This window comes from Thalassophryne amazonica, chromosome 16 (assembly GCF_902500255.1).
Source record: "Thalassophryne amazonica chromosome 16, fThaAma1.1, whole genome shotgun sequence".
NCBI classification, from domain to species: Eukaryota; Metazoa; Chordata; class Actinopteri; order Batrachoidiformes; family Batrachoididae; genus Thalassophryne; species Thalassophryne amazonica.
Window position 1 is genome coordinate 56039249 of NC_047118.1, and position 72089 is coordinate 56111337.

Below are 72089 nucleotides of genomic sequence, written 5' to 3' on the forward strand. Positions count from 1 at the left end.
CGACACCTGGCTGTTATGGGCATACTCGATCCAGGCCAGATGGGTACTCCAGGCCGCTGGGTGCGCGGCTGTCACGCAACGCAGGGCCTGCTCCACCTCCTGATTGGTCCGTTCTGCTTGCCCGTTGGTCTGGGGATGATACCCGGATGAGAGACTCACCGTGGCCCCCAGTTCCCGGCAGAAGCTCCTCCAGACTTGCGAGGAGAACTGGGGACCGCGATCGGAGACGATGTCTGTTGGGATCCCATGCAGCCGGACGACGTGGTGAACCAGGAGGTCTGCTGTCTCCTGGGCCGTCGGGAGCTTCGGGAGGGCCACGAAGTGGGCCGCCTTGGAGAATCGGTCCACTATCGTGAGGATGGTGGTGTTGCCCTGGGACGGCAGGAGGCCCGTGACAAAATCCAGGCCGATGTGGGACCAGGGGCGATGGGGCATGGGCAGCGGCTGGAGTAGTCCTGATGCCCTGCGATGGTCAGCCTTGCCCCTGGCGCAGGTGGTGCAGGCCTGGATATAATCCCGGACGTCGGCCTCTAGGGACGCCCACCAGAAGCGCTGCCGGACAACTGCCACGGTTCTTCGCACCCCTGGATGACAGGAGAGCTTAGAGCCGTGACAGAAGTCCAGGACTGCAGCCCTAGCTTCTGGTGGGACGTATAGTCTGTTCTTCGGCCCAGTTCCAGGGTCCGGGCTTCGTGCCAGGGCCTCCCGGACGGTTCTCTCTACGTCCCAGGTAAGGGTGGCCACGATAGTGGACTCCGGGATGATGGGTTCCGGTGGATCCGACAACTCCGCTTTGACTTCTTCTTCATGTACCCAGGACAAGGCATCCGATCTCTGGTTTTTGGTCCTGGGACGGTAGGTGATCCGGAAGTCAAAACGGCCGAAGAACAGTGACCAGCGGGCTTGCCTGGGGTTCAGCCGCTTGGCGGTCCGATATACTCCAGGTTCCGGTGGTCAGTGAAAACCGTGAATGGCACGGACGTTCCCTCCAACAGATGTCTCCACTCTTCAAGAGCCTCTTTCACCGCAAGGAGTTCTCGATTGCCAACGTCATAGTTCCGTTCGGCCGGGGTCAACCTGCGGGAAAAATAGGCACACGGGTGAAAGACCTTATCGGTCTTCCCGCTCTGGGAAAGCACAGCTCCTATCCCTGAGTCCGAGGCGTCCACTTCAACCACTAACTGGCGACTAGGATCGGGCTGCACCAGAACGGGTGCAGATGAGAAGCGCCGTTTCAACTCCTTGAACGCGGCATCGCAACGATCCGACCAGGTGAAGGGGACTTTTGGTGAGGTCAGGGCTGTCAGGGGGCTAACTACCTGACTATAGCCCTTAATGAACCTCCTGTAGAAATTAGCAAAGCCGAGGAACTGGGCCAGTCTCTCACCGCCGCGACCTTGGCCGGATCAGGAGCGACGGAGTTAGGGGAGATGATAAACCCCAGGAAGGACAAAGAAGTGCGGTGAAACTCGCACTTCTCGCCCTTCACAAACAGCCGGTTCTCTAATAACCGCTGCAGGACCTGACGTACATGCCGGACATGGGTCTCAGGATCCGGAGAAAAGATGAGTATATCGTCCAGACATACAAAGATGAATCGGTGCAGGAAATCCCGCAAGACATCATTAACCAATGCTTGGAACGTCGCGGGGGCGTTTGTAAGACCGAACGGCATGACCAGGTACTCAAAGTGACCTAACGGGGTGTTAAATGCCGTCTTCCACTCGTCTCCCTTCCGGATCCGAACCAGGTGATACGCATTCCTGAGATTGAGCTTGGTGAACATTTGGGCTCCATGCAGGGGCGTGAACACAGAATCCAGCAAGGGCAATGGGTATCGGTTACGAACCGTGATTTCGTTCAGCCCCCTGTAATCAATGCATGGACGTAGTCCGCCATCTTTTTTTCCCACGAAAAAGAAACCTGCACCCATCGGGGAAGTGGAATTCCGGATCAACCCGGCAGCTAAAGAGTCCCGGATGTAGGTCTCCATTGATTCGCGCTCAGGTCGTGAGAGGTTGTACAGCCTGCTGGACGGGAACTCAACGCCTGGAACCAAATCAATGGCACAATCGTACGGACGGTGGGGGGGAAGGGTGAGTGCCAGATCCTTACTGAACACATCCCCAAGGTCATGGTACTCCACCGGCACCGTCCCTAGATTGGGCGGGACTCTGACCTCCTCCTTAGCCTGGGAACCGGGAGGAACCGAGGAACCTAAGCATACCCGATGGCAGGTCTCGCTCCACTGAACCACTACCCCGGACGGCCAATCGATCCAGGGATTGTGCTTTAACATCCAGGGGAACCCTAAAACCACACGGGAGGTAGCAGGAGTCACAAAAAACTCGATCTCCTCCCGGTGATTTCCTGACACCACCAGAGTTACTGGAGGTGTCTTATGTGTGATTGGAGGGAGTAGGGAGCCATCTAGTGCCCGCACCTGCACCGGCGAGGTAAGCGCCACCAGAGGGAGCCCTATCTCCCTGGCCCATCTGCTGTCTAACAGATTCCCTTCAGAGCCCGTGTCCACCAGTGCTGGGGCCTTCAGGGTTAAATCCTCATAAAGGATTGTAACTGGGAGTCGTGTGGCAATGTGGGTGTGTCCCACGTGAATGTCTTGGCCCACCCCTAGCCCAGTTTCTAGGGGCGGGCGTTGGTGTTTTAACCGCTCGGGGCAGTCTCTTACCTGATGCTCTATTGAGCCACAAACAAAGCACGCTCCGCGGGCCAGCCTCCTCTGTCTATCTGGTGCCCTAAATGTGGCCCTGCTCGTGTCCATAGCTTCGTCAGCAGGGGGAGCTGTAACCACATGGAGCGTAGGGGCCGTGGAGCGTGGGGAGGGCGGAACGCGGTCGGAACCGGAAGGGAGAGGGACGGAGCGTGCCCGGCCACGCCCTTCATCTCATTCCCGACGGCGTTCTTCTAACCGATTGTCTAATCGTATAACAAGATCAATAAGCCCGTCTAAATCCCGCGGTTCGTCCTTAGCCACCAGGTGCTCCTTTAGAACCAACGACAGTCCGTTTATAAAGGCGGCGCAGAGGGCAGTGGTATTCCAGCCGGACCTCGCAGCCGCGATGCGGAAGTCGACTGCATAGGCAGCTACGCTCCGACGCCCCTGTCTCATTGACAGCAGCACGGCTGAAGCGGTCTCTCCTCTATTTGGGTGATCGAACACTGTTCTGAACTCCCTCACAAACCCATCATATGTCTGAAGGAGCCGTGAATTCTGCTCCCAGAGCGCTGTAGCCCAAGCACGTGCCTTACCGCGAAGCAGGTTTATTACATAAGCTATCTTGCTAGCCTCAGTCGCGTACATGACAGGACGTTGTGCGAAGACGAGCGAACACTGCATAAGGAAATCCGCGCACGTCTCCACACAACCTCCGTACGGCTCTGGAGGGCTTATGTATGCTTCCGGGGAAGGTGGGAGGGGTCGTTGAACGACCTGTGGAACGTCACTGTTACGCACAGGGTCGACAGGAGGGAGAGCCGCAGCAGCGCCCTGAGGGCGCGCTTCCACCTGTGCGGCGAGAGCCTCCACCCTGCGGTTAAGGAGGACGTTCTGCTCGGTTATTAAATCCAACCGAGCCGTGAAAGCGGTGAGGATCCGCTGCAACTCACCGATCATTCCTCCTGCGGACGCCTGTGCGCCCTGTTCTTCCATTGGCCGTTCAACAGCCGGTTGACGCCCCTCGGGATCCATGACGCTGGCCGAGATATCCTGTTGGGAAAGTGTAAGTACACGGACCCACAACAGGGGGCGCAAATGAACGGACAATGGAATAGATCAAATAACAACACTTTCCTGTTGTGAATGTGCACAACAAATACAACCGATTACAACAATGGACAAAATCAATTCACAAAGGTGTCGTGTGGGCAGGCTCGAAGATAGGAGACGCCTCTCCAAAGTAGAACCGAAACCACACGGTTTCCTCCGCCACCAGACCCCGGGAATACTGGAGCCGCCAAGTCCCGAACTCCCAGGTGGCCACTGCCTCCGCGTGTCGGACCTGGTACTGCTGGCGAGGAACAAAGAACAATTAAATGAGGGCGCGTTTGCACCCAGGAATCCGAACGGTAGGAAAGCTACCTCCACCTCTCGTTGGAAAAAGGAAACAGAATATCTGCTGTCCAACACACACAAGCAATAGATATTCACAGTCAGCTGAGAACGTTACCTTCTAGGTAGAAACGATATCTCGGCAAAGAGGTGGAGATGACGTTCTGCTGTTATACCGATGCTGATCCGATGAGTGGTGACAGCTGTCATAGGTGATGAGTGTCAGCTGTCACCCCGGCTGCTCCTGTGAGGCGGCAGCGCCCTCTGGTGCCTGGAGCCCGCACTCCAGGCAGGGTGCCCTCTGGTGGTGGTGGGCCAGCAGTACCTCCTCTTCAGCGGCCCACACAACACCTCCAGGTGGACACCGTTCGGAAAATTAATATGGCTTTCAGGGACGATTTTATGGGGATTATACAGATTAAGGAGTCTTACTGCCGCTTTAAGGACGGCCCACAACTGCTGAGAGCGCGGCGAGCTTCCAGCCCCCATCAACAGGCTGACACCCTGCTGGAACAACCAGATCATTTCCAACGTGAAGGCTTTGTTGATCCGGGACCTCGTCTGACTTTTACAAAAAGGCTGAAGATGTGGACATCAGCACTTTTTCGGTACATTCCACCGTTACAGGAGTTTTTTTGATGGAAAGAAAAGCGGAGGGACGCGCCACAGCAGCGTCCAGTTTAGAAATGAACGGCACATTCCACTGTTACAGGAGTTTTTCTCATGGAAAGAGGACGCGCGGTGGAGCCGCATGGCGCAAAGCAACGCCATGATGAAGCCTTCTAGGACATGTTGGGGCAGGTCCAGCTCATGCACAATCACAATCGGATAATCACACGACTGAAAAGCAACCGGAATCCATCTGAAATCCACCTTTAAGCCGTCCTGTGAGACGAACACCGAGGTGGTTTTGTCCCGCGTAATGAACGGCTCCGTGGCGCGTCCCTCCGCTTTTCTTTCCATGAAAAAACTCCTGTAACGGTGTTAATCTACCGAATAAGTGCTGATGTCCACATCTTCAGCCTTTTTGTGAAAGTCAGATGAGGTCCCGGATCAACAAAGCCTTCACGTTGGAAATTATCTGGTTGTTCCAGCGGGGTGTCACCCTGTTGATGGGGGCTGGGAGCACGCCGCGCTCTCAGCAGTTGTGGGCCATCCTTAAAGTGGCAGTAAGACTCCTTAATCTGTATAATCCCCATAAAATCGTCCCTGAAAGCCATATTCATTTTTTGAACGGTGTCCACCTGGAGGTCTCTCACAGTTTCTGGAAAAAAATTGATGCAGCAAAGCTCCAAATCGTTCTGACATTTATTCGCAATAAAAATCCGCTGAGAGGGTGGACCACACCTCACTCAAAGCCTGCTCACAGGCGAATGACGCAACCGACAGGCATGAAAAAACTCACGCATGCGCACGAGGGTTCAAGCTTGTCTGACGCAATCACACGTGATTCAAAGCCATATGGTTTTTGAAAAAAATAAAAAGGTCGGATACTTTTCTAACAGACCTCGTATATGTACATTTTGTTTCTTTTTAAATGAATACATTTGTACCAAGTAATTACATTTGATCATCCTCACTCCTCGGGCTAAAAAGAGACAAAAATCAAGATGCTTAAGAAGTGGCAGTACCAGCCTGATTCATCAACGACTATGCAAGCATCCTGTATCATATGTAATAAAGTGGGCAAGTGGAGAACCACCAGTGGTTTTGTTTGTTAGTTTACAGATGAGGTGTAATTTCCTGCTAGACATTTCTGCTTGTCACACCTCCTCCAGTGCCCATGGGCCAATTGCAGGGTCAGCTGCGGGGTCATCAGCCAGGAACCACCTTTCATCGACGTTTCGCCCCTTTAATCCTGGAACGTCTCCTGGCGGTGGAGCAGTGGCAGGGACGTCTCCCTGTCACCCTCCACAGCTGACTGGTGTCACTCTCTGCAGCTGTTGTTGGGGTGAGGTGTTCTTTCCCCAGCTCTTATCCTTCCTCCTCAGCCAGATCCAAAAGCTGGCTTTCTCAGCCTCCTCAGCAGCTTCCCTCCAGTTACACCTGCATCCCTGAACAGGTGTATCGTCGAAAGGCCCACGAATCCACGACAGCCTACCTCCACAGGGGATATTGCGGTCTTTCAGCCAGCCTCCCGACATTCTCTGACCAGGTTGGAATTCTTGGCCTTCTTGTGTTCGAAGGCAATGTCGATCTCCTCCTCTGATGGAACTGTGAGTTTGATGAGGTGCACCGCTCTTGCTTCTGTAGTCAACCCTCATGTTCCACTCCTGGTCAGTGGAGAAAGGCCCTGGCATCCCTCCTTGTCTGAAGTACTTTCTGCCCTCTTCCTTGACAAAGTTGGTGTGTTTGCTGCCCTGTCGGCCCCTCTCCAGGACCTCTGCCACCTTCCTAAGGACCTGGTCATGCTGCCATTGATATCGTCCCTGAGAGAGTGCTACCAGAAAGCCTGCCAAGATGTGTTGAAGGCTTGAGTTGGGGGCATTACAGAGTGAGCAAAACTCCTCCTGTCCGAACCACTAGTGGAGGTTGCAAGGGCAGGGAAGCATGTTGTTGAGCGGATTAGGAAGTTGAGCCTTGCCTGTGGGATTTTCCATAGTTCAGGCCATGTGAAGTTCCGATTAGTGACTCCCTCCCAGGTCATCCAACGTCGTTAATGGCCCTGAATCACCACCTTGATCTTATACCGCTCTTCCTCCATCTTTGTCACCTTTGAACCACTATCTTCTTGCTTTCCTTGCGAGTGGCCTTGGACAAGAACTGTGGAGCTTTTCCCATCCAAGTCCTGCTCTTCTGGCCTGGACTCTGCCCACAACCTCCTGATGTTGCAGTCTACCGACAGCTTGATGGACTTCACTTGCAGTGGTTCACTTCCGGCCAGTAGCGACTTTGGCACAGGCATCCCTCACTGACTGGTCTGTGGACTCGTTAAGCTCGAGAACCAGTCTGGCATTCTCCTGCATATATCCCACACTTATGGACTGCAGTGGGACTTGAAAAGTGTTTTTCACAAAGAGGCCCGACTCTGAGAGGCACCGTGTGAGCCCAAGCCACTTCCTGATGAATGAGTTGGCTTTTCCGTCCATCTTCCTCACAGATGATGATGGAATCTCGCTCATTTTCAGGGGCCACATCAACCTTCTCTAGAGGGTAAAATAGTAGCACCATGTCTTGTAACTTCCCGGGGAGCTGGCTTTGATCTATCCTCGCCAAGTCATCTGTGAGCTGTTTCATGACTATTCTCCCCATCTACTTGTCTGACAGCTCTGCTGACTACTGCCTCCCCAGGCTTTTTATAGGTTACTCAGAGAGATGGGGGATTTTCTCTCCGCCAACGACGAAGATAAATTTGTCACTCCGAACTCCCTTTTTAGTGACAGGCTACGGGATTTGGAGGGCTTGATCATCATTCTGGCCATGACATCAATAAAAGGTGCTGTCAGAAGCAGACTGGCGACATCATCCACGTAGCTTCTCAGTGGGGGTAGCCTCTTCACTGATGGTAGTCTGGTCCGTCCTACCATTTGTCTTGCGCCAATGAGGATGACCTCAAAAGCTGCAACAAATAGGATTGGAGAAATGGCACACCCCATGGCAATTTTCACTTGAAGCTGCTGCCATCCAGTAGAAAAATCCTGGAGGGCAAACCGCATCTGCCGATCACTGAAGTACTGTGCTACCAGGTTCCTGATGCAGAGGGGGATATGGAAGAACTCCAAGGTGTAACTGATCAGCTGATGAGGGACTGATCCATATGCATTGGCAAGGTTGAGCCAGACAACATGCAAGTCAGTTTTCTCCCGCTTGGCTCCCTGGATCTGATTCCAGATCATTGTTGACTGCTCAACACACCCTGAATATCCTGGAATTCCTCCTTATTGGCATTTGGTGTCAATGTAGCCATTAGTTAGTAAGTAAGAGGTCATCCTTTTAGCCAGCACTGAGAAGATTTTTCATTCAATTTTCAGTAGGGCAATGTTTCTGAACTGGCCAATGTCCTTGGAGTTCATTCCCTCCTTGGGAATGAAGACTGCCACAGCTCCTTGCCACTCTGATGGTGGCGAAGATGATCTTGTCTTCCACACAGTTTGCCTGACTTCGCTGAGCTTGGGGGGCCTGATGTTAAACTCAACTGTTGGCAGTACGGGGCGAGGGACATAATGTTGGGGAAGTGTCGTGACACGGATCCACAACAGGGGGCGTTAATGAAGGGACAATGGAATAGCCAAAAAGTAACAATTTAATGTTGTGAAGGTGCACAACGTAATACAGACAGATACAAATATGTGTTATATCAATCCGACAAAAAGGTGACGTGTGGCAGGCTCGAAGATAGGAGACGTCCGGTGAGAGAAAAGCCGGAACCCACACAAGCCTCACCACCAACGGACCTGAAGAACACCGGAGCCGCCAAGCCCTGCGCCCCAGGTGGCCACTGTCTTCAGCAGTCAGACCCGGTACTGCTGGCAGAAAACAGAAACAGTTCTGGATGAGTGTGAGTCCGCACACTCAGTAATCCCACAGTCTGTGTTCAGTTAAGGAGGGAGAACCTCCACCTCCAATCACACACTCGTGCAGCTCCTGGGATAACCACCTATCTGGGTGGGGTGTGAGGCGAAGCCGTCGCAGTCCACACCAAATGCCAACTCCGCAGACAGGGTATCCGTCCCAGGAAGACGGCTGCAAAAAGAGATCAGACTAATACTCGAATTTTAAGGGTTAGCAGAGAATTACCTGTATGGTAGAAGATTTCTCGGCGAGGAGGTGGAGTTGCAGTCCGGTCTTTATAGTGGTGGTAATGGGTGACAGCTGGTGTTGATAGATGACAGCTGTCACCTCCAGCGGCTCCGACGCCCTCTCGTGCTTGGAGCCCGCACTCCAAGCAGGGCGCCATCTGGTGGTGGTGGGCCAGCAGTACCTCCTCTTCAGCGGCCCACACAACACATAACCTGGTGATCCAAGTGGGACATCTCTCAACGGATCACTAAACTGCCTTTCAGCATGCTGTTCAATTTGCTCCCTTGTAGCTTCAAGCTTCCCAGATATCTTGTCCTCCAGCAGCTGTTTTGCATGCTTGAAGGGGTCTTTGAAGAAACTAGCTCGTTCTTTTTGCCTCTGCCGATTGCGCTTGTGAAGTCATTCAGTTTGTCTTGACAAGTTAGGCAAAGTGTCTACACTGAGCCCGTTACCTTATTAACATTAAATATTTTTGAAGATTATGTGTAAAATGAAAATACTCTGCAAGCTTTTATTTCTAACTTCTGCAAGTTGTTATGTGTCGACGCGGATTGAGGAGCGAACCTGCGTCAGACAGGACCCAGCGCTAAAAATAACCAGAAAGCGGTTCCAAACAAAAACTATTTATTATACACCTGTGTTTAAAAGTGTAAAAACATAAAAAACAACGTCCCTCTGGTGGAGTGATCCGCGGCTCGCTCTCCAGCGCCCGCAAGGATTAAAGCCGGCGCTCCTGGACTTCCTACCACCGCCAAACACCCCCCAGGTGGACACGACAAACTGATTCTCTGTGAAGCAAAGAGATGGTGAGGTAAGTCAACAGATACAACTATATCTTCCAATAAACACACGCTGCCAGCAACACACTCAGGTCAGTGTCCTTTTTTTACTTTATGCAAATGAGCAGCTTCTCACAACAAGTGGAGGATCACTTATCCTTCACGCCACAGCAGTGAGAAGCAAACTGCGCAATTCTCTTTACAATTCCAGTATACTGTGTAACAAAACACCAAGTTACTATCAACAAGTACCTAAACACTTAATTACCTTTCGTGTGTGCTGACAGCATGTGTCCTCACCCCTCCCTGCTTCATGGGCTCGATGTGTCAAACCCAGGCGCGGTCCTCAGCGTCTCACAAACGAACGTCACAAGGTCGATTTCCCGGCAGTTCTGCCTGAATCACACATGACTCAAATGCAGAACGCCATCCAATCATCTGCTTCAGCTGCAAGTCGTCCAGGCCGCACGTGAGCACCGATCACAGGTGCTTTCCATGATGTTGATGAGGGTGAAGACTCTTCAGCCAGCACCTTCTTCACAGACAAATCAGCCCTCATGCCACCTGGAGAGCAAAGAAAAGAAAAGAACACCAAAACATCCAGCCACGCCCCCCCCCAACACACAACACAAGTTCTGCCAAGAAAATGTTTCAGCTGCAATAAAATTGGTTTGATATGTCGTTAATGTTTGTATACTAGCATGAACAAAAAAGGCACAAAAATGTTAAATTTCCTTTTGGAAGATCACTTTGTAAGGAGTAATGGAAGCTGGCAGGGCAGCAATGGATGGACAACATGCTTGGAGACAACTTATTTTAAATGATGTACTCTACATCTGCCCTACAGGCAAGAAAAGCTTGACTTAAAGCTTGATGATGATTATTGTTTTTGATGCTTGCTAGAACAGCAGGAGTGGTGGCCAAGTGGTTAATGCGCTTGGTTTCAGTTCAGAAGGCTCCGGGTTCAAATCCCACCCCTGCCACATTTCTCCATGTAATGGATTTGCTTTGGCGACCCTGAGTGCAAACAAGGGAGCAGCTGAAGGGACTTATTTTTATGCTTGCTATAACAGCAGAAAATGAAAGCAGGAATTTAGAAATGAATGTGAATTACAATAACATGTATGACATGTAATATACTTTTTGGGGGTATTCTTCTTCCATCAACATGTAAAAAGTTGGTATTTAAAAAAAATGAAAAGTTATGTGTTAAACTACAGTCTACACAAATCTAACGTGTTTTTTTTCCTGCACATTTTTAGATGAGACGAGAACCAGATTACTTTTTTATTTTTTTGCTTTTTTACAAGATTAAGAAAAAATTGCAATATGTCTCAATGGATCAGCAAAGTTCTCATGCTTGTTGGAGTTGAATATATACAGGCAATTGTTAAGGTATTAGTTATAATTAATTCAATAATTAATTGTTATATTATGGCCAGCGCAGGTGAGGCTGTGTTGAATACCAACAACTCAGTCTGTGGCTTTCTCTTCATCTCATCTTCTTCTTTCCAGGTGTCAGTGGTGCCATCGTGGTGACGCAGAAGCCTGCTGTTGTCATGGTGACCACAGGAAACAGCCACCATGGAGTGTAACCTGGGAACTGTTATTTATCATGGGGCTCGTTGGTACAAACAGATTCCAGGAGGAGTTCCTCAGTTTGTGTTGGATTATACGCGTATTCACGGTTGGAGCTCTCCAATTTATGGTTCTGGTTTCTTGTCTCCTAAATTCACATCTACTCATCAGTCAAAGTCAGATTATCGTTTGATCATCAAGAATGTGGAGCAGTCAGACTCAGCTGTTTATTACTGTAAAACGAGGGATGACTCTGTTGAGTTCGTATCACAGTGATTGACGCTGTGACAAAAACCTCCTCACTAAATACTTACTTAATGCTTTCACTCTGACACATTTTATTTGACTCTGAAGCTTTGTAGAGTTCTTTCTGTAGCTTTTTCTTCATCACCTTAATGAATTATTACATTAATGCTTTCAGATAGGACCTTTTGCTTCACGTATTTCTGCAATAAAACAAACTGTTGATGCACATAAACAACTTGTCAAACTAGAATCTCTGATACTGTTACAAGGGGTATTGGGAAAGTTTTGAGCGTGACCAAGAAAAAGTAGGGCATGTTTCTCCATCTATTACATTCTGAGAAACCAACTCACTCTGGGTGCAATATTGCACACACAATATTTCAGTGATGTGAGTAGGGGTGTGTCAGATTGGCAAAATGGACAAAACCAGTGGACATGCTGTTATTCAGTCACTCATGGAAAAGGCAGTGTCTCTGAAGGAGATCCATGGGGACATGGTAATGACATTAAGGGACAATGCCCCGTCTTATGCTGCAGTTAAACACTGATCAGTCGAATTCAAGAGGGGTAGAACAAATCTTGACAACGGCAGAGCAAGATCAGGAAGACCGAGATCTGCCACCTTGACCAATATGATTCAGGAGATCCATGATATGGTCCTCACTGATAGAAGAGTAACTGAGCTTCACATGGCCTGTACTGTCGGCATTTCCCAGGAGAGAGTTCATCTGGTTATGATGGAAGAACTCAGAATGACCAAACTTTCAACACAATTGGTACCAAGGCTTCTTATGGCCAGTGTCCATGTTGGGCCCTAAACGTTAAAACTACAAAATTAAAATGAATTCCAAAATTTACTTGCAGCCAATGAAGAGAGTGCAAAACTGTAATGATGTGAGATCTATTTGTGTCAGTTAAAAGTCCTGCTGTGTTTTTTATGGTGTGTTGTTTTATTTTTTTTTAAATACATTTATCTCCTTATTGATTTCAAATATTTTACGCACCTTTTATAGGACAGTGATGGTAGCTCAGTGGTTAAGCTTCTGGCTAGCAGTCAGAGCTTTTGTAAATTGCAGGTTTGAATCCTGTAAGTGGCATGTATTTTTTTTTTTCCACAGCAGCTGCGCGATGTGGTTACACATGCTCCAGCTGCTCACACTGTGTTCCCGCTGTGATGGTTTCGTACACACTCATGCCCGACCACGTGTCCCTCCTGACATTGGCTCAGTGTTTTCGTGGTTCGCTCATATGAGCTGTTTTGCCCTGATTTGTACTGAGTCGTACTATGTGTGAAGGGGCCCTTATCATTGACCAACGAATTGGCTGATTTGACCCAAAATGCAGAGAACAGTGATGGGTTAAATAGGAAGTAAGACTCACTGCCACAATGAAAGAGATGAATGGATCAGATAAATGTGCAGGATGAATAATGCCAGATGGAAACCAGAAGGGGCACTGAGGAACCATGGCACTGGGAAACAGGAGGTGGAAACCAGCCAGTTGCAGACTGCAAGACACAAGAGTGCCAAATTAGTTCAGTGACATGAAGGGATCAGGTTTACACGTGCAAAGTGGTTTCAGGCTCCCAGACTTCAGAGAAAAACATCAGGAAGACAGAATGTCTCACGAAAGAACAGCAGGAGACACAATGACCATTTTAAATCTGCCTCTTCACTGCTTACAATGTTTACATGTTACACATGAAGGTGATCAGAATGTTGAACATTGTAAAATCATCTTGAAAGACTTGAGTCTGCATGCTTGTAATACATGTTGTTGCTGTTAGGTGCTGCTATTGTGTCACCTTTGTGCAATAAACAGGCTTCAATAAAAATTATGAAAAAGTGTCTCACTCACTCAATCGTCTCCAACGGCTTACTCCAATAAGCGAAGTGCACATCTCAGGCCGTGCAGTGCATTATGGGTAGGCTAAATTTTTCAGCTACCAACCCACAAGCTATGGCGGCGGAAAGTAGCGAGGAGTGCTGTGATTTGGATCATTTCAGCCGCTGGAAAGTTGACAATTTAAAACGTTTTTGTAAGGTCCGCGGATTGCCTGTTACAACCAGGACTATGTACGGCAGTGGACAGAAATGGAAAGAAGATCTGGCTGTATTTACGTGTGCTGCATTGTTACAGAAACTACAGTTAGTGCTGACGGAGGAAGAGTGCGCTGCTATTGAAAATGACCAGTACTTGTTGATTGTTGGAGACAAACAAATTTCTGACCCCTTGAAGGCAACTGACGGATGGTTAGACGAAGTCCAGAAACTGAAACTATGGATATTGCAGAATATTTGCTAAGCAGGGATGAGAAATAGCCAGTGGTGTCAAAAGTACACACATTTGTTACTTAAGTAGAAGTATAGATACTGCAGTTTAAAAACACTCTGGTAAAAGTTGAAGTATCAACTTGACCTCTTTACTCAAGTAAAAGTGAAAAAGTATGTGCTCCAAAACCTACTTAAAGTATAAAAGTATAAAGTAACCTTTAAAAAAAAAAAAAAAAAAGGTAGATGCCACTATATGAATTGAAAGCTTCATTTAAAAACTGATTCGTTCTACATGTGGCCCAAGACCCAAAACCCAAAATTACCCTCCAACCCCACCTGCATGAAAATGTTTCAATTCTAGAAGCTCTGAAATGCAATCTGGGACTATTCCAGACAATAAACTGCAGTGAGTGCAGCATCCATTTAGTGAGAAAAAAAAAAACTTTCCTTATTCAGATTCATTCCAGTAGTATTCTGCTCTTACTAGGATGCAGCAGTTTTCTAGTTTGGCAGATAGTTCTGGAGGAAATCACTGAAGAAATTAACACATTGACAATATGGTTTGACCGAAACAAACTGTCATTAAACTTAAATAAAACAGGGATGAAATGGAGGTGTAAGAGTCACTAGGTGTTCACAGGAAACACTTATTTATTTCTGTATGTATGTATGTATGTTCATTGTTAGTTGCTTTTATATTTTATTTTCTGTTGTGTTTCTATTCAGGTTCTTTTTGTCTCTTTCTCTGAAATTGTATATAATAATTATCATTAGATTATTAATATATAAACAAAAATAAATTTAAGAAATATTACAATTTGAAAACAAATGCACCCGAACGTGAAGACAGCTGGAACTGCTTCATGCTAACTTTTAACATTGAAAATGCCATAGACATGCTAACGTGTTAGCGTCGCTCCCATTTTTAAGTTATAAAATACATCTATCAACTGTTTCAGAAGACCATAACAGGTCGGTTTAACATAGAAAAGGTAAATAATACTCACAGAAGTATGCTCTTTAGGGTTTTAGCGGGGGAAAATTAAGCGAAAGAAAGAAAGAATAAATGAAACAATAGGTTGAAGCATTGCTTCAATCTGCAAACCACTGCTTCGACTGGTTCAAAATCCATTCCTTTATCTTCATTGATCCATGTTTCTGATATAGCAATTATGTTAATTTTTTTTTTAATTGACTTAAATATTCTTTAATGTTGTTAAAGTTTGCATACAGACTTCTGCTGTTGAAATGGATTATTGATAATTTGTTATCCGTTTTAATGATCTGATTAAACTGTTCATCTGTATAATAGCAACAACTGTCATTGATATTTGAGAAGAAATTATTGTCCGGGTCTATATCGTGCTCCAAGTCCAGTACATTGTGGTCTGTGTATTTAAATGTTCTCAGTTCTAGTTTTCCATGATCAGCAATCCTGTGAGTTATATCCTTCTTGTCTCCAGATGTAGATGATGTAGTAGATGAATAGGTTCCTCTGGTCTGTGTCATGGTGTTGTGATGTGTTTGTGTCCTCATACCTTATTGGTCGTATTTGTCCAGTTCCTTGATGTTCCTGATTACCATAACCTTCGCTTGTTCTGGTGTTCCGTTCGGTTGATGAATGTTTTGCAGTTGGATGTCCATGTCTGTTGAATTTTTCCCTGCTTTTTTAAGAGACGAGCTTTCCTGACGATGTCTGCGTTTCTTTTGGTCAGATGTTCATTGATGAATACGTTTGTTCCTTTGAGTTTCCGTCCCTGTTTTAACAATGCCATTTTATGTTTTCTGTTGACAAACCTCATTATAACTGCTCGCTTATCTCCATCCTCTCTCCTGGGCAGGGGGTGGCACGCTTCAATGTTATTACAGTCCATTTGAATACCTTTAGATTGCAGGAAGTCAGCCACCTGTTGTTCCACTGAGCTGGCCTCCTGCTCACTGGCCTCCCCTCCGCTGTCTTCTGACACCGCCCGTGCGTAGGATCGAGGTTTAATATGAATTCCTGTAATAATAACGTCGTTCATCCTTGTGTACTGTTCCAACTCTGCAACACGGTTCTCCAGGTGCACCAGACGCCGGTCTTTCTCGGCATTCTGGATCCGGAGAGCCTTCACTTCTTCCACCAGCTCCATAATGGATTTCTGCTGCATTTTAACAACAGAGATTTCCTCAGACAAAAAGTCCAGGGACTTCTTGATATCGTCTCCCTCCTCCGCCGTCAGTGCCTTCTTCGGACCCATGGTCAGATAAATCTGCGCTGGCACCTCGGTAAAGCCGCGCCGGTGGATGTGCGCCGGCGCTGAAGCCAAGAGTAACGAGGCTGTTTGTTTTAAAAATGTAAGGAATGGAAAGTACAGATACTTGTGTGAAAATGTAATAAGTAGAAGTCGGAAGTAGGCAGAAAAATAAGTAATGGAGTAAAGTATAGATACCTAAAAAGTGTACTTAAGTACAGTAACGAAGTATTTGTACTTCGTTACTTGACACCTCTGGAAATAGCTACTCCACCGGCATCATGATGACGACAATGACGGTGAGTCTCACATATAACCTCTTTGGTGTCACGTTTGTTTTGATAAGTTGGCAGATATATATATATATATATATATATATATATATATATATATATATATATATATATATATATATATATATATATATATATGAATGAATGAAAACTATTTATTTCGAACATTTGATACAACAACAATTACAAGATAGATCAGTAAAGACAACAACAAAAAAGTTCCTACTGTGTACCCAACATGTCCGAAAAGGGGTAGGGTGAAGCATCAGCTTATTTATCCCTACCCCTTCTTCCCCACAACCAGTAATACCCTTTGCCACATATACACATAGATTCCTACACACCTAAACCGATATCTATCTATCTATCTATCTATCTATCTATCTATCTATCTATCTATCTATCTATCTATCTATCTATCTATCTATCTATCTATCTATCTATCTATCTATCTATCTATCTATCTATCTATCTATCTATCTATCTATCTATCTATCTATCTATCTATCTATCTATCTATCTATCTATCTATCTATCTATCTATCTATATATATATATATATATACACTCAACAAAAATATAAACGCAACACTTTTGGTTTTGCTCCCATTTTGTATGAGATGAACTCAAAGATCTAAAACTTTTTCCACATACACAATATCACCATTTCCCTCAAATATTGTTCACAAACCAGTCTAAATCTGTGATAGTGAGCACTTCTCCTTTGCTGAGATAATCCATCCCACCTCACAGGTGTGCCATATCAAGATGCTGATTAGACACCATGATTAGTGCACAGGTGTGCCTTAGACTGCCCACAATAAAAGGCCACTCTGAAAGGTGCAGTTTTGTTTTATTGGGGGGGATACCAGTCAGTATCTGGTGTGACCACCATTTGCCTCATGCAGTGCAACACATCTCCTTCACATAGAGTTGATCAGGTTGTCAATTGTGGCCTGTGGAATGTTGGTCCACTCCTCTTCAATGGCTGTGCGAAGTTGCTGGATATTGGCAGGAACTGGTACACGCTGTCGTATATGCCGGTCCAGAGCATCCCAAACATGCTCAATGGGTGACATGTCCGGTGAGTATGCCGGCCATGCAAGAACTGGGACATTTTCAGCTTCCAAGAATTGTGTACAGATCCTTGCAACATGGGGCCGTGCATTATCCTGCTGCAACATGAGGTGATGTTCTTGGATGTATGGCACAACAATGGGCCTCAGGATCTCGTCACGGTATCTCTGTGCATTCAAAATGCCATCAATAAAATGCACCTGTGTTCTTCGTCATAACAGACGCCTGCCCATACCATAACCCCACCGCCACCATGGGCCACTCGATCCACAACACTGACATCAGAAAGCCGCTCACCCACACGACGCCACACACACTGTCTGCCATCTGCCCTAAACAGTGTGAACCGGGATTCGTCCGTGAAGAGAACACCTCTCCAATGTGCCAAACACCAGCGAATGTGAGCATTTGCCGACTCAAGTCGGTTACGACGACGAACTGGAGTCAGGTCGAGACCCCAATGAGGACGACGAGCATGCAGATGAGCTTCCCTGAGACGGTTTCTGACAGTTTGTGCAGAAATTCTTTGGTTATGCAAACCGACTGTTTCAGCAGCTGTCCGAGTGGCTGGTCTCAGACGATCTTGGAGGTGAACATGCTGGATGTGGAGGTCCTGGGCTGGTGTGGTTACACGTGGTCTGCGGTTGTGAGGCTGGTTGGATGTACTGCCAAATTCTCTGAAACGCCTTTGGAGACGGCTAATGGTAGAGAAATGAACATTCAATACACAAGCAACAGCTCTGGTTGACAGCTCTGCTGTCAGCATGCCAATTGCACGCTCCCTCAAATCTTGCGACATCTGTGGCATTGTGCTGTGTGATAAAACTGCACCTTTCAGAGTGGCCTTTTATTGTGGGCAGTCTAAGGCACACCTGTGCACTAATCATGGTGTCTAATCAGCATCTTGATATGGCACACCTGTGAGGTGGGATGGATTATCTCAGCAAAATGGGAGCAAAACCAAAAGTGTTGCGTTTATATTTTTGTTGAGTGTATATATATATATATATATATATATATATATATATATATATATATATATCAACATACATACATATACATATACATACACATATACACACATATATACACAAACATAAATATACACCTACACATACCTACTTACATACAAATACTATATTTTACAAGCCGAAGCAAACAACAAAAACACCCTAACCCTCATTACCCTTCTCCTCCCTATACCTAGAAAAAAAACATATTTTTGTACCGCTGTTTGAACTGGTTCATGCTTGGACATTGCCTGAGCCCCACTCCCAATCTGTTCCACATCCTCACCCCACAGACAGAAATACAGAAACCTTTTAATGTTGTTCGTGCCCACTGATGCTTTAAATTAAATTTCCCCCTCAGACTGCAATCCCCTGATCTGTTAAAAAACATATTTTTAATATTTGCTGGAAGTAAATTGTTTATTGCTTTATACACGATTTGTACTGTTTGAAAATGAACCAAGTCTGTGAATTTTAAGAATTTGGATTGTAAAAATAGTGGATTTGTATGATCTCTATAGCCAATATTATGAATAATTCTTATAGCTCTTTTCTGCATTACTGATAGTGATTGTGTTGTACCTTTATAAGTATTACCTCTGCACAGTACTGTAAATATGGTAAAACCAGTGAGCAGTAAAGAATGCGGAGTGAGTTGTGGTCCAGAATATGTTTCGCTTTGTTTAGAACTGAAATGCTTCTTGACAGTTTACTTGTATATGTTTTATATGAGTCTTCCAGTTTATCTTATCATCTATTATCACCCCCAGAAACTTATTTTCATGTACCCTTTCAATATCTACCCCCTCGACTTGTAACTGAACCTGTATGTCTGTATTACAATAGCCAAATAACATGTATTTTGTTTTACTTAAGTTTAATGATAATTTGTTTCTGTCAAACCATATTTTCAATTTTCCCATTTCTATACTGATCCTCCTCAGTAACTCCTGCAAATCCCCCCAATGAACAAAAAATGCTTGTGTCATCTGCAAATAATACTAATTTTAATATTTTGGAAACATTGACAATATCATTTATATAAATTAGAAACAGCTTTGGACCCAATACTGACCCCTGTGGGACGCCACAAGCATTGTCCAAGCATGATGATGTATATTCCCCCAACTTCACAAACTGTTTTCTGTTACTTAAGTAGCTTCTCACCCAGTGCAACACCAACCCCCTAATCCCATACTGTTCAAGTTTACTGATTAATATGTCATGATTGATTGTATCAAAGCCTTTTAAGGTCTATAAATATTCCAACTGAATGTAATTTGTGGTCTATGGCATTTGTAATCTCCTCAACTGATTCTATTAATGCAAGTGATGTTGAACTATGTGCTCTGAATCCATATTGACTATCAGTAAGTAATTTATGTTTATTTATGAATTTGTCTAATATATTATTGACTAACTTTTCTAATAATTTGGAAAATTGTGGAAGTAAAGAAACAGGTCTATAATTTGTGAAGTGGTGTCTATCCCCAGTCTTATACAGCGGCACACCTTAGCTATTTTCATTTGATTGGGAAATTTACCGGTTTGAAATGATAAGTTACAGATGTATGTTAATGGTTCTACAATCCATTCAATGACCTGTTTTACCACCACCATATCAATTTCATTTAAATCGGTAGATGTTTTATATTTACAATTATTCACAATGTCTATAATTTCTTTTCCATCCACTGCTGTGAGGAACATTGAACAGGGATTTCTTTCTATGAGATTATTATCCCAATCCTCAGGTTGGGAATTGGGAATTTTTTCTGCCAAGCTTGGTCCAATATTTACAAAAAAAATATTAAAAACCGTTGACCTACCTCATCCTTATTTCCTTCTTGACATTATTATCAATGAAATACTGAGGGTAACTCTGTTTTTTATTACCATTTTGATAATGCTATTTAATATATCCCATATTCCTTTAATATGTTTTGTTATTATATAATATGTTACTATAATATTCCTTCCTACATACCCGTAAATAGTAATTAATCTATTTTTGTATTTCTTATATCTATTTTCTGCCTCTTTAGTCTTTAGTTTATGAATTCTCTATACAGTGTATTTTTCTTATTACATGCATTTCGTAACCCTTTCGTCATCCATGGTCGATCTTGGATTTTTTGTTTTCTGTAGTCTTGTTTAATTGGACAATTTTTATCATATAATGATGTAAATATTTGCAAAAAACGTTTCATATGCACTATCAACATCACTTTCACTGTATACCTTTCCCAGTTTTGCTCCTGTAAATCCTTCTTTAGTGGTGTTCATGTTTTCCTCTGTCCGCACTCGCCTGTATTTTATTTTCTCCTCTGGCTGATTCCGCCGATGGTTTCTATTATAAACGATAGATAGGTAGATAATCACTAATGTCATTGATTAATAATCCACTCACAGTGTTATTCTCAATATCATTGCTGAATATATTATCAATTAAGGTGGCACTATGGGATGTAATTCTGCTTGGCCTGGTGATTTTTGGATATAAACTCATACTGTACATTATACTGATAAATTCATCTGTTATTTTATGCTTATTTGGATTGAGCAGATCAATATTTAAGTCACCACAAATGAACACAGTTTTTTGATTAGTTTTTGAGAACATTTTTCCCATACAGTCAGTGAATGTTTCAATACTAGATCCTGGTGCTCTATATATACAGCTGACTAATACATTTTTGCTTTTTTCTTCACATATTTCAATAGTTATACATTCTAATAAGTTATCAATCACAGTTGTCATATTGTCTACTATTTTATAATCCATGTTCTTATCCACATACACAGCCACTCCTCCTCCACTCTTATTCTTTCTGTTTACACAATTAAATTCATATCCATCCAGTTCAAATCCATTCCTTTATCTTCATTGATCCATGTTTCTGATATAGCAGTTATGTTAAATATTTTTTTAAATTGACTTAAATATTCTTTAATGTTGTTAAAGTTTGCATATAGACTTCTGCTGTTGAAATGGATTATTGATCATTTGTTATCCGTTTTAATGATCCGATTAAACTGTTCATCTGTATAATAGCAACAACTGTCATTGATATTTGAGAAGAAATTATTGTCCGGGTCTATATCGTGCTCCAAGTCCAGTACATTGTGGTCTGTGTATTTAAATGTTCTCAGTTCTACTTTTCCATGATCAGCAATCCTTTGAGTTATATCCTTCTTGTCTCCAGATGTGTGTGTATGTATATATATATATATATATATATATATATATATTATATATATATATATATATATATATATAAGTTGGCACAGTTTCAGGATATTGACAAAATAAATGTGTGCAAGAAACTTACAATTTTAGTCCGTCTTTTACATCTACCTGAATCTTTCTTTTCTGTGGCGAAATTGTGTAGAATGAATGGAGGTTTACGACCACATTTCTTCTTCTTTCCGTCTTTGTGTGGACTCGCCGGAGATTTGCAATCGTGTGTTTTCAGCCAACTTTCAAAACAATAAATTCCGTTTGAGCATTTGAAAACAGCACAATGCGCCCCTGTCATTAATGTATGTGTCGCTTAAGGCTTAAAACCTTTGAAACAATCCGTGTAAAAGCCTTAACTTTTACAGTCCGCTAATGCTACTGTATACGAAATTCAATGGGAGCAGTGTGAGTGTGGTAGCTGGGATGTTTGCCCCCGTTTGACCCACGCATGCGCAGATGCGATGCACACTTCGCTTATTATGGGTAGAGGTGGGCTGGAGGGTATCCCAGCAGTCATAGAGCGTGACGCGGGGTACATCCTGTATATGACACCAGTATATCACAGGGCTACATATAAACAAACAAACACATACACACTCACACGCACACCTACAGACAATTTAACGTTTCCAGTTTATCTGACCTACGTGTCTTTGGATGTGGGAGGAAGCCTGAGCACCCAGAGGGAACCCAAATCAACATGGGGAGAACATGAAAACTCCACACAGAAAGGCCACAGGTGGGAATCGATCCCAAGACCTTCACCCTGTGAGGCAACAGTGCTAACCACTAAACCACAGTGCTGCCTGAAAAAGTGTCTGTTTCTGTGAATTTCAATTTCACAAACAGAAATATTACATTCATTCAAATATTTTAAATATATTTAAATTTGTTTATCTTTCTTCCACTTTAACAAAACAAAGGCTGCCAGTCATGTTTTAAAAATGAGCAACTTTGACAAAATATAAGGATGAATTAGTAATAACAGTCATTGCAATTCCCCCCTCTCCTCTGCAGACAGTATGAAGTTACGTTATTGATGTACAATGTAAAAAATCATAATAAAAGAAAACATATCACATTTTTCTGTGTAAATTTCCTGCAGTAACTAAGGTTTTAAAACAATGAGTGACACCTGAAAATGAGTTTTCAACCTCCATCAGTGAAGCATCACCTCTTGACTCTTTCACTTCCTTCCCAGGATGCACCTGTACTCCTCCTCTGATTATTGATAGCTGAAATGTCAATGCTGAGGTCAAAGGTCAGGTGTTTGCATAATAAGTGCTTCCTCCTCCTCCTGTCAATCACTGTGATGTTGAGTGTGGTATTAATTGCTCCTCCTGCACCTCCTCTGGTCATCCTCCACAGCCTCTAATGTGTCAGCAGTAAGTTTCCACGTTCCAAGTCCATTGTGAGCACACAGTGACAACATGCTGGGGAGCCTCTGCACTCTCATCACTGCTCTAACATGTAAGGAGGCTGACTTACTGCAAGCTTTCAGCTCAGTCTGTTTCTTTCTCTTCATCTCATCTTCTTCTTTCCAGGTGTCAGTGGTGGTGACCGTGGTGACACAGAAGCCTGCTGTTGTCACGGTGACCACAGGAAACACAGCCACCATGACTGTAACCTGGGAACTGTTACTATAGTGCAGCTTCGCTGGTACAAACAGATTCCAGGAGGAGTTCCTCAGTTTGTGTTGAGGAATTATCATGGCTGGAGCTCTCCAACTTATGGTTCTGGTTTCTCATCTTCCAAATTCACATCTACTCATCAGTCACAATCAGATTATCGTTTGATCATCAGTAATGTGGATCAGTCAGACTCAGCTGTGTATTACTGTAAAACGTGGGACAACTCTGTTAATGAGTTCGTATCACAGTGATTCACTCTGTGACAAAAACCTCCTCACGAAATACTTCTGCTTTTTCACTTTGACACATTTTCACTGATGCTGAAGCTTTGAAGAGTTCTGTCTTTAGCTCATTTCAAAGTTTTAATTCACCTTCGGGAATTATTGCAGCATTTCTGTCAGCTTCATGTGGTGCTTGTTGAATTTTTCAATGTTTCAACAATACAACCTCTGGCAAAAAATTATGGAATCACCCTGTAATTTTCATCCCAAAACTAACACCTGCATCATATCAGATCTGCTCGTTAGTCTGCATCTAAAAAGGAGTGATCACACCTTGGAGAGCTGTTGCACCAAGTGGACTGACATGAATCATGGCTCCAACACGAGAGATGTCAATTGAAACAAGGAGAGGATTATCAAACTCTTAAAAGAGGGTAAATCATCACGCAATGTTGCAAAAGATGTTGGTTGTCACAGTCAGCTGTGTCTAAACTCTGGACCAATACAAACAACATGCTGCCATCCAAGCAACGTCTTTTTCAGGGATGTCCCTGCTTATTTCAGCAAGACAATGCCAAGCCATGTTCTGCACGTGCTACAACAGCGTGGCTTCATAGTAAAAGAGTGCGGGTACTAGACTGGCCTGCCTGCACTTCAGATCTGTCACCCATTGGAAATGTGTGGCGCATTATCAAGCGCAAAATACGACAATGGAAACCCCAGACTGTTGAACAACTGAAGTCGTACATCAAGCAAGAATGGAAAAGAATTCCACCTACAAAGTTTCAATAATTAGTGTCCTCAGTTCCCAAACACTTATTGAGTGTTGTTAGAAGGAAAGGTGATGAACACAGTGGTAAACATACCACTGTCCCAGCTTTTTTGAAACATTTTGCAGGCATCCATTTCAAAATTAGCAAATATTTGCACAAAAACAATGAAGTTTATCAGTTTGAACATTAAATATCTTGTCTTTGTGGTGTATTCAATTGAATATAGGTTGAAGAGGGATTTGCAAATCATTGTATTCTGTTTTATTTACATTTACACAACTTCCCAACTTCATTAGAATCGGGGTTGTAGACAGACAAACAGTGTACCCTTCCTCATGCCCTATGACTTCTGGGATAGGCTCTCGCCCCTGTGACCCTTAATTAGAGTCAGCAGGTAATAAAAATGGATGGGTGGATGACTGACTCTTGATATTTTCCAAAATAAACCTCTTATGGGCAATTCAGCAGTCAAATCACACAACACACACACACACACACACACACACACACACACACACACACACACACCCACACACACACACACACACACACACCACACACACACACACACACACACACACACACACACACACAGCAAGTTGATGAAGACTGGCCAATCGTATGAGAGTACAAGTGAAAACAAACACATACAAGTTTCTCTTATATCATATGATGTGCCAGAATTTCTTGACTTTTGTCTCATGAGTCCCTTTATTGCTCCCAAATGACAAAGTATTGGTGGATAATTTACTTGAACATTTTCACACACAGTGCTCACGTTGTTTAAACAGTAAATGTACTGGCACTCGTCTTTGCACCCATGCCTGCTTTCGTCATGAAATAAGGTGTGGTCAGATGCAGTGTTGGTGCAGTACTACTGTTGAGGCACCTGAAAGCAGCTGTACCATAAACCACCAAAAACTTTGACCAAAGTTGAGAAAAGAGTTTTTCATATTTATACGGCACAGTACACAGATGAGCCTTACATCAGGGTCAAGGTCATTGTTATCAAAGGTCAAAATATGTGTATAAGTTGTCGCTCTAATTTGCTTCAAACGTGACACACATGGGTTGTGGAATGCTCACTTATGTTGGATTTGTCCTCTTCAGAGGCATTCTTAATAGGTGCGACTTATGGCAGCTATTGGAAATATCAGACCAATCAAATCAGACCAATCAGACTGAGAGGAGTTGATCCACATGTTTCCTTCTCTCTTGTCAGGCTTACTGCTACAGCGTGCTGGAAACACAATACAGGATTCAGATGTCAATAAAACAGGATTTAATAAATGTTCAGGCAGGGTTCAATACACAGGTGGGTAGGCCGAGATAAACAACAGGATCTGAAGCATGATTCAGAGCCAGGGTCAAAAACAGGCAGGCAGGCCAAAAATACAGGTAAGCTATGCAAGGAAAAAATACTCAGAAGATACGTGTTCAAATGTGGCTCAAAGCTCAACAATATCACAAACATTTAGGGTGAAAGGTGTGACTTATACTGTAAATAGGGACTGTGATTAGAAAGAAATGCAGGACAGGTGTGTGTGGAAGGATGTGGAAAGGGGCGTGGCAAGCAGGAGAAGGGAAAGGAATGCCCATCACAAAACACTAGGCAGTAGACAACAAATTCCCTCCACCAAAACACCATGCAAGCCTAACAGGACAGCAAACCAGCAGAGATAAAATAAAGTGATAACCACACTCCCCACAGGCCCCAATCAGGACATCTCTGTATCAAGTTATGAGCAATATAAATAATTATTTTGGCCCGAGAAAAGGGAAGAAGAAGAAAATAAAAACCATCATCCAGCCATTTATGTAACCACAGACTGACTAAATGATCATGGGTTGTAATTGGGCATCTCAGCTGTTATAAATAAAACAATATGAGTTACATTGATTTTTTTCTTCCTTCTTTTAAACCATTATATGTGAACTAGATAATCAAGATATCATTAATTCATCATGCATGTTAAATATACCAGAATAAGGTATTTTAACCTAGTTGACATAGTGTTTCCATCTACTGTAATTTTCTGTAATTCCTACATATCTCAGTTAAGGTTAAACTAATTGTTCATCAATGAGGGGGAATTTAAATCCTTTGTTCTTGGTTTTTCTGTTGATCCCACTGTTGTTCACATTGAGGTTCTGGACCCACAAGTAATTCAATAGATTGTGTGTGAGGAGTTTTGCAAACACACCTGGAGACCCATTTTAAAGCCCCACTGGTATAAGAACAGACGGACTTGTTTTCTTCTTTGTTGCTTTTTGCGGTCTCATATTTTATGTCCTGTTTTTTTTTGTACTTGCTTTCTATCCTCTCTCTTGCTGCTTTTAAAAAGGGTTTATACAAAGCTTATTGCCACGTATCTTCGTAAGGTTCAGTGTTCGCAGGTCAAACAAATCTCCAGATCTCCAGATTTAAATTCCATCTTTAGAGTTTTTGGAAGTTTTGAAATTGTTCCTTTTTCATTAATTTTCTCCAGCTGCTTATTACAGTTAAGGGTCGCAGGGAGCTGGAGTCTTTCCCAGCAGTCACAGGGCAAGAAACACACACATACACACACACACACACAGCATGGCCAATTCACCATTTCAGTTGACCTAATTTGTATGTGTTTGGATGTAGGAGGAAGCCAGAGCACCCAGAGGGAACCCACATGAGCAAAAACTCCACACTGAATTGACCAGGTGACAACAGATCACATGATCTTGTTGCTGTTAGGAAACAGTGGTAACCACTAAGCCACAGTGCCGGCCCCTTCCTCTTATCAATTATTATTACTATTATTTTAACATTCAAGGATTTTTTTCTCACTTGGCTCGCAATAAAGCTGTTTTTTTTTTTTGTTTTGTTTTTTATAAAGCTGCGAGATCCTTTATTTCTGAAGAAACACTCAGAGCAACAATAACTTTCACTTTCTTGGGTATTCCAATAACGACCGGTACCATCTTTCGCTATGCGGGAAGCTGAACGGCCAGCATTAGGCACATGATGCCACTTGATGCCTTCATATGTTCTCACTTGGTTCACCCTCCAGTGGTCTACTGGAAGTCCCTCTTGAGAACTGACTGGGTACCTAAAGCAATGCCAACTTTGAAGCCAGTGAACTGTTTGATTAATTCATACCAGGTTGAAAAACCTTGCTGCAGATAGCAGCCACCCAGACCATGGAAACAAGTCAATCGGAATCTGGCAGCCTTAGAGACCATGAGAGATCGTCTGATACTTCCTCAGTGTGCAGCTGGGTTTTGTATCACAATGAAAGGTGCAACTTTGTTTGATTTGAATGTTAGCAAAATATCTTCTGTATTTATAATTTTTTTTTTTTTTAATTCTTATTTATTCATTTATTTATTTTTGTATTTTGATCTTCTTTGTTTGTTGTGCTCAGGACAGATAATTGTCAGGCAGTATTATTAACATTTATCTAACCACAGAATATTCAGTCAAAGGTAAATAAATATAAATGGTACATCAATTCAGTGTCTGAGCTCAATGAATAATACTGTAAACTGAGACCAAGTTGTTGTTTGTCTTGTGTCCAGTTAAGACATAAATTTAATCATTCCACTCAAATCAGATGAGAACTGACCTATTTTTAATTTCTTTGTAAGCACGTGGTGCCTTGAGGAATTCAAAATTCAAAAGTTACTTATTTATGCCACAATATTAAGAAATCTGAAACATACAAAATGGAGAGAACTTTCTAAATATTAGCATTATCGTTTTTGTTTATTATTTGAAGGTGGACCAATATGCAGAAATATAAAAAAAATTGACATCACACCTGCAGATATGAAATGTCATCAAAAGGATATCACTAACATTTTTAATACAATATCAAAATGCACAGTGATTAGGAACAGAAATGATGAATTGATATTTGTGGTGTGGCACCACATGAACAGTGCAATGGCAAAGTATTCAAAGTGCTTCACATTTTCCACTTTTTCTCATTTTACAGCCTTATTCTTATATTCCCTCAAAATTCTCCCCACAATACCCCATAATGACAATGTGAAAAGATTTTTGAGATTTTTGTAATATTCATTATTATCATATACCAGGGGTGGCCAAGTTCGGTCCTCGAGAGCCACCTTCCTGACACTCTTAGTTGTCTCCCTGCTCCAACACACCTGAATCCAATGAAAGACTCATTAGCAGACTTTAATGAGCCTTTCCAGTGGATTCAGGTGTGTTGGAGCAGGGAGACAACTAAGAGCGTCAGGAAGGTGGCTCTCGAGGACCGAACTTGGCCACCCTGTCATATACCATAAATGATACGCCAATATGATTGGATAAAACACTAAAGAACAAATAGCAATACACCCTTTTCGCAGACAGGTAATATTTTTCATACCACCTGAGTAATCAGCCAATCCGGACAGCGGAGTGGTGCCAGGATGCAGAGGCGTGGTCAGAGGAACTGTGAAATAGTGGTGAGTCACTATTAATAATTTCTTACATGTCCAACCTCTTATGTTGCTCGTTAAAATTAAATTTGTTAGTTCTAAAAGCCATCGTAATATTTATAGGAAACATTCTTTTTTTCTACTAAGGTTTGAACTTTGAGTGTTTACATAGGAGAGAAAAGTGAGAAAATTTTAATGCCTGTTGAGAAAAGTGTATAAAGTGTGTAGTGAGGGGTTTTTACAGCCTTAAAACATTCTATAAAAATTGTAAAAAATAACGCTGACTACTTCGCGGATTTCGCCTATCGTGGGTTATTTTTAGAACGTAACTCCCTTTCGCGGCCTCACAGTTTCGCGGATTTTTTTAGTGCAATTTTGCATGCTGCTTCTTTTTTTTTTTTTTTTTTTTTTTAACAGAGCATTGTGTTCTGCGTCCTATCAGGTGGGCCGGTCGCGGCACCAGTCGGCATCACCGCGATTGCTCTCACTGCGTCTGATGCGGATTCTTTGCGGGTCCGTAACCCCGGAGGCGCATTGGGTCTCATGTATCAACGTTGTGTACGGCGATATTTGAGCGTATATGGGGTGTACGCCAAAACGGCCTGCGCTACCTTGGCATTTATCAATGTGGTAGTTGGCGTACGCTGCGCTGAAAAATATACACCAGGTCGAGAGGTGGCGTAAATTATACACCAAAATGAACCAGCGCTGGAATCCACATAAAAATGTAAATAATCAACATGATAAACAGTGCCATTATACAAATCAATGCATATGTTAGATAAATAACACTTTCCTGATTATACTACATAATAATCAATAAAAATCCCGCTTTTGCGGGATTGTTGGTCTCAAGCACGATCCATGGCCACAGCGCTGACTGCAAAGAAAGCGCTGCTCGCCTTTTTCTTCGGAGCCTGGAGCCAGAGCAGCGCTGAGCTTAACCTCTATGTGGTGTGATCGTTTTAGACAATGAAATTGATCATTACAACTGTAGTGTTGTTATTCCCTTCGTCCGTGCTGCAATCAGGTTTTGTCGTCTCCATTCGTTTGTCACAATAAAATAAATAAGAAATACATTTTAAGAATAAAGAAATCCGAAAAATTAGGCGTCTTATTAATTGAGCGAGCAAATACCACGTGTCAAGAATTATTGACATGTGAAAAGAGAATACAGTGGTCCCTCGCTATAACGCGGTTCACCTTTCGCGGCCTCGTCGTTTCGCGGATTTCTTTAGTCCAATTTTGCATGCCTTTTTTTACAGTGCATTGTGGTCTGCATGTCTGTTTATAAGAATCAGCTCGCCCAGAAGAAAAAAAGAGCGCCAACACCTACTCATAACTGTGTTTGTCACTCCGGAAACAGACACCTGCAGCAGGTGTGAGTGGGAAAAGGTGCGGCGCCACGACGAAGAGGCACGATCTGTGAAATACGGGTGAGTCACTATTAATAATTCTTATGTGTCAACCTCGTACGTTGATCGTTAAAATTAAATTCTTTAGTTCTAAAAGCCATCATAATTATTTATAGGAAAATGTTCTATTTTTATTTCTCAAAAATGTTTGGGCCTGAAAACAGTTTGGTCTTATTTTTCTAATAAGGTTTGAACTTTGAGAGTGTTTACACACGAGGAAAAGTGAGAAGATGTTCATGCCTGATTGAGAAAAGTGTATAAAGTGGTTTTAAAGCTTTGAAACGTCTATAATAATTGTAAAAAAATAACGCTGACTATGTCGCAGTTTCACGTATTACGGGCTATTTTTTAGAACGTAACTCCTGCGATAAACAAGGGACCACTGTAACACTTTTTTGATTATACTACAAAACAATTGATGCGACGGCCGTTTTTGACGCTCTATTGGCACGCGTCGTGATTGGTGGAGTTCTTTTTCTTTGCCGTCTTCCTGGCTTCCATGTCGTAAAATGAGGGTGTGCCTGAAGCGGAGTCTGAATATTTATGGGCATGTTTATTATAATTCCGATTGTTTTCACCTGCCGCTTTTATCAAGGTCACGTCAGGCGTACGCCGGAAATGGGTAGGTGCGCACTGCTTGATACATGTCACGGCAACTTTGGTGTACTTCAAATTTACACCGTAAATTTACGCCACAAGTGCGCAACTTTGATACATGAGGCCCATTGTGTTCTGCGTGCATTTATCATTTATAGGTATATGATAAAATCACTATCAAGTTGTTTTCCCAATGAATATGGCTTTATACACCCTTCAGAAAACCATACACGGCCTTAGGGTGTATGGTTTTCTTACTTTAAAAAAACGAGAGAGACTCTGCATACAGCTGGGCGGGGATAGTGGGGAACTGAAAGATTATCCCTCTTTGTTTTTGGTGGTACTCCGTAACGTCCGAGCGGTCCCAGGGCTTAGGTCAGACCTCCACTATTCTTCACGGGTGCTGCCCATGCATCTCGTCCTCTTCATCCCCTACACCTCCAGCCGTGGTCCACGTCTCTCCTTCCCATGCCTCCATGCTCAAAAAGCTGTACAGATTAGAGGGAGGGCTCAGGGCCAAGCACAATCTCCGAAATGCACACACACACACACAAGCAGTCTCTTTTACTTAACCATATTGCACGCATCTTGTCCTTTCGATCCCCTGCGCTTCCGGCCGCGATCCGCGTCTCTCCTTCCCCGTGCTTCCACGCCCAGCAAGCTGTACAGATCAGAGGGAGGGCCAGAGAGAACATAAAGAGGGCCGACTCCCACAAAATTATGTAATCTGGATGCCATTTGATTGTGTGTAACTGGAGCAGCTTGGCTGCTGCAGTGGAGTGATGCTTTGTAAACAAAACTTCTCTTGAGTGTACAAGCTACTGTAATGCACTATTTAACTTTAGAACACAAGGAACTACTATTACAAACATTTATTTAAACAGCTATTATGATTGTGGAGTGTATAGAGTGGAAAATAAGGCGCTGTAAATATATTATAACCTAGGCGGCCTGATCTTTTATATTTTAGTTTTATATTTTATTTAGTTTTATATTTTGTGTTGTGTTCTAATCAGGTTCTTTTTGTCTCTTTCTCTAAAATTATATTGTAGCATTATTGGTTATTATTACTATTATTGTTGTTGTTGCTATTATTATTATTAATATATAAACAAAAGTAAATTTAAAAATATTACAATTTGTAATACATTTGACTCTTTTACAACAACAAACTCTGAGCCATTATTATACAGAAAACAAATGCACACAAACGTGCTGACAGCTGCAACAGCTTAATGCTAACTTCAACACTGAAAATGCCATAGACATGCTAATGCGTTAGCATCGTTCCCTTTTTTGAGTTATAAAATATATCTATCAACTGTTTCAGAAGACCATACCAGGTCGGTTTAACATAAAATAGGTAATATTACTCACAGACATATGCTCTTCAGGGTTTTAGCGGGGGAAAATTAAGATAAAGCGAAATAAACAATGACTCAACAAAGCATTAGATCGAAGCACTGCTTCAATCTGCGAATCACTGCTTCGATTGGTTTAAGGTTCAAAGCAAAGCCGCGCTGCAGAAAAGTTGATTACAGACCCACTGCAGGGTCCCCAGACAGCAAACAGATCCGGGCCAGATGTAGTCCAACATCTGGTACCAATCCTGAAAACAGATCTGGTCCAGACAGTTTTTGCACCCTGGCCCAGATCTGGCACGGCTCCACTTTACAGTTCTGGAACAGATCCGGACCAGATCTGAACTGGATCCGCAAAACACCAACCGTTTACAGACCATATCTGGCACGGATCTGGGACAGATGTGGTCCGCAGCACAGCACCGTGGCAGGAACATGGGGCATAACGATAAGCAATTTTTTCTGCACTCGGTAGAAACTATCCATTAGCGGTTGTAAACTCTGTACTCTGTAATCGTGATTGTCACTGAGGCTTTTTTAAATGCTAATTGCAAAGCGGTTTGTTTCTTTACGACAATCAAGTTTTATAAGTCCAGGGACACTGATCTGTGTGTTGTAGATACAAATCAGTTTCCTTGGATCCATGGAACTTACCCCTGTAAAACTTGTTCCTGCCACGGTGCTATGATGCGGTCCACATCTGCCCCAGATCCGTGCCAGATATGGTCTGTAAACGGTTGGTCTTTTGCAGATCCAGTTCAGATCTGGTCCAGATCTGTTCCAGAACTGTAAAGCGGAGCCGTGCCGGATCTGGGCCAGGGTACAAAAACTGTCTGGACCGGATCTGTTTTCAGGATTGGTACCAGATGTTGGACTACATCCGGCCCGGATCTATTTGCTGTCTGGGTCTGTAATCTTGTAGAGAAATGATCATTTTCCTGACAAACACCCCCAAAAACAACGGCCACTCTGAAGGACCAGTAAGGGAATCGATAAGCAAAAAGGTTATTGATGTCGGCGGATCAAATCATTTCTTGATGATACACTTTGGAAAGGAGTAGAATGCCGCTTCCTTGTTTGTTTTAGTGTACTTGGTGCAATTGATAGCCAAACACTCAGTTCCTTTAGATCTTGATGTTTTTCTGATGTTGCTGATATGATAGTTATGATCCATGGTCATGAAAAATGCACATTAAACAGAAACTTTGTTTCTCTAATGACTCTAGATTGACAGAAAGACTGCCATTGTGCATCTATAGCAACACCCAGTTACACACATTCAAAATGGTGGCCGGCGCTCAGCCAGTTACAATGCAGCATACAGGAAGTCGGCCCTCTCTATGTTCTCTCTGGGAGAGGTCAGGCACAAGCATAAATCTCACAACTGTGTGCGTGCGGATACACACATGAGCAGTCTGGGACACGTCCCTTTCTTAACTCTTTAGCGGGCATTGTACGTGTCTCTCTACGTCCTGTCTCTCCACCTTGCGTCCTGCTTCCATGTCTGCGTCTGTACCAAGCTTCCTCTCGTACGCGTCTCCCCACTCCAAGTCCTCCCTCCCATACCCACAATCTCTGTGCTTTTAACTCAGTCTGTTGGCCACAGTGGCCAATGGTAGACGTCCTTGGATCAATGAGGGCAGACAGAGCCCAATTACCAGCGTCTACATTTCATTCAAAAAACAAACATGCAAGAACACACATGTACAAAAGAACCAAAACACAGCAAATCACATGATGACTACACATGCAAAAAAAAAAAAAAAAAAAAAACAGCACAGCAAGACATGTCACAACTACACATGCAAATAACAAGCACAGCAAAAAAAGTAAAAAAAAAAAAAAAAAAACAAGGGCCCTGTGACACATACAGTGTTGTACCATGTGTGATAAACCCCCAAACTATAATATGTAGCCCTAACAACTATATACTATATTATGAATCCTCATGACATGGGGAACTAACTGGTATCATTTTTTGAAAGTTGAACTGAAAATTACCCACAAAATAGCCATTTATGTAAGACCATACAGTGTTGTACCATGTGCTTTTCATGTTTCCACTTCTGTCTGTCTTTCTGTCTGTCTTTCTGTCTGTCTGGGATAAACTCCCAAACTATAATATGTAGCCCTAAAAACTACATGTATTCTGAATCCCCATGACATGGGAAACACATTGGTACCATATTTTTTAAAAGTTGAACTGAAAATTACCCCCAAAATAGCTGGTTGTGGGTATGACCAGGCAGATTCAAATTTCCAGCCCTGTATATGTGTTGGCCATCTCTGTTTATTTAATCCCTTTCTTCAGCTACTTTATGTTCTAAGCTGTTAAGCACCTGACTGTCCTGTACAACCCAGTTTGCCTTCCTGTCTGAATACATTCATTTTATGTTTGTAAAATTGCAATGTAAAAGCAGTGAAATATACCACTAGCCCAATTTAGATTCATTGATATTTACATTTACTGTTACCTACCTTTTGTGTGTAGTTTTGTTAAAAATTTGATTGCAAAACAAAGTCTGCATGAAGGACTTCAAATATGTTTGTCTTTTAACCAAGTATTTCCAATTAGTTTGGGGAGTTCACATCAGCATTAAAAAACAAATGTTGGGCAGTTGTTTTGATTAACATGATTGGCATTTGGCTTATGTCTAAAACAGGTTAACCCGGCAGTGCCGTGTGCCCCAGCTAGTATATATGTGTATATTTGAAAAAAAAAAAAATTGGTTTAAAAAAAAAACATCCTTCATCAGTGAAGCATCACCTTTAAACTTTCTCTTCCTTCCCAGGATGCACCTGCAGGCCTCTGATTATTTATAGCTGAAATGTAAATGCTGAGGTCAAAGGTCAGGTGTTTGCATAATGTTTGCATAAGTGACGTGCTTCCTCCTCCTCCTGTCAATCACTGTGATGTTGAGTGTGGTATTAAATTGCTCCTCCTGCACCTCCTCTGGTCTCCACAGCCTCTAATGTGTCAGCAGTAAGTTTCCACGTTCCAAGTCCATTGTGAGCACACAGTGACAACATGCTGGGGAGCCTCTGCACTCATCACTGCTCTAACATGTAAGGAGGCTGACTTACTGCAGCTTTCAGCTCAGTCTGTTCTTTCTCTTCATCTCATCTTCTTCTTTCCAGGTGTCAGTGGTGTGACCGTGGTGACACAGAAGCCTGCTGTTGTCACGGTGACCACAGGAAACACAGCCACCATGGACTGTAACCTGGGAACTGTACTAATAGTGCAGCTCGCTGGTACAAACAGATTCCAGGAGGAGTTCCTCAGTTTGTGTTGTATTATCATCATTCTTACAGCTCTCCAGAGTATGGTTCTGGTTTCTTGCCTCCTAAATTCACATCGACTCATCAGTCACAATCAGATTATCGTTTGATCATCAAGAATGTGGAGCAGTCAGACTCAGCTGTGTATTACTGTCAAACGAGGGACAACTCTGTTAATGAACACGTATCACAGTGATTCATTCTGTGACAAAAATCTCCTCACTAAATACTTCTGCTTTTTTTCTGCTTGGACACATTTTCACTGATGCTGAACCTTTGGAGAGTTCGTTCTGTTGCAGATTTCTTGTTCACCCTCATGAATTAGTGCATTGATTCTTTCAAATTTTCCAATAAATTTACATGAACAACACACCAAATTTTCATGTCTGAGACTGTCAGGTAAAACTTCAAAACCAACACATTTGACAGAGAGAGGATGAAGAAATGTCTGTTTCGGCTTCATTCTTCCTGAAGATTTTGCTGCATGTCACAGTCCAGCTGCTCCTTTCAGTGTACAGTTTTTTTTAATCTCCTCACCATGTTTGCATGGGTTCCCTCTCGTTGCTCTGGCCTCCTCCTGCATCCAAAGAAAAAGAGTTTGTGTGAACTGGTGACTTGAAATTGACCATAGGTGTGATTGTTTTTCTATCTGTATGTGGTCCTTCAACAGACTGGGGTCCTGTCCAGGGTGTACGTGCTTTTTGCCCTACGACTGCTGTGATAGGCTCCTGCACTCTGTGACCTTTTTTTTTTTTTTTTTTTTTTTTTTTTTTTGGAAAAAGTGGGGATAGAAAATAAATGATTGAAGTTATGGAATTATTGTTTGGTGTTTGGCATTATAAAACAGAAGATTTGGAATAGAATATTAAAAGATCAGATTTTATTTTAAACAAAATCCAGTGATTTCTTTGAACTGAACCACACCATGCTTTGCACCACATCAAACAACTTTCAATGAGTGACAGAATCAATTCTTAATCAATGCCAAAATATGCATGTTGCAAGAATGTCATTTCAATTTTTTACAGTTGTTTTGTCAGGATGGTATTTTAAATTTTTCACATCATTGTATTAAATGTTATTAAATGTTGAACATTGTCATATTAAATTAATTTTTAATCAATTAATTAAACTCATTTGCAGCATCAAAGTCATTTTCACCTCAATAACCTTGATATTTTCCAAAATAAACCTCTTATGGACAATTCGAGGATCGAACTACACACACTGAAGTTTTCTGAAGTCTGGCCAGATCACCTCAGATGGGGTTTTTTCTGCCTCATGAGTCCCACCAAAGTATTGGTCAAGCATTTACTTGAACATTTACCATCTTCCATTTTCACAAGGCACACAAATGTCAGTTTCACACACAGTGCTCACGTTGTTTAAACAGTAAATGTACTGACACTCGTCTTTGCGCCCATGCCTGCTTTAGTCATAAAATAAGATGTGGTCAGATGCAGTGTTGGTGCAGTACTACTGTGAGGCACCTGAAAGCACCTGCACCATAAACCACCAATAACTTTGATGAAAGCTGAGAAAGGAGTTTTTTTTTTTATATATATATTTATATGGCACAGTACACAAATATGCATTACATCTGGGTCAAGGTCATTGTTGTCAAAGGTCAAAATGTGCTATGTAAGTTTTCACTCTAATTTGCGTCAAATGTGATGCACATGGGTTGTGGAATTGTTCAACTCATAAATGGATTTGTCCTCTTCAAGAGTCATTTTTTAATAGGTGTGACTTATACTCCAGAAAATATGGTAGTTGTTGAAATTCTCAAATAAGATCAACATTTCGCACAACATCCCAACTTTACTGGAATTGGGGCTGTATGTCATTTCCCCAACTGAGAGGAGTTGATCCATATGTTTAACGTATCTCCATGTCAATTTATGACCAACATAAAAACATATGACCACCAGTCACCTGTATGGTAGAGTGGCCAGACAAAAGCTGCCCCTTTGTAAAAGACACATGGCAGCCCACCTGGAGTTTGCCAAAAGGCACCTGAAGGACTCTCAGACCATGAGAAACAAAATTCTGTGGAATGTCCAGAGAATGAACTCTGCCGTGAATGCCAGGTGGAAACCAGGCATCTTCCCTACTGTGAAGCATGGTGGTGGCAGCATCATGCTGTGGGGATGTTTTTCAGCAGCAGAACTAAAGGGAGACTAGTCAGGATTGAGGAAAAGATGAATGCAGCAATGTACAAAGACATTCTGGATGAAAACCTGCTCCAGAGCGCTCTTGACTTCAGACTGGGGCGACACAAAAAATTCTTGCACGAATGAAAAATCAGCTGAAAAAGGGCCAAACTCGCACTGGCACCAGTAGATCATGGCAGTGTTCTATTTATTTTGACACCAGTTAAATCAGACAGTTATCTAATTACAACTTGGCTTTTTTTTTTTTGGAAAATGTTTTTTTTTTTTACAAATAAAAAAATGGCATATTTTACAAAAGGACATTTATCTGTAAACTCCAACACATGACACACCTCACATAACAGTTTTTTTAAATTGCTAAAACACATTTCACAAAACTCTCCCCCATTTTCTCAAAACGCATCACACGTCACACCAAAACAGCTGCTCAAAGCCTGCAAGAATGTAAACACTGTATGCATCATTACACACTACAACAAAACAACTGAAAACACAATGTTCGGTGTGTGAGAATGTCCTTTTTACGTTTGTTCACAACTGCCAAAGCATAGTATCTGTATCTAAACAGTATCTGTTCTCAAAATATATTACTGTAGAGTATGGAGCATTCATAGATTTGTGTGTTTCATATGAACAATATGTAAATCTACAGAGAATACAGTATGTACACTACTGTACTGTATCACAACTCAGTGCAAACACTACAGAGGATCCATTACACACAATACTCATTGAAGACACAATGTTCAGGGTGTGATGGTTTTTCATTTATTGAACTATACCACACACACACACACACACACACACCACAAACACCACACACACACACACACACACACACACACACACACACAACACACACACACACACACCACACACACACACATCAGTGTGCGGCATCACGTCGTCGAGCTGGGTCAGGCCACAGGACCTCATCAACGTTGCAGGCATGATGGTGTGAGTTTGCCTTGCTCTCCCTCCTTGGCCTGCTCCTCTCCCTCCTTGACCTTCTCCTCTCTCTCCTTGGCTTGCTCCTCTCCCTCCCCTGACTCTAACTCCTCTGTACTGTATACGTTTGGAACCTTCACCAAACTGTGCATTCTGAACTGGCTTCTATAGGTGTGGTCACATCATTTGCAACAAGTGTCGTTATGTTTAATGAATGAAGCCAGGTGTGTACATTGTGTTCAGGTTTTGCTGACTGTGGCAAGCATTTTGCATCACTTGAGCTTTGCATCTGAGCAGAGTTTTATGCAACTTGTGTTTTAGCAAGGGAAAATGTGTTTAGATTTATGAGAAAAGGAGGACTGTGTTTTGTGAATTGTGTCTTCATGTGAAATGTGTTTATGGTTTTGGCAAATGGGGGCGAGTTTTATTAAATGTGTTCAGAGAACTGGTCATTTGGTTTAGAGAATTGGGTTTTGTGTTTTAGCAATTTAAAAAAACTGTAACATGTTGGTTTACATAGAATGAATCAACCAATCAGTGTTACCGGTGGCACATTTTACCTAGAATGCCATTTGTCTGTGTTTGTTACAAAACTTCAGAATTAGTGCATTATTCAACTTTAAAACATGTATGTTATATCTTAACTTTGCAGAAATGACAGAACTGACATTAACAGAGTTATTCCATCAGTATTCATTTTATTTATACACCAAACCCTAACTCAGCACTGCTTTATTTTCCAAGACCTTGGCCTGACAGCAGGGTTACAATTGGGTAAAGTTTAACTTTGTGGCTTCTGCCAGTGCCTTTTGTGCTAGAAGCACAGAAACCTGCTCCCTTCTAGCAGGGGGCAGGATCTTCAAAGACACAAGTCTGTTGTTGATTTTGATGCGTCCAGAAACAGTTATGGTGTTAAAACTCAAAATCAGTTTGTTAGTAGTTGCAAGTGTACCAGAGACAATACTGGACGTTATCGGTTATCTGTAACTTCTGATACAATTTTGGGTGGTTTATCGTTTTACCTTTATCAAAGATAACTTTTCAGTGATCTGATTATCAGTTATCGAAGTTAATTATTTGGTTATCTGTGCCCACCACTGCCATCAAGGGACTGGAACCTGCGCCTTCCAGAACTTTACCACTAAGCTATGGAGCTGTTCTTTGCAAGCTGCGAGAATCTGCCTCATATCCGGAAGGACATGGAAGTATTACAAAAAAAAAAATACACACACACCATATAAAACACTGCATTTATCAAGTGATAAAAATGGTCACTTATATACAGTCATGAAATGACATGAATGAGAAGCAGTGGGCTCTGATCTTGTCGACATCTAGGTCCAGTGCACACAGTTACCCTGCGTGCATGTTCTGCCCGACATATGTGTCTTGTGGACGGTGCGCCACAGCTCAGACAACACATCATGAGGAACAGAGCTCACGTGGGTGACGTGATGGTCAGCTCGTCCGCTGCGTGTTCTGATCTGACTTTCCGTTTCAACCTGGCAGGCTGTCAATGTCCGCTCCATGCACGTGCTTGTTCGCTACAGCTTGTCACCACTGCGATATTTGTTTTATTTATGTCAACGAAAGTACAGCAATCAGACACGTGCCTCACGGTGGACAGTTGTTTGTCCATGTCTGTCCAAACACAGGTTTTGTCCAGCTGGACTGTCCAGAACGACAGATCCCTACAGCTGCTTCTGTCGGAAGCCACGCCTCCTGTCAGTGGAGTGCACACACCCATGTGTCACTGTGTGTGTTTGCAAAATCACACTCATGGGGAACTTAGACAAATTTCACATCCAGCACGACAGTGTTTGTCTGCAGTCTGTTGTCGTGTTCATAGTGCGACTGGCCATACATTTTCGAAGTGCCATGCGAGTGCTGTTAAATGTTTGTGTGTGTCTCCTAGAATTTGGCCGACACCTGCTGTGAGAGGGTGGGATGGGTTCGCACAGTGCACACACTGTCTTTCAGCCACTGAGGTGGGCAAACAGTTAGTTGGAGCAACAGGTGTATGAGGCGTTGGAGGCAGGTACAAAATTTCACGGTTTGCTTACAGTTCCTGCTTTGTGTGCACTTTGACCAAACTTCACACTATGTGTGAAGGGGCCCTGAATAAAACCTTTGCAAAAGAGCTGTGACTGTTATATGTTCTCTAAAACTGAAAGCAGTCAGACTAAATTAACTGTGTTTCATAAGACAAAACTTGAAACAATTTGAAAAAAAAAAAAAAGAGAGAATTAATGTTCAGCCATAATTCAACTGAAACAAAATCACACATTCACATGACAACAGGTGACCTAAATTCAGACATTTTTCTTTTACAGAGACAAAAGTGTGTCACCAAATTGTGTCTCACTGCTGGACTGTCTGATGTTATCTGAATTAATTTATATTCTGAACTTGAGAACTAAACAGCACAAAGCTTTACAAAATGTAGAAAGAATAAAGTGCTGTAGTGTTTTTGTCTGTGATCACAGTGATGAAGAAAATGAGATGTTGACAGTGAAAGTTGGTCTGAACATGTTTCAGCTTCACTGCCCTCATCAGTGAGAGTCAGGAGGTTTTTGTACGGCCGTGTGTACAAACTCAATCACTGTGGTATTCGGACAAGGAACCAAGCTGATTGTCACAAGTAAGTACTTTTCTACTCACAATATCTCAGAATAAATGCATTGTTTTGTGAGCAGTTTACTCAGAATTCATTAAATTTATGATCTTGACAATTAAATTGTTTATGATATGATAGGTTCCTATTTTTAAACTCTTGATGAGTTCACATTGCTTCAGGTAAAATAGTAGGACATGGTGCACTTTAAAGTGCTGACATTTTTTCTTTCTATTTTTTTTTTTTTTTTTGCAAATTACACCTTTTCTCTTAAAGTTGTCATGTTTTGCAATCAAAATTCAGTCCTTTTATTTCTTTATTCTTTATTTTTGTCAAAATGGAATTTTTAATTTCCAAAATTAGTCATGTCAAGATCATTTTCAAACTCCATTAACACTATGGTGTTACTTAAAATACGAATTACAGTTACAAGGTTAAAAGGGAATGTTAAGTGTTAAATTTGACCAAAAACTTATTCTGTCAAATAATAATTATTCTTTTTTTCTGATTCCATCTATTGCAAATCAATCAGTTCATGATCTTGAGTTTGACTTTGTTACTTGCATGATGTGTGGTTAATTACAAAGATACATGTAGAATTTTCTTGATTTTCAGTTTTGAATGGTACATATGTTCTTGTAATTAATCTTTACAGTGATCCAAAACCCTTTTCATAAAATTAATAAATTTCTCCCAATTGATTTACAATACCACATCCAAAAATCATAGATGAATTCACTGTAAACAGTTATCTTTAAAAATCCAGATGTATATGACATTTAATAGTCACATGTTTCAAACTTATACTTTGTCCTTTGAGATAAAATATTCAGTGACATTCTAGTTTGTATCTTTTTTCAAATCATTTTTTGAAAAAAACAAATAAACCGTGTTTATAATTTGAAAACATAATTATGCAGAAAATCTTTTTTTTCCAGATGTGAATTGATGAACTGGTAGAATTTGTTCTGCATCAGTTCATCTTGAACTAAGTTAACCATTATTTTTACAAGTTTATTTCTGTGTGTTAACTGAAACTGCATTTCTTCTGTTACTTTATGTTCTCAACATTCATGATCATTTTATATAAACTGTGTCATTTTCCATAGTTATTGACTCCAGTAACTGATTGTAATTTGTACTTTGTTCCTTCATATTTTCACTGTGTCCTCGTGTTGTCTTCTGAATGTCCTCCATGTGTCTTCAGGCTCCAGCCTCCCTCCTCCTGTCCTGACTGTCTTCCCTCCGTCCACTGCTGAGCTTCTGTCCAACAAAGTCTCTCTGCTCTGTCTGGCTGTTCTGTCCTCTGGGTCTAAAGGTTTGTCTGATGTCACCTGGTTGTCTGGTGGGAGTCCAGTGAGCAGTGGGATCTTTACCAGCACCGCTGTCCAACAACCAGACCAGACTTTCCAGATCAGCAGCTATCTGACCATTGAGACGTCAGACTGGAACAGGGATCAGGTTTACACGTGTAAAGTGTCTTTGGGCTCCCAGACTTCAGAGAAAAACATCAAGATGTCAGAATGTCCCACTGAAGAACAGCAGGAGACACAATGACCATTTCAAATCTGCTTCTTCACTGCTTACAATGTTTACATGTTACACATGAAGGTGATCAGAATATTGAACATTGTAAAAAAGTTTTGTCTGCATGCTTGTAATACATGTTGTTACTGTTAGGTGGCGCTGTTGTATCAACTTTGCTGTTTGTGTGATTAAAACTTCAACAAAAAAATATGAAAAAGTGTCTGTTTTGTGAGTTTCAATATATTTAATATGAATATCAAATTAATTGCAGTATTGTAATTATATTTTAAATTTATTTATCTTTCCTCCACTTAATCTAAAACAAATACTTTTCATCAAGGCTTAGAGGCATGTTTTAAGAATGAGCAAGTTTGTTAGAATAAAATATTAGTATGAATTAGTAATAACAGTCATTTCAAATCCCCCCCCTCTCCCCTGGATACAGTATGAAGTTATGTTGCTGATGTACAAGAACTTCACAAACATAATAAAACCAAAAAATCACATTTTTCAGTGTGAGTTTCCTGCAAACACTAAGGTTTGAGAAACATGAGTCATAACTGAAAATGACTTTTCATCCTCCATCAGTGAAGCATCTGCACCTGCAGGCATTTTATAGCTGATATGTAAATGCTGAGGTCAAAGGTCAGGTGTTTGCATAATAAGTGACGTGCTTCCTCCTCCTCCTGTCAATCACTGTGATGTTGAGTGTGGTATTAAATTGCTCCTCCTGCACCTCCTCTGGTCATCCTCCACAGCCTCTAATGTGTCAGCAGTAAGTTTCCACGTTCCAAGTCCATTGTGAGCACACAGTGACAACATGCTGGGGAGCCTCTGCACTCTCATCACTGCTCTAACATGTAAGGAGGCTGACTTACTGCAGCTTTCAGCTCAGTCTGTTTCTTTCTCTTCATCTCATCTTCTTCTTTCCAGGTGTCAGTGGTGTGACCGTGGTGACACAGAAGCCTGCTGTTGTCACGGTGACCACAGGAAACACAGCCACCATGGACTGTAACCTGGGAACTGTTACTAATAGTGCAGCTCGCTGGTACAAACAGATTCCAGGAGGAGTTCCTCAGTTTGTGTTGGTGAATTATCATGGTTGGAGCTCTCCAACTTATGGTTCTGGTTTCTCATCTTCCAAATTCACTTCTACTCATCAGTCAAAGTCAGATTATCGTTTGATCATCAACAGTGTGGAGCAGTCAGACTCAGCTGTGTATTACTGTCAAACGTGGGACAGCTCTGTTAATGAACACGTATCACAGTGATTCACGCTGTGACAAAAACCTCCTCACTAAATACTTCTGCTTTTTCACTCTGACACATTTTCTCTGATGCTGAAGCTTTGAAGAGTTCTGTCTTTAGCTCATTTCAAGGTTCTAATTCACTTTCAGGAATTCTTACAGTATTTCTGTCATGTTCATGTGGTATTTATATCCCCATCACACTTGAGCACGAATTCCATGAATGCTGTACGAATTAACATTCGAACGACATTCGGGCAATTCGTGCTGCACCCGAACGCCTCGGACAGCGTTCCTACAGCAGTCAGCAAATTTGTGTGTTGCTCGTGCTGGAAAACATATGAACAGTGGTCGAGTTGCAGTCATGCTGCATACTTACTGCCACACAGATGGACATTTACACATCATTCGTGCAATTCGACCTGCAGTCGAACTGAATTCGAGCTGCATTTGAATTACTCGGACAGCATTCGTGAGACACCTAGGGAAATATGCCAAATTGGCATGAATGTCGAGAGCAAGCACACAACTGTCGTGCTGCACTCGGACTGGGGAATATTCATACTGCTGTGTGACTGCTTCCTCAAATGGCATTTAAACTGTCATCCAAAATGGCAACCCACCAGCATTTGGAGCATGTCCCGACTGTGTCACCGCTGGGCCAGATCCCCTATCCCCCTGTGCATCCTGTTCAGGGTGCGCAAAGGAAACATACAAGGGCTGTCAATAAAGTATAGGTCCTTTTATTTTTTTCAAAAACTACATGGATTTCATTCATATGTTTTTACGTCAGACATGCTTGAACCCTCGTGCGCATGCGTGAGTTTTTCCACGCCTGTCGGTGACGGCATTCGCCTGTGAGCACTCCTTGTGGGAGGAGTCATCCAGTCCCTCGTCGGAATTCCTTTGTCTGAGAACTTGCTGAGAGACTGGCACTTTGTTTGATCAAAATTTTTTCTAAACCTGTGAGACACATCGAAGTGGACACGGTACGAAAAATTAAGCTGGTTTTCAGTGAAAATTTTAACGGCTGATGAGAGATTTTGAGGTGATACTGTCGCTTTAAGGACTTCCCACGGTGCGAGACGTCGTGCAGTGCTCTCAGGCGCCATTGTCAGCCTGTTTCAAGCTGAAAACCTCCACATTTCAGGCTCTATTGATCCAGGACGTCGTGTGAGAACAGAGAAGTTTCAGAAGAAGTCGGTTTCAGCATTTTATCTGGATATTCCACTGTTAAAGGAGTTTTTTTTTAATGAAGACGTGCGGACGGGTCTGCGCGTCGGGACGCAGCCGGCGCGGTGCGGCAGCACAGAAAAACACCTCCGTGTTGATAACCATTTGTAAAATCCAGGCGGCTTTTGATGGCTTTCAGTGGAGTGAGTATATGAGAAATTGTTTAACAGCTGGACATGTTCCAACTTGTCCTTAAGGCTTTCAACAGAGGTGAATTTGGAATAATTAATATGGCAACGTACTGACAGCCAATATGTACATTATTTATATTTAAACCCAGGGGGAAAAAAACTAAATTAAAAGTCTGACCCCTAATATGTTTACAATAACAATAACACATTGCCTAAAGTTAAAAGACTGTAATAGTGATGAGCTCAGCAGTCACAGTATAGGATGCATCGTCAATGTGAAGGTTCAAATCCCCAGATATTAAAACCCTTCAGTTTAAAAACAGATGGTAAAAAGTCATTAAATGCAGCTAAAAAAGTTACAGCCATGCCAGGAGGTCAGTAAATTCAAATACAATAAGAGGTTTTCAAACAGCCAACCTTCATCATCTGGAGCTCGAATGAAGAACAGTGACTCTGGCGACTCTGTTTTGAGAAATGTGAAGTTAGCGACACCAGCAACCATAGTCAATTGTCTTCCGGGGGCCAGAGTAGGTGACATTGAAGGAAATTTGAAACTGCTGGCTAAGGCTAAGCGTAAATTTGGTAAGATTAAAATTAACATTGAATCGGTGTGTAACTTGCCAAAAACAATGTCGGACTCTGTAGTTTTCTCTGGGCCCCTCCCCAATCGGACCGGGAGTGACATGTTTAGCCGCATGTTCTCCTTGAATTGCTGGCTGTCTGAGTGGTGTCCAAAAAATGAGGTGGGCTTCATCGATAATTGGCAAAGCTTCTGGGGAAAACCTGGTCTTGTTAGGAGAGACGGCATCCATCCCACTTTGGATGGAGCAGCTCTCACTTCTAGAAATCTGGCCAATTTTCTTAAATCCTCCAAACCGTGACTATCCAGGGTTGGGACCAGGAAGCAGAGTTGTAGTCTTACACACCTCTCTTCAGCTTCTCTCCCCTGCCATCCCCTCATTACCCCATCCCCGTAGAGACAGTGCCTGCTCCCAGACCACCAATAACCAGCAAAAATCTATTTAAGCATAAAATTCAAAAGAAAACATAATATAGCACCTTCAACTGCACCACAGACTAAAACAGTTAAATGTGGTCTATTAAACATTAGGTCTCTCTCTTCTAAGTCCCTGTTAGTAAATGATATAATAATTGATCAACATATTGATTTATTCTGCCTTAGAGAAACCTGGTTACAGCAGGATGAATATGTTAGTTTAAATGAGTCAACACCCCCGAGTCACACTAACTGCCAGAACGCTCGTAGCACGGTCCGAGGCGGAGGATTAGCAGCAATCTTCCACTCCAGCTTATTAATTAATCAAAAACCCAGACAGAGCTTTAATTCATTTGAAAGCTTGACTCTTAGTCTTGTCCATCCAAATTGGAAGTCCCAAAAAACCTGTTTATTTGTTGTTATCTATCATCCATGGGTTACTGTGAGTTTCTCTGCGAATTTTCGGACCTTTTGTCTGACTTAGTGCTTAGCTCAGATAAGATCATTATAGTGGGCAATTTTAACATCCACACAGATGCTGAGAATGACAGCCCCAACACTGCATTTAATCTATTGTTAGACTCGATTGGCTTTGCTCAAAATGTAAATGAGTCCACCCACCACTTTAATCATACCTTAGATCTTGTTCTGACTTATGGTATGGAAATTGAAGACTTAACAGTATTCCCTGAAAACCCCCTTCTGTCTGATCATTTCTTAATGACATTTACATTTACTGTGATGGACTACCCAGCAGTGGGGAATAAGTTTCATTACAGTAGAAGTCTTTCAGAAAGCGCTGTAACTAGGTTTAAGGATATGATTCCTTCTTTATGTTCTCCAATGCCATATACCAACACAGGGCAGAGTAGCTACCTAAACTCTGTGAGTGAGATAGATTATCTCATCAGTAGTTTTATATCCTCATTGAGGAAACTTTGGATGCTGTAGCTCCTCTGAAAAAGAGAGCCTTAAATCAGAAGTGCCTGACCCCGTGGTATAACTCACAAACTTGCAGCTTAAAGCAGATAACCCGTAAGTTGGAGAGGAAATGGTGTCTCACTAATTTAGAAGATCTTCACTTAGCCTGGAAAAAGAGTCTGTTGCTCTATAAAAAAAAAGCCCTCCGTAAAGCTAGGATCTTACTACTCATCACTAATTGAAGAAAATAAGAACAACCCCACGTTTCTTTTCAGCACTGTAGCCAGGCTGACAAAGAGTCAGAGCTCTACTGAGCCAAGTATTCCTTTAACTTTAACTAGTAATGACTTCATGACTTTCTTTGCTAATAAAATTTTAACTATTAGAGAAAAATTACTTATAACCATCCCAAAGACATATCGTTCTCTTTGGCTGCTTTCAGTGATGCCAGTATTTGGTTAGACTCTTTCTCTCCGATTGTTCTGTCTGAGTTATTTTCATTAGTTACTTCCTCCAAACCATCAACATGTCTATTAGACCCCATTCCTACCAGGCTGCTCAAGGAAGCCCTACCATTAATTAATGCTTCGATCTTAAATATGATCAATCTGTCTTTATTAGTTGGCTATGTACCATTTGCTTTTAAGGTGGCAGTAATTAAACCATTACTTAAAAAGCCATCACTTGACCCAGCTATCTTAGCTAATTATAGGCCAATCTCCAACCTTCCTTTTCTCTCAAAAATTCTTGAAAGGGTAGTTGTAAAACAGCTAACTGATCATCTGCAGAGGAATGGTCTATTTGAAGAGTTTCAGTCAGGGTTTAGAATTCGTCATAGTACAGAAACAGCATTAGTGAAGGTTACAAATGATCTTCTTATGGCCTCAGACAGTGGACTCATCTCTGTGCTTGTTCTGTTAGACCTCAGTGCTGCTTTTGATACTGTTGACCATAAAATTTTATTACAGAGATTAGAGCATGCCATAGGTATTAAAGACACTGCGCTGCAGTGGTTTGAATCATATTTATCTAATAGATTACAATTTGTTCATGTAAATGGGAATCTTCTTCACAGACTAAGGTTAATTATGGAGTTCCACAAGGTTCTGTGCTAGGACCAATTTTATTCACTTATACATGCTTCCCTTAGGCAGTATTATTAGACAGCATTGCTTAAATTTTCATTGTTACGCAGATGATACCCAGCTTTATCTATCTATGAAGCCAGAGGACACACCAATTAGCTAAACTGCAGGATTGTCTTACAGACATAAAGACATGGATGACCTCTAATTTCCTGCTTTTAAACTCAGATAAAACTGAAGTTATTGTACTTAGCCCCACAAATCTTAGAAACATGGTGTCTAACCAGATCCTTACTCTGGATGGCATTACCCTGACCTCTAGTATACTGTGAGAAATCTTGGAGTCATTTTTGATCAGGATATGTCATTCAATGCGCATATTAACAAATATGTAGGACTGCTTTTATGCATTTGCGCAATATCTCTAAAATTAGAAAGGTCTTGTCTCAGAGTGATGCTGAAAAACTAATTCATGCATTTATTTCCTCTAGGCTGGACTATTGTAATTCATTATTATCAGGTTGTCCTAAAGTTCCCTGAAAAGCCTTCAGTTAATTCAAAATGCTGCAGCTAGAGTACTGACGGGGACTAGAAGGAGAGAGCATATTTCACCCATATTGGCCTCTCTTCATTGGCTTCCTGTTAATTCTAGAATAGAATTTAAAATTCTTCTTCTTACTTATAAGGTTTTGAATAATCAGGTCCCATCTTATCTTAGGGACCTCATAGTACCATATCCCCGAATAGAGCACTTCACTCTCAGACTGCAGGCTTACTTGTAGTTCCTAGGGTTTGTAAGAGTAGAATGGGAGGCAGAGCCTTCAGCTTTCAAGGTCCTTCCTCTGGAACCAGCTCCCAATTCGGATTAGGGAGACAGACCCTCTCTACTTTTAAGATTAGGCTTAAAATTTCCTTTTTGCTAAAGCTTATAGTTAGGGCTGGATCAGGTGACCCTGAACCATCCCTTAGTTATGCTGCTATAGACATAGACTGCTGGGGGTTCCCATGAGGAGTGTTTCTGAGTGTTTCTTTCTCTTTTTGCTCTGTATGCACCACTCTGCATTTATCATTAGTGATTGATCTCTGCTCCCCTCCACAGCAGGTCTTTTTCCTGGTTCTCTCCCTCAGTCCCAGCAGAAGACAGCCCCTCCCTGAGCCTGGTTCTGCTGGAGGTTTTTCCTGTTAAAAGGGAGCTTTTCCTTCCCACTGTCACCAAGTGCTTGCTCACAGGGGGTCGTTTTGACCGTTGGGGTTTTTCCGTAATTATTGTATGGCTTTGCCTTACAATATAAAGTGCCTTGGGCAACTGTTTGTTGTGATTTGGCGCTATATAAAAAATTGTTTTGATTTGATGTCCAGGCTCTTTCCATTCTATTCGGCGACTCACGTGCTTTATCTTGATCATGACAATCTCTCTGCTCTCCTGTCATCAGATGATTGGTCCACTTGGACTACTTGTCGCCTTGCCCTTGTGGTTGTGAGCAGCATGCTCTGGTGATGTGTCCTTTCTTCTGGCACTTTCAACACTCTGCCTCCTTGAAACAGCACTTGTTGGGTCCGTGTCCTTTTCCTCTGCACCTGTAGCATTATTTTCCTCTTTCCTCCTTCTTTGAAACACAAAACAACATTGGTCTTCAGGGACTTTTGGGATCACTGTTATGTATTTTGCTTCCCCACGTCATGTGCCAGGACTATTTCATGAGCTCTCGCCAATGTCAAGTCTTTGATGTGTGTAGGATTCAACATGCGCTCATGAAGCTCACTGTTGTTAACACCACACACAAATGGGTCTCTTTGTGCATCATCCAAAAATGCTTCAAATTTGCACATAAAACCCAGCTTTCTTATACTAGCCATATATTCACTGATGGACTCATTGTTTCTTTGCCTTTGGGTGTTAAACTTATATCTTTCAGAAATTCTGTTTGCTTTGCACAAATGGGTGCACAGGAGACTTCACAAGTTAGTCAATTTACATACAGACAGCTTTAATGGTGCACACAAGTCCATCAGCAGACTGTGGTTCCTTTTTCCAACAACCATCAAAAACACTGCTTTTGACTTTTTATCACCATTTCAGTACATTTGCCATGAAGAATTCTTCCAGCTTTTCCAAATAGGTGTCAAATTCTTCCTGTTTCATCAAATTGGAGGTCTTCTCCATGTCCAAATATCATTTCCATTTTGACCATGTGCTCACTCATCTCATCAGTGTTCCATCATCAACGTGGGACTCTCTTCACAAGGCAAATCCCATCCTCATTGCCAGTTTCTGTTGTGTCGACAGAAAGTTTGTTATAATTGCCAAGAAAGACCGATGAGCTGTTCTGAAACACAATGAACATTTATTTACAGTTGCACTCAATGTATGACTAGTCTCACTGCTGAGCACCTTCTTCTGCCCCCTGCTCAGAGCAGACACAACCTTTTATAGGAGGTGCTCAGCGCCCCTGTAGGTCACCAAGAGTTACTGCATCCTCACAACTTTCTAGACACTACTCAGTTAATTACCTTCTTTCTTTAGGGCCCGGTCCCAGAGTGCATTGCAATATGCAGTAATATCCCATTTAAATGTAAAACAGTACATTGCTGTTTATTTTACATCAACATCACCAATATGGGGGAGGTGATGTTCTAGTGGTTAAGGCATTGGGCTTGAGACCAAGATCTCGGTTCAAATCCCAGCCTGACTGGAAAATCACTAAGAGCCTTGTATGGCAGCACCCTCACATCGGGGTGAATGTGAGGCGTTATTTGTATTTGTTATTTGTAAATCATTTGAGCGTCTGATGCAGATTGAAAAGCGCTATATACAATAAATGCAGTCCATTTCCCACTTATGTTTGATTGCCAAGGCACAGTAGGAGAATATTTCATAATATGTAGGGCAAATTTCGCACATTGTGTGACGGAGTACTTGAAAGGCCCTGTTTACCTGTTTAAAGGATCTTCCTTTATATGTACATGGATGCCTGTGGTCACTGTACAGAGCAGAGATGATGCATACATACATACAGTGGTGGGCACAGTTCAGCTCATACAACAGATAATTATTGAAGGTAATGTTTTTGCAAGCAAATTAGCTTTTCAGATAAGTTTTAAAACCATCATTGGACCAATTATCTTCCGATAAATTTAGTTCTGATAACTTTCAGTCCGATAACATTTTTTTTTTATGGTAAAGTTAGCAAGGTTTAACGTTCAAAATGTTTGTAAACCCTAAAATCAAACATTTTTGTGCGCCTGTTGTGTATTTGTGGCAGACTGGCTGCCTGTTGCTTGCTGATGATGTCATCATTAAGCACAAGACGTGATTGGCTGGTGGATGCAGAGTGCATTGTGAGTAGTTTAGTTCAGGTTCACTTTGGACCTGACACAAACAACACGGACTAATTTTTAACATTATTTTATTTCTTCTTTGTCGCTGACGATGGTATAATTTAATCGCCAAGACTCAGTGGGAGAGAGGAGCTCTCACGGTGCAGCTGTGTCGGGACTTTTCTTCACCGTTTAGACACTGTTTTGGATTTTTAAAAAAGGATGTTTTATTTCTTCAGATGAATCCCACTGAAACTAACAGGTAAGAATTTACATTTACTAACGTGTCTTTTACTCTGCCAATCAATACATTAATGGACTATTTCAGTTGTTTAAGCCGCAGGGTTCAAAGTGTGTGAAAAAAGCAGCAGCTTTTTAATTTGTGTATCTAATACTGAGATAAACTGTGACTTGTAATACTGTGTTTTATTGCTTTTGAAAGATGATGACAGTGTTTTGGGTTTTATTTTTTTAATTCATTCATTTTCATGTGTTCTTATGTGTTTGAGATCCTTGAATTTACCCAGCAGCTAAAAGTGAAAGTGAAACTGCTTTATCAGAAGCCGAAGGTGTAATCTGATGTGGCCGCGTCCGAATCAAGACTCAAAGTTATCGTTGTCTGTAATAAAGATACATTTTGTAGCAGTTTAGCAGTTTAGCATCATAAAAATAACTTTTCAGTTATCTGTTTAATGATTATTGAAGCTAACTTTTTGGTTAGCTGTGCCCGTCACTGCATACATACATACAAGGTCTATTAGAAAAGTATCTGACCTTTTTATTTTTTTCAAAAACCATATGGATTTGAATCACGTGTGATTGCGTCAGACAAGCTTGAACCCTCGTGCGCATGCGTGAGTTTTTTCATGCCTGTCGGTTGCGTCATTTGCCTGTGAGCAGGCTTTGTGTGAGCACTGGTCCACCCCTCTCGTCGTTTTTTTATTGCGAATAAATGTCTGAACGATTTGGAGCTTTGCTGCATCATTTTTTTCCAGAAACTGTGAGAGACCTTGTTGGGAAAGTGTAAGTACACGGACCCACAACAGGGGGCGCAAATGAATGGACAATGGAATAGATCAAATAACAACACTTTACTGTTGTGAATGTGCACAACAAATACAACCGATTACAACAATGGACAAAATCAATTCACAAAGGTGTCGTGTGGGCAGGCTCGAAGATAGGAGACGCCTATAGAACCGGAACCACACGGTTTCCTCCGCACCAGACCCCGGGAATACTGGAGCCGCCAAGTCCCGAACTCCCAGGTGGCCACTGCCTCCGCTGTCGGACCTGGTACTGCTGGCGAGGAACAAAGAACAATTAAATGAGGCGTGTTTGCACCCAGGAATCCGAACGGTAGGAAGCTACCTCCACCTCTCGTTGGAAAAAGGAAACAGAATATCTGCTGTCCAACACACACAAGCAATAGTATTCACAGTCAGTGAGAACGTTACCTTCTAGGTAGAAACGATATCTCGGCAAAGAGGTGGAGATGACGTTCTGCTGTTATACCGATGCTGATCCGATGAGTGGTGACAGCTGTCATAGGTGATGAGTGTCAGCTGTCACCCCGGCTGCTCCTGTGAGGCGGCAGCGCCCTCTGGTGCCTGGAGCCGCACTCCAGGCAGGGTGCCCTCTGGTGGTGGTGGGCCAGCAGTACCTCCTCTTCAGCGCCCACAACAGGACCCCCCCTCAACGGGCGCCTCCTGGCGCCCGACCAGGCTTGTCCGGGTGGCGGCGGTAGAAGTCAGCCAGGAGGGCCGGGTCCAGGATGAAGCTCCTCTTCACCCAGGAGCGTTCTTCAGGTCCGTACCCCTCCCAGTCCACCAAATCTGGAAGCCCCGGCCCATCCTGCGGACATCTAAGAGCCGGCGCACAGTCCAAGCCGGCTCGCCGTCGATGATCGGGCAGGAGGTGGTGCCGGACCCAGAGTACAGAGGGTGAGGTGTGATGGGGCTTGATCCGGGACACGTGGAAAAGGATGGATCCGCAGTGAGGCCGGAAGCTGAAGCCTCACTGCGGCTGGACTGAGTACCTTGACGATTTTAAACGGACCGATATACTGGTCCTGCAGTTTAGGGGAGTCCACTTGAAGGGGAATGTCCTTAGTAGACACCACACTGCCTGCCCAGGCCGGTACGTAGGGGCCGGGGTTCGGACGGTCTGCATGGGCCTTCGTCCTCATCCGGGCCCTCAGCAAGGCAGAACGGGCGGCACGCACACCCGACGGCACTTCCGTAGGTGGGCCTGGACCGAGGGCACACGACCTCTCCCTCAACCACCGGAAACAAAGGAGGTTGGTACCCCAGACATACCTCGAAAGGGAGAGGCCGGTGGCTGACGGACACCTGGTGTTATGGGCATACTCGATCCAGGCCAGATGGGTACTCCAGGCCGCTGGGGCGCGGCTGTCACGCAACGCAGGGCCTGCTCCACCTCCTGATTGGTCCGTTCTGCTTGCCCGTTGGTCTGGGATGATACCCGGATGAGACCACGTGGCCCAGTTCCCGGCAGAAGCTCCTCCAGACTTGCGAGGAGAACTGGGGACCGCGATCGGAGACGATGTCTGTTGGGATCCATGCAGCCGGACGACGTGGTGAACCAGGAGGTCTGCTGTCTCCTGGGCCGTCGGGAGCTTCGGGAGGGCCACGAAGTGGGCCGCCTTGGAGAATCGGTCCACTATCGTGAGGATGGTGGTGTTGCCCTGGGACGGCAGGAGGCCCGTGACAAAATCCAGGCGATGTGGGACCAGGGGCGATGGGGCATGGGCAGCGGCTGGAGTAGTCCTGATGCCCTGCGATGGTCAGCCTTGCCCCTGGCGCAGGTGGTGCAGGCCTGGATATAATCCCGGACGTCGGCCTCTAGGGACGCCCACCAGAAGCGCTGCGACAACTGCCACGGTTCTTCGCACCCCTGGATGACAGGAGAGCTTAGAGCCGTGACAGAAGTCCAGGACTGCAGCCCTAGCTTCTGGTGGGACGTATAGTCTGTTCTTCGGCCCAGTTCCAGGGTCCGGCTTCGTGCCAGGGCCTCCCGGACGGTTCTCTCTACGTCCCAGGTAAGGGTGGCCACGATAGTGGACTCCGGGATGATGGGTTCCGGTGGATCCGACAACTCCGCTTTGACTTCTTCTTCATGTACCCAGGACAAGGCATCCGATCTGGTTTTTGGTCCTGGGACGGTAGGTGATCCGGAAGTCAAAACGGCCGAAGAACAGTGACCAGCGGGCTTGCCTGGGGTTCAGCCGCTTGGCGGTCCGATATACTCCAGGTTCCGGGGTCAGTGAAAACCGTGAATGGCACGGACGTTCCCTCCAACAGATGTCTCCACTCTTCAAGAGCCTCTTTCACCGCAAGGAGTTCTCGATTGCCAACGTCATAGTTCGTTCGGCCGGGGTCCAACCTGCGGGAAAAAATAGGCACACGGGTGAAAGACCTTATCGGTCTTCCCGCTCTGGGAAAGCACAGCTCCTATCCCTGAGTCCGAGGCGTCCACTTCAACCACTAACTGGCGACTAGGATCGGGCTGCACCAGAACGGGTGCAGATGAGAAGCGCCGTTTCAAACTCCTTGAACGCGGCATCGCAACGATCCGACCAGGTGAAGGGGACTTTTGGTGAGGTCAGGGCTGTCAGGGGGCTAACTACCTGACTATAGCCCTTAATGAACCTCCTGTAGAAATTAGCAAAGCGAGGAACTGGGCCAGTCTCTCACCGCCGCGACCTTGGCCGGATCAGGAGGCGGAGTTAGGGGAGATGATAAACCCCAGGAAGGACAAAGAAGTGCGGTGAAACTCGCACTTCTCGCCCTTCACAAACAGCCGGTTCCTAATAACCGCTGCAGGACTGACGTACATGCGGACATGGGTCTCAGGATCCGGAGAAAAGATGAGATATCGTCCAGACATACAAAGATGAATCGGTGCAGGAAATCCCGCAAGATCATTAACCAATGCTGGAACGTCGCGGGGGCGTTTGTAAGACCGAACGGCATGACCAGGTACTCAAAGTGACCTAACGGGGTGTTAAATGCCGTCTTCCACTCGTCTCCCTTCCGGATCCGAACCAGGTGATACGCATTCCTGAGATTGAGCTGGTGGGAACATTTGGGCTCCATGCAGGGGCGTGAACACAGAATCCAGCAAGGGCAATGGGTATCGGTTACGAACCGTGATTTCGTTCAGCCCCCTGTAATCAAGCATGGACGTAGTCCGCCATTTTTTCCCACGAAAAAGAAACCTGCACCCATCGGGAAGTGGAATTCCGGATCAACCCGGCAGCTAAGAGTCCCGGATGTAGGTCTCCATTGATTCGCGCTCAGGTCGTGAGAGGTTGTACAGCCTGCTGGACGGGAACTCAACGCCTGGAACCAAATCAATGGCACAATCGTAGGACGGTGGGGGGGAAGGGTTAGTGCCAGATCTTACTGAACACATCCCCAAGGTCATGGTACTCCACCGGCACCGTCCCTAGATTGGGCGGGACTCTGACCTCCTCCTTAGCCTGGGAACCGGGAGAACCGAGGAACCTAAGCATACCCGATGGCAGGTCTCGCTCCACTGAACCACTACCCCGGACGGCCATCGATCCAGGGATTGTGCTTTAACATCCAGGGGAACCCTAAAACCAACAGGGAGGTAGCAGGAGTCACAAAAAAACTCGATCTCCTCCCGGTGATTTCTGACACCAAGTTACTGGAGGTGTCTTATGTGTGATTGGGGGAGTAGGGAGCCATCTAGTGCCCGCACTGCACCGGCGAGGTAAGCGCCACCAGGGGAGCCCTATCTCCCTGGCCCATCTGCTGTCTACAGATTCCCTTCAGAGCCCGTGTCCACAGTGCTGGGGCCTTCAGGGTTAAATCCTCATAAAGGATTGTAACTGGGAGTCGTGTGGCAATGGGTGTGTCCCACGTGAATGTCTGGCCCACCCTAGCCCAGTTTCTAGGGGGGGCGTTGGTTTTAAACCGCTCGGGGCAGTCTCTTCCTGATGCTCTATTGAGCCACAAACAAAGCACGCTCCGCGGGCAGCTCCTCTGTCTATCTGGTGCCCTAAATGTGGCCCTGCTCGTGTCCATAGCTTCGTCAGCAGGGGGAGCTGTAACCACACGGAGCGTAGGGGCCGTGGAGCGTGGGGAGGGCGGAACGCGGTCGGAACCGGAAGGGAGGGACGGAGCGTGCCCGGCCACGCCCTTCATCTCGTTCCCGACGGCGTTCTTCTAACCGATTGTCTAATCGTATAACAAGATCAATAAGCCCGTCTAATCCCGCGGTTCGTCCTTAGCCACCAGGGCTCCTTTAGAACCAACGACAGTCCGTTTATAAAGGCGGCGCAGAGGGCAGTGGTATTCAGCCGGACCTCGCAGCCGCGATGCGGAAGTCGACTGCATAGGCAGCTACGCTCCGACGCCCCTGTCTCATTGACAGCAGCACGGCTGAAGCGGTCTCTCCTCTATTTGGGTGATCGAACACTGTTCTGAACTCCCTCACAAAACCCATCATATGTCTGAAGGAGCCGTGAATTCTGCTCCCAGAGCGCTGTAGCCCAAGCACGTGCTTACCGCGAAGCAGGTTTATTACATAAGCTATCTTGCTAGCCTCAGTCGCGTACATGACAGGACGTTGTGCGAAGACGAGCGAACACTGCATAAGGAAATCCGCGCACGTCTCCACAACCTCCGTACGGCTTGGAGGGCTTATGTAGCTTCCGGGGAAGGTGGGAGGGGTCGTTGAACGACCTTGGAACGTCACTGTACGCACAGGGTCGACAGGAGGGAGAGCCGCAGCAGCGCCCTGAGGCGCGCTTCCACCTGTGCGGCGAGAGCCTCCACCCTGCGGTTAAGGAGGACGTTCTGCTCGGTTTATTAAATCCAACCGAGCCGTGAAAGCGGTGAGGATCCGCGCAACTCACCGATCATTCCTCCTGCGGACGCCTGTGCCCTTTTCCATTGGCCGTTCAACAGCCGGTTGACGCCCCTCGGGATCCATGACGCTGGCCGAGATATCCTGTTGGGAAAGTGTAAGTACACGGACCCACAACAGGGGGGCAATGAACGGACAATGGAATAGATCAAATAACAACACTTTCCTGTTGTGAATGTGCACAACAAATACAACGATTACAACAAGGACAAAATCAATTCACAAAGGTGTGTGTGGGCAGGCTCGAAGATGGAGACGCCTCTCCAAAGTAGAACCGAAACCACACGGTTTCCTCCGCCACCAGACCCCGGGAAAACTGGAGCCGCCAAGGCCCGAACTCCCAGGTGGCCACTGCCTCCGCGTGTCGGACCTGGTACTGCTGGCGGGAACAAAGAACAATTAAATGAGGGCGCGTTTGCACCAGGAATCCGACGTAGGAAAGCTACCTCCACCTCTCGTTGGAAAAAGGAAAAGAATATCTGCTGTCCACACACAGCAATAGATATTCACAGTCAGTGAGACGTAACCTTCTAGGTAGAAACGATATCTCGGCAAAGAGGTGGAGATGACGTTTGCTGTTTATACCGATGCTGATCCGATGAGTGGTGACAGCTGTCATAGGTGATGAGTGTCAGCTGTACCCCGGCTGCTCCTGTGAGGCGGCGCGCCCTCTGGTGCCTGGAGCCCGCACCAGGCAGGTGCCCTATGGTGGTGGTGGGCCAGCAGTACCTCCTCTTCAGCGGCCCAACAACACCTCCAGGTGGACACCGTTCGGAAAATAATATGGCTTTCAGGGACGATTTTATGGGGATTATACAGATTAAGGAGTCTTACTGCCGCTTTAAGGACGGCCCACAACTGCTGAGAGCGCGGCGAGCTTCCAGCCCCATCAACAGGCTGACACCTGCTGGAAACCAGATCATTTCCAACGTGAAGGCTTTGTTGATCCGGGACCTCGTCTGACTTTTACAAAAGGCTGAAGATGTGGACATCAGCACTTTTTCGGTACATTCCACCATTACAGGAGTTTTTTTGATGGAAAGAAAAGCGGAGGGACGACGCCACAGCAGCGTCCAGTTTAGAAATGAACGGCACATTCCACTGTTACAGGAGTTTTTCTCATGGAAAGAGGACGCGCGGTGGAGCCGCATGGCGCAAAGCACGCCATGATGAAGCCTTCTAGGACATGTTGGGGGGTCCAGCTCATGCACAATCACAATCGGATAATCACACGACTGAAAGCAACCGGAATCCATCTGAAATCCACCTTTAAGCCGTCCTGTGAGACGAACACCGGGTGGTTTTGTCCCGCGTAATGAACGGCTCCGGCGCGCTCCTCGTTTTCTTCATGAAAAAACTCCTGTAACGGTTGTTAATCTACCGAATAAGTGCTGATGTCCACTCTTCAGCCTTTTGTGAAAGTCAGATGAGGTCCCGGATCAACAAGCCTTCACGTTGGAAATATCTGGTTGTTCCAGCGGGGTGTCCACCCTGTTGATGGGGGCTGGGAGCACGCCGCGCTCTCAGCAGTTGTGGGCCATCCTTAAAGTGGCAGTAAGACTCCTTAATCTGTATAATCCCCTAAAATCGTCCCTGAAAGCCATATTCATTTTTTGAACGGTGTCCACCTGGAGGTCTCTCACATTTCTGGAAAAAAATTGATGCAGCAAAGCTCCAAATCGTTCTGACATTTATTCGCAAAAATCCGCTGAGAGGGGGACCACACCCCACTCAAGCCTGCTCACAGGCGAATGACGCAACCGACAGGCATGAAAAAACTCACGCATGCGCACGAGGGTTCAAGCTTGTCTGACGCAATCACACGTGATTCAAAGCCATAGGTTTTGAAAAAATAAAAAGGTCGGATACTTTTCTAACAGACCTCGTATATGTACATTTTGTTTCTTTTTAAATGAATACATTTGTACCAAGTAATTACATTTGATCATCCTCACTCCTCGGGCTAAAAAGAGACAAAATCAAGATGCTTAAGAAGTGGCAGTACCAGCCTGATTCATCAACGACTATGCAAGCATCCTGTATCATATGTAATAAGTGGGCAAGTGGAGAACCACCAGTGGTTTTGTTTGTTAGTTTACAGAGAGGTGTAATTTCCTGCTAGACATTTTGCTTGTCACACCTCCTCCAGTGCCCATGGGCCAATTGCAGGGTCAGCTGCGGGGTCATCAGCCAGGAACCACCTTTCATCGACGTTTCGCCCCTTTAATCCTGGAACGTTCCTGGCGGTGGAGCAGTGGCAGGGACGTCTCCCTGTCACCCTCCACAGCTGACTGGTGTCACTCTCTGCAGCTGTTGTTGGGTGAGGTGTTCTTTTCCCCAGCTCTTATCCTTCCTCCTCAGCCAGATCCAAAAGCTGCTTCTCAGCCTCCTCAGCACTTCCCTCCAGTTACACCTGCATCCCTGAACAGGTGTATCGTCGAAAGGCCCACGAATCCACGACAGCCTACCTCCACAGGGGATATTGCGGTCTTTCAGCCAGCCTCCCGACATTCTCTGACCAGTTGGAATTCTTGGCCTTCTTGTGTTCGAAGGCAATGTCGATCTCCTCCTCTGATGGAACTGTGAGTTTGATGAGGTGCACCGCTCTTGCTTCTGTAGTCAACCCTCATGTTCCACTCCTGGTCAGTGGAGAAAGGCCCTGGCATCCCTCCTTGTCTGAAGTACTTTCTGCCCTCTTCCTTGACAAAGTTGGTGTGTTTGCTGCCCTGTCGGCCCCTCTCCAGGACCTCTGCCACCTTCCTAAGGACCTGGTCATGCTGCCATTGATATCGTCCCTGAGAGAGTGCTACCAGAAAGCCTGCCAAGATGTGTTGAAGGCTTGAGTTGGGGGCATTACAGAGTGAGCAAAACTCCTCCTGTCCGAACCACTAGTGGAGGTTGCAAGGGCAGGGAAGCATGTGTTGAGCGGATTAGGAAGTTGAGCCTTGCCTGTGGGATTTTCCATAGTTCAGGCCATGTGAAGTTCCGATTAGTGACTCCCTCCCAGTCATCCAACGTCGTAATGGCCCTGAATCACCACCTTGATCTTATACCGCTCTTCCTCCATCTTTGTCACCTTTGAACCACTATCTTCTTGCTTTCCTTGCGAGTGGCCTTGGACAAGAACTGTGGAGCTTTTCCCATCCAAGTCCTGCTCTTCTGGCCTGGACTCTGCCCACAACCTCCTGATGTTGCAGTCTACCGACAGCTTGATGGACTTCACTTGCAGTGGTTCACTTCCGGCCAGTAGCGACTTTGGCACAGGCATCCCTCACTGACTGGTCTGTGGACTCGTTAAGCTCGAGAACCAGTCTGGCATTCTCCTGCATATATCCCACACTTATGGACTGCAGTGGGACTTGAAAAGTGTTTTTCACAAAGAGGCCCGACTCTGAGGGCACCGTGGAGCCCAAGCCACTTCCTGATGAATGAGTTGGCTTTTCCGTCCATCTTCCTCACAGATGATGATGGAATCTCGCTCATTTTCAGGGGCCACATCAACCTTCTCTAGAGGGTAAATAGTAGCACCATGTCTTGTAACTTCCCGGGAGCTGGCTTTGATCTATCCTCGCCAAGTCATCTGTGAGCTGTTTCATGACTATTCTCCCCATCTACTTGTCTGACAGCTCTGCTGACTACTGCCTCCCCAGGCTTTTTATAGGTTACTCAGAGAGATGGGGGATTTCTCTCCGCCAACGACGAAGATAAATTTGTCACTCCGAACTCCCTTTTTAGTGACAGCTACGGGATTTGGAGGGCTTGATCATCATTCTGGCCATGACATCAAAAAGGTGCTGTCAGAAGCAGACTGGCGACATCATCCACGTAGCTTCTCATGGGGGTAGCCTCTTCACTGATGGTAGTCTGGTCCGTCCTACCATTTGTCTTGCGCCAATGAGGATGACCTCAAAGCTGCAACAAATAGGATTGGAGAAATGGCACACCCCATGGCAATTTTCACTTGAAGCTGCTGCCATCCAGTAGAAAAATCCTGGAGGGCAAACCGCATCTGCCGATCACTGAAGTACTGTGCTACCAGGTTCCTGATGCAGAGGGGATATGGAAGAACTCCAAGGTGTAACTGATCAGCTGATGAGGGACTGATCCATATGCATTGGCAAGGTTGAGCCAGACAACATGCAAGTCAGTTTTCTCCCGTTGGCTCCCTGGATCTGATTCCAGATCATTGTTGACTGCTCAACACACCCTGAATATCCTGGAATTCCTCCTTATTGGCATTTGGTGTCAATGTAGCCATTAGTTAGTAAGTAAGAGGTCATCCTTTTAGCCAGCACTGAGAAGATTTTTCATTCATTTTCAGTAGGGCAATGTTTCTGAACTGGCCAATGTCCTTGGAGTTCATTCCCTCCTTGGGAATGAAGACTGCCACAGCTCCTTGCCACTCTGATGGTGGCGAAGATGATCTTGTCTTCCACACAGTTTGCCTGACTTCGCTGAGCTTGGGGGGCCTGATGTTAAACTCAACTGTTGGCAGTACGGGGCGAGGGACATAATGTTGGGGAAGTGTCGTGACACGGACACAACAGGGGCGTTAATGAAGGGACAATGGAATAGCCAAAAAGTAACAATTTAATGTTGTGAAGGTGCACAACGTAAACAGACAGATACAAATATGTGTTATATCAATCCGACAAAAAGGTGACGTGTGGCAGGCTCGAAGATAGGAGACGTCCGGTGAGAGAAAAGCCGGAACCCACACAAGCCTCACCACCAACGGACCTGAAGAACACCGGAGCCGCCAAGCCCTGCGCCCCAGGTGGCCACTGTCTTCAGCAGCAGACCCGGTACTGCTGGCAGAAAACAGAAACAGTTCTGGATGAGTGTGAGTCCGCACACTCAGTAATCCACAGTCTGTGTTCAGTTAAGGAGGGAGAAACCTCCACCTCCAATCACACACTCGTGCAGCTCCTGGGATAACCACCTATCTGGGGGGGTGTGAGGCGAAGCCGTCGCAGTCCACACCAAATGCCAACTCCGCAGACAGGGTATCCGTCCCAGGAAGACGGCTGCAAAAAGAGATCAGACTAATACTCGAATTTTAAGGGTTAGCAGAGAATTACCTGTATGGTAGAAGATTTCTCGGCGAGGAGGTGGAGTTGCAGTCCGGTCTTATAGTGGTGGTAATGGGTGACAGCTGGTTGATAGATGACAGCTGTCACCTCCAGCGGCTCCGACGCCCTCTCGTGCTTGGAGCCCGCACTCCAAGCAGGGCGCCATCTGGTGGTGGTGGGCCAGCAGTACCTCCTCTTCAGCGGCCCACACAACACATAACCTGGTGATCCAAGTGGGACATCTTCAACGGATCACTAAACTGCCTTTCAGCATGCTGTTCAATTTGCTCCCTTGTAGCTTCAAGCTTCCCAGATATCTTGTCCTCCAGCAGCTGTTTTGCATGCTTGAAGGGGTCTTTGAAGAAACTAGCTCGTTCTTTTTGCCTCTGCCGATTGCGCTTGTGAAGTCATTCAGTTTGTCTTGACAAGTTAGGCAAAGTGTCTACACTGAGCCCGTTCCTATTAACATTAATATTTTGAAGATATGTGTAAAATGAAATATCTGCAAGCTTTATTTCTAACTTCTGCAAGGTTATGTGTCGACGCGGATGAGGGCGAACCTGCGTCAGACAGGACCAGCGCTAAAAATAACCAGAAAGCGGTTCCAAACAAAACTATTTATTATACACCTGTGTTTAAAAGTGTAAAAACATAAAAAACAACGTCCCTCTGGTGGAGTGATCCGCGGCTCGCTCTCCAGCGCCCGCAAGGATAAAGCCGGCGCTGGACTTCCTACCACCCCCAAACACCCCCCAGGTGGACACGACAAACTGATTCCTGTGAAGCAAAGAGATGGTGAGGTAAGTCACAGATACAACATATTTCCAATAAACACACGCTCCAGCAACACACTCAGGTCAGTGTCCTTTTTTTACTTTATGCAAATGAGCAGCTTCTCACAACAAGTGGAGGATCACTTATCCTTCACGCCACAGCAGTGAGAAGCAAACTGCGCCAATTCTCTTTACAATTCCAGTATACTGTGTAACAAAACCACCAAGTTACTATCAACAAGTACCTAAACACTTAATTACCTTTCGTGTGTGCTGACAGCATGTGTCCTCACCCCTCCCGTTCATGGGCTCGATGTGTCAAAACCCAGGCGCGGTCCTCGCGTCTCACAAACGAACGTCACAAGGTCGATTTCCCGGCAGTTCTGCCTGAATCACACATGACTCAAATGCAGAACGCCATCCAATCATCTGCTTCAGCTGCAAGTCGTCCAGGCCGCACGTGAGCACCGATCACAGGTGCTTTCCATGATGTTGATGAGGGTGAAGACTCTTCAGCCAGCACCTTCTTCACAGACAAATCAGCCCTCTGCCACCTGGAGAAAGAAAAGAAAAGAACACCAAAACATCCAGCCACGCCCCCCCCCAACACACAACACAAGTTCTGCCAAGAAAATGTTTCAGCTGCAATAAAATGGTTTGATATGTCGTAATGTTTGTATTACGAACAAAAAAGGCACAAAATGTTAAATTTCCTTTTGGAAGATCACTTTGTAAGGAGTAATGGAAGCTGGCAGGGCAGCAATGGATGGACAACATGCTTGAGACAACTATTTTAAATGTGTGCTCTACATCTGCCCTACAGGCAAGAAAAGCACTTAAAGCTTGATGATGATTATTGTTTTGATGCTTGCTAGAACAGCAGGAGTGGTGGCCAGTGGTTAATGCGCTTGGTTTCAGTTCAGAAGGCTCCGGGTTCAAATCCCACCCCTGCCACATTTCTCCATGTAATGGATTTGCAAACAAGGGAGCAGCTGAAGGACTTATTTTATGCTTGCTATAACAGCAGAAAATGAAAGCAGGAATTAGAAATGAATGTGAATTACAATAACATGTATGACATGTAATTACTTTTTGGGGGTATTCTTCTTCCAACATGTAAAAAGTTGGTATTTTAAAAAAAATGAAAAGTTATGTGTTAAACTACAGTCTAAACAAATCAACGTGTTTTTTGCAGCATTTTTAGATGAGACGAGAACAAGATTACTTTTTTATTTTTTTGCTTTTTTACAAGATTAAGAAAAAATTGCAATATGTCTCAATGGATCAGCAAAGTTCTCATGCTTGGAGTTGAATTATACAGGCAATTGTTAAGGTATTAGTTATAATTAATTCAATAATTAATTGTTATATTATGGCCAGCGCAGTGAGGCTGGTGAATACCAACAACTCAGTCTGTGGCTTTCTCTTCATCTTTCTTTCCAGGTGTCAGTGGTGCCATCGTGGTGACGCAGAAGCCTGCTGTTGTCATGGTGACCACAGGAAACAGCCACCATGGAGTGTAACCTGGGAACTGTTATTTATCATGGGGCTCGTGGTACAAACAGATTCCAGGAGGAGTTCCTCAGTTTGTGTGGTTATACGCGTATCACGGTTGGAGCTCTCCAATTTATGGTTCTGGTTTCTTGTCTCCTAAATTCACATCTACTCAGCAGTCAAAGTCAGATTATCGTTTGATCATCAAGATGTGGAGCAGTCAGACTCAGCTGTTTATTACTGTAAAACGAGGATGACTCTGTTGAGTTCGTATCACAGTGATTGACGCTGTGACAAAAACCTCCTCACTAAATACTTACTTAATGCTTTTCACTCTGACACATTTTATTTGACTCTGAAGCTTTGTAGAGTTCTTTCTGTAGCTTTTCTTCATCACCTTAATGAATTATTACATTAATGCTTTCAGATAGGACCTTTTGCTTCACGTATTTCTGCAATAAACAAACTGTTGATGCACTAAACTTGTCAAACTAGAATCTCTGATACTGTTACAAGGGGTATTGGGAAAGTTTTGAGCGGACCAAGAAAAAGTAGGGCATGTTCTCCATCTATTACATTCTGAGAAACCAACTCACTCTGGGTGCAATATTGCACACACAATATTTCAGTGATGTGAGTAGGGGTGTGTCAGATTGGCAAAATGGACAAAACCAGTGGACATGCTGTTATTCAGTCACTCATGGAAAAGGCAGTGTCTCTGAAGGAGATCCATGGGGACATGGTAATGACATTAAGGGACAATGCCCCGTCTTATGCTGCAGTTAAACACTGATCAGTCGAATTCAAGAGGGGTAGAACAATCTTGACAACGGCAGAGCAGATCAGGAAGACCGAGATCTGCCACCTTGACCAATATGATTCAGGAGATCCATGATATGGTCCTCACTGATAGAAGAGTAACTGAGCTTCACATGGCCTGTACTGTCGGCATTTCCCAGAGAGAGTTTCTGGTATGATGGAAGAACTCAGAATGACCAAACTTTCAACACAATTGGTACCAAGGCTTCTTATGGCCAGTGTCCATGTTGGGCCCTAAACGTTAAAACTACAAAATTAAAATGAATTCCAAAATTTACTTGCAGCCAAAGAGAGTGCAAAACTGTAATGATGTGAGATCTATTTGTGTCAGTTAAAAGTCCTGCTGTGTTTTTTATGGTGTGTTGTTTTATTTTTTTTAAATACATTTATCTCCTTATTGATTTCAAATATTTACGCACCTTTTATAGGACAGTGATGGTAGCTCATGGTTAAGCTTCTGGCTAGCAGTCAGAGCTTTTGTAAATTGCAGGTTTGAATCCTGTAAGTGGCATGTATTTTTTTTTTCCACAGCAGCTGCGCGATGTGGTTACACATGCTCCAGCTGCTCACACTGTGTTCCCGCTGTGATGGTTCGTACACACTCATGCCCGACCACGTGTCCCTCCTGACATTGGCTCAGTGTTTTCGTGGTTCGCTCATATGAGCTGTTTTGCCCTGATTTGTACTGAGTCGTACTATGTGTGAAGGGGCCCTTATCATTGACCAACGAATTGGCTGATTTGACCCAAATGCAGAGAACAGTGATGGGTTAAATAGGAAGTAAGACTCACTGCCACAATGAAAGAGATGAATGGATCAGATAAATGTGCAGGATGAATAATGCCAGGGAAACCAGAAGGGGCATGAGGAACCATGGCACTGGGAAACAGGAGGTGGAAACCAGCCAGTTGCAGACTGCAAGACACAAGAGTGCCAAATTAGTTCAGTGACATGAAGGGATCAGGTTTACACGTGCAAGTGGTTTCAGGCTCCCAGACTTCAGAAAAAACATCAGGAAGACAGAATGTCTCACGAAAGAACAGCAGGAGACACAATGACCATTTTAAATCTGCCTCTTCACTGCTTACAATGTTTACATGTTACACATGAAGGTGATCAGAATGTTGAACATTGTAAAATCATTGAAAGACTTGAGTCTGCATGCTTGTAATACATGTTGTTGCTGTTAGGTGCTGCTTGTGTCACCTTTGTGCAATAAACAGGCTTCAATAAAAATTATGAAAAAGTGTCTCACTCACTCAATCGCTCCAACGGCTTACTCCAATAAGCGAAGTGCACATCTCAGGCCGTGCAGTGCATATGGGTAGGCTAAATTTTTCAGCTACCAACCCACAAGCTATGGCGGCGGAAAGTAGCGAGGAGTGCTGTGATTTGGATCATTTCAGCCGCTGGAAAGTTGACAATTTAAAACGTTTTGTAAGGTCCGCGGATTGCCTGTTACACCAGGACTATGTACGGCAGTGGACAGAAATGGAAAGAAGATCTGGCTGTATTTACGTGTGCTGCATTGTTACAGAAACTACAGTTAGTGCTGACGGAGGAAGAGTGCGCTGCTATTGAAAATGACCAGTACTTGTTGATTGTTGGAGACAAACAAATTCTGACCCCTTGAAGGCAACTGACGGATGGTTAGACGAAGTCCAGAAACTGAAACTATGGATATTGCAGAATATTTGCTAAGCAGGGATGAGAAATAGCCAGTGGTGTCAAAAGTACACACATTTGTTACTTAAGTAGAAGTATAGTACTGCAGTTTAAAACACTCTGGTAAAAGTTGAAGTATCAACTTGACCTCTTTACTCAAGTAAAAGTGAAAAAGTATGTGCTCCAAAACCTACTTAAAGTATAAAGTATAAAGTAACCTTAAAAAAAAAAAAAAAAAAAAAAAGGTAGATGCCACTATATGAATGAAAGCTTCATTTAAAAACTGATTCGTTCTACATGTGGCCCAAGACCCAAAACCCAAAATTACCCCCACCCCACCTGCATGAAATGTTTCAATTCTAGAAGCTCTGAAATGCAATCTGGGACTATTCCAGCAATAAACTGCAGTGAGTGCAGCATCATTTAGTGAGAAAAAAAAAACTTTCCTTATTCAGATTCATTTAGTATTCTGCTCTTACTAGGATGCAGCAGTTTTCTAGTTTGGCAGATAGTTCTGGAGGAAATCACTGAAGAAATTAACACATTGACAATATGGTTTGACCGAAACAAACTGTCATTAAACTTAAAAAAACAGGGATGAAATGGAGGTGTAGAGTCACTAGGTGTTCACAGGAAACTTATTTATTTCTGTATGTATGTATGTATGTTCATTGTTAGTTGCTTTTATATTTTATTTTCTGTTGTGTTTCTATTCAGGTTCTTTTTGTCTCTTTCTCTGAAATTGTATATATAATATCATTAGATTATTAATATATAAACAAAAATAAATTTAAGAAATATTACAATTTGAAAACAAATGCACCCGAACGTGAAGACAGCTGGAACTGCTTCATGCTAACTTTTAACATTGAAAATGCCATAGACATGCTAACGTGTTAGCGTCGCTCCCATTTTTAAGTTATAAAATACATCTATCAACTGTTTCAGAAGACCATAACAGGTCGGTTTAACATAGAAAAGGTAAATAATACTCACAGAAGTATGCTCTTTAGGGTTTTAGGGGGAAAATTAAGCGAAAGAAAGAAAGAATAAATGAAACAATAGGTTGAAGCATTGCTTCAATCTGCAAACCATGCTTCGACTGGTTCAAAATCCATTCCTTTATCTTCATTGATCCATGTTTCTGATAGCAATTATGTTAATTTTTTTTTTAATTGACTTAAATATTCTTTAATGTTGTTAAAGTTTGCATAGACTTCTGCTGTTGAAATGGATTATTGATAATTTGTTATCCGTTTTAATGATCTGATTAAACTGTCATCTGTATATAGCAACAACTGTCATTGATATTTGAGAAGAAATTATTGTCCGGGTCTATATCGTGCTCCAAGTCCAGTACATTGTGGTCTGTGTATTTAAATGTTCTCAGTTCTAGTTTTCCATGATCAGCAATCCTGTGAGTTTATCCTTCTTGTCTCCAGATGTAGATGATGTAGTAGTGAATAGGTTCCTCTGGTCTGTGTCATGGTGTTGTGATGTGTTTGTGTCCTCATACCTTATTGGTCGTATTTGTCCAGTTCCTTGATGTTCCTGATTACCATAACCTTCTCTTGTTCTGGTGTTCCGTTCGGTTTGATGAATGTTTTGCAGTTGGATGTCCATGTCTGTTGAATTTTTCCCTGCTTTTTTAAGAGACGAGCTTTCCTGACGATGTCTGCGTTTCTTTTGGTCAGATGTTCATTGATGAATACGTTTGTTCCTTTGAGTTTCCGTCCCTGTTTTAACAATGCCATTTTATGTTTTCTGTTGACAAACCTCATTATAACTGCTCGCTTATCTCCATCCTCTCTCCTGGGCAGGGGGTGGCACGCTTCAATGTTATTACAGTCCATTTGAATACCTTTAGATGCAGGAAGTCAGCCACCTGTTGTTCCACTGAGCTGGCCTCCTGCTCACTGGCCTCCCCTCCGCTGTCTTCTGACACCGCCCGTGCGTAGATCGAGGTTTAATATGATTCCTGTAATAATAACGTTTCATCCTTGGTACTGTTCCAACTCTGCAACACGGTTCTCCAGGTGCACCAGACGCCGGTCTTTCTCGGCATTCTGGATCCGGAGAGCCTTCACTTCTTCCACCAGCTCCATAATGGATTTCTGCTGCATTTAACAACAGAGATTTCCTCAGACAAAAAGTCCAGGACTTCTTGATATCGTCTCCCTCCTCCGCCGTCAGTGCCTTCTTCGGACCCATGGTCAGATAAATCTGCTGGCACCTCGGTAAAGCCGCGCCGGTGGATGTGCGCCGGCGCTGAAGCCAAGAGTAACGAGGCTGTTTGTTTTAAAAATGTAAGGAATGGAAAGTACAGATACTTGTGTGAAAATGTAATAAGTAAGTTGGAAGTAGGCAGAAAAATAAGTAATGGAGTAAAGTATAGATACCTAAAAGTGTACTTAAGTACAGTAACGAAGTATTTGTACTTCGTTACTTGACACCTCTGGAAATAGCTACTCCACCGGCATCATGATGACGACAATGACGGTGAGTCTCACATAAACCTCTTTGTGTCACGTTTGTTTTGATAAGTTGGCAGTATATATATATATATATATATATATATATATATATATATATTATATATGAATGAATGAAAACTATTTATTTCGAACATTTGATACAACAACAATTACAAGATAGATCAGTAAAGACAACAACAAAAAAGTTCCTACTGTGTACCCAACATGTCCGAAAAGGGGTAGGGTGAAGCATCAGCTTATTTATCCCTACCCCTTCTTCCCCACAACCAGTAATACCCTTTGCCACATATACACATAGATTCCTACACACCTAAACCGATCTATCTATCTATCTATCTATCTATCTATCTATCTATCTATCTATCTATCTGTATCTATCTATCTATCTATCTATCTATCTATCTATCTATCTATCTATCTATCTATCTATCTATCTATCTATCTATCTATCTATCTATCTATCTATCTACTATCTATCTATCTATCTATCTATATATCTACTATATATATATAACTCACAAAAATATAACGCAAACTTTTGGTTTTGCTCCCATTTTGTATGATGAACTCAAAGATCTAAAACTTTTTCCACATACACAATATCACCATTTCCCTCAAATATTGTTCACAAACCAGTCTAAATCTGTGATAGTGAGCACTTCTCCTTTGCTGAGATAATCCATCCCACCTCACAGGTGTGCCATATCAAGATGCTGATTAGACACCATGATTAGTGCACAGGTGTGCCTTAGACTGCCCACAAAAAAGGCCACTCTGAAAGGTGCAGTTTTGTTTATTGGGGGGATACCAGTCAGTATCTGGTGTGACCACCATTTGCCTCATGCAGTGCAACACATCTCCTTCACATAGAGTTGATCAGGTTGTCAATTGTGGCCTGTGGAATGTTGGTCCACTCCTCTCAATGGCTGTGCGAAGTTGCTGGATATTGGCAGGAACTGGTACACGCTGTCGTATATGCCGGTCCAGAGCATCCCAAACATGCTCAATGGTGACATGTCCGGTGAGTATGCCGGCCATGCAAGAACTGGGACATTTTCAGCTTCCAAGAATTGTGTACAGATCCTTGCAACATGGGGCCGTGCATTATCCTGCTGCAACATGAGGTGATGTTCTTGGATGTATGGCACAACAATGGGCCTCAGGATCTCGTCACGGTATCTCTGTGCATTCAAAATGCCATCATAAAATGCACCTGTTCTTCGTCCATAACAGACGCCTGCCCATACCATAACCCCCGCCACCATGGGCCACTCGATCCACAACACTGACATCAGAAAGCCGCTCACCCACACGACGCCACACACACTGTCTGCCATCTGCCCTAAACAGTGTGAACCGGGATTCGTCCGTGAAGAGAACACCTCTCCAATGTGCCAAACACCAGCGAATGTGAGCATTTGCCGACTCAAGTCGGTTACGACGACGAACTGGAGTCAGGTCGAGACCCCAATGAGGACGACGAGCATGCAGATGAGCTTCCCTGAGACGGTTTCTGACAGTTTGTGCAGAAATTCTTTGGTTATGCAAACCGACTGTTTCAGCAGCTGTCCGAGTGGCTGGTCTCAGACGATCTTGGAGGTGAACATGCTGGATGTGGAGGTCCTGGCTGGTGTGGTTACAGGTGGTCTGCGGTTGTGAGGCTGGTTGGATGTACTGCCAAATTCTCTGAAACGCCTTTGGAGACGGCTAATGGTAGAAATGAACATTCAATACACAAGCAACAGCTCTGGTTGACAGCTCTGCTGTCAGCATGCCAATTGCACGCTCCCTCAAATCTTGCGACATCTGTGGCATTGTGCTGTGTGATAAAACTGCACCTTTCAGAGTGGCCTTTTATTGTGGGCAGTCTAAGGCACACCTGTGCACTAATCATGGTGTCTAATCAGCATCTTGATATGGCACACCTGTGAGGTGGGATGGATTATCTCAGCAAAATGGGAGCAAAACCAAAAGTGTGCGTTTATATTTTTGTTGAGTGTATATAGATATATATATATATATATATATATATATCAACATACATACATATACATATACATACACATATACACATATATACACAAACATAAATATACACCTACACATACCTACATACAAAAATACTATATATTTACAAGCCGAAGCAAACAACAAAAACACCCTAACCCTCATTACCCTTCCTCCTCCCTATACCTAGAAAAAAACATATTTTGTACCGCTGTTGAACTGGTTCATGCTTGGACATTGCCTGAGCCCCACTCCCAATCTGTTCCACATCCTCACCCCACAGACAGAAATACAGAACCTTTTAATGTTGTTCGTGCCCACTGATGCTTTAAATTAAATTTCCCCCTCAGACTGCAATCCCCTGATCTGTTAAAAAACATTTTTAATATTTGCTGGAAGTAAATTGTTTTGCTT

At 43.6% G+C, this 72089-nt stretch overlaps 1 pseudogene and 1 gene segment (V, D, J or C); both read left to right on the forward strand.

Moving 5' to 3' along the window:
* Positions 1-22875: 22875 nt before the first annotated feature.
* LOC117527794 lies at positions 22876-42586 on the forward strand (annotated as a pseudogene).
* Positions 42587-43153: 567 nt separating this feature from the next.
* LOC117527799 lies at positions 43154-43815 on the forward strand. The segment is given in 2 exon segments: positions 43154-43359; positions 43433-43815. Coding segments are annotated over 2 exon segments (378 nt in total).
* The last annotated feature ends 28274 nt before the right edge of the window (positions 43816-72089 follow it).